Here is a 60,948-nt window from a genome sequence, read left to right as displayed (position 1 = left end):
ATAAAAAAATAAGGATTGTTTTAACTCTGAAGTTAGAAAACCAAACATTCCACTCTCTAACAACCTCCTAGATTCATTGGGAGGAATTATGCTGAATTATCTAAGAAGGGAAAGACACTCCAAAAGCTAGCATTCAAGTTTCTATAGGAGGAATTCGAAGAAATAGATTGTAGTTTTTGTGTTTTTTTTCTTTTTCAAAGATTTTATTAAAGGTCTTTACAGAGCAAAATCCAGATTCCAGATCCACCTGCCAAGGAAACCTTGTTATGCTGTGGGTACTGTCTGCAGCATGGCAGGCCTTTCTGGCCTCCCACCCTTTTGTTCTGAGACGCGGGTGGTAGGCAGTATCTCATCTTTGGGTTCTACAATGCTCACATGATCAGGCAGGGGCTTCTTAGGGCCAGCTTCTTAGGGCCAATCTCACCATCTGGGTCCCAAGGAATCATGAAATTCACTTTGATACCCAGTACACCCTGTCTGAGCAGCACACAGTACACAGCAGTGTCAATGTAGTAGTTAACAGGATCCCCACTGTGGATCATTAGGCCATCCACAAACATCATGGATTTAGCCCTATGTCCTTCAAGTGTCCCAGACACTACGACCTCACAGCCTTTGGCCCCAGTCTTCATGATGAACCACAGCACACCATAGCAGGCCCTCTGAACAGCAAGGCCTCCTAGTAATGTGTGAAGCAGAGACTTTGCCTGGTCACTGGGACACAGATCTCTTGTGGCCACCTTTTCAGCGTAAAACTCTACACTGCCCTCAGGGAAATCAAACCTCTTCTGAACCAAGGGGTCAATTCCCAGATCCACCAGCACTTCTCACCAGAAACACTCTGAGTCCTGATGGCCAAGACAATGATTTCTGTCCTGGTTAATGTAACTCAGACCTCAACCCCAGAGTAGCCATGTTCAGCCAGCTCCTGAGTGAGAAACTCATTCAGTTCAGCTTTAAAGATGCCATCTGCCATAGACTTCCTCTTCTTGGAAACGTTCATCACCATCTTGCCACCGTGCACTGCTGATAGAAATAGATTTTCTGAATAAAAAAATATAAACACATTCATATTTAATAAACAATGCTTAATTGCTCTCTAAAAACAGGCTGTAATATATATTACCACCAGGAGTGCATAAGAATTCTTTCCAAACCCCTGACAATTGAGTATTAGCAATCTTTTTTTTTCACTTTTTTAGTTTTTTTAAATGTTTTATTATTTATTTTTGAGAGAGAGAGAGAGAGAGAGAGAGAGAGAGAGTGCATGAGCAGGGGAGGGGCAGAGAGAAAGGGAGACACAAGATCTGAAGCAGGCTCCAGGCTCTGAGCTGTCAGCACAGAGCCCAAGATGGGGCTCGAACTCACGAACTGTGAGATCATGACCTGAGCCAAAGTTGGATGCTTAACTGACTGAGCCACCCAGGCACCCCTAACTTTTTATTTTTAAGTAATTTTAGATTTATGAAAGAATGCAACAATAATACTGAGTTTGTGTATACTTCTCATCCTGTTTCCACTAATGTCAACATCTTGCATCACCATGTTATATATCTATAAAACTAAGAAATTAACATTAGTACAATATTATTAATTAAACTGCAAAATGTATTTGGATTTTACTAGCCTTACTAGTAATGTCCTCTTTTGTTCCAAGATCCCACCCAGAGGACCATACTACTTTATTTTTTAAGTTTATTTATTTATTTGGGAGTGGGGAGGTTGAGCAGGGGAGGGGCAGAGACAGACAGAAGGAGAGACAGAGAAGTCCAAGCAAGCTTCATGCTGTCAGCACAGAGCCCAACTTGGGGCTACATCTCATGAACCATGAGATCATGACCTGAGCCAAAATCAAGAGTTGGATGCTTAACCAACTGAGCCACCCAGGTTCTCCCACATTGCACTTAAATTAGCAATCTTTTTAACCTGTGCAACCCATGTGATAAAAGAAAAAAAAAAGACAAGGAAGAAAAGGAAAGAAACAGAGAAAGAAAAAAAATTTAAATAGCAAATTGCTTTTTTTTTTCAACGTTTATTTATTTTTGGGACAGAGAGAGACAGAGCATGAACGGGGGAGGGGCAGAGAAAGAGGGAGACACAGAATCCGAAACAGGCTCCAGGCTCCGAGCCATCAGCCCAGAGCCTGACGCAGGGCTCGAACTCACGGACCGCGAGATCGTGACCTGGCTGAAGTCGGACGCTTAACCGACTGCGCCACCCAGGCGCCCCGCAAATTGCTTTTTTGATTTGCATTTAATAAATGTGAAAGAAACTGTTACTTGTTTTCCAATACCTATTAACCTTTCTTCAAAAATAAAAGCCCCAAATTTTGACCAGACACAAGTTTTTCAAGAATAGATACTACATTATCTAACTTTCTCAAAGTTATATGTGGTTACATAATTAAGTTCTGCCAATGGGATGCTAGCAGAAAAGGTATGTGCAACTTCCAGGAAATTACATGAAATAAATTATTTCTTCTTTTCATGCCTTCTTTTTTTTCTTGCCTAATTTTAGGGCTGAATAGAACCTCCAGTACACTGTTGAATAAAGGTAGTGAGGGTGCGGGGCACCTGGGTGGTTCAGTCAGTTAAGCGTCTGACTTCAGCTCAGGTCATGATCTCACGGTTCATGGGTTTGAGCCCTGCATCGGGCTCTGTGCTGACAACTCAGAGCCTGGAGCCTACTTCAGATTCTGTGTCTCCCTCTGTCTCTACCCCTCCCCTGCTCAGGCTCTGTCTGTCTGTCTGTCTCTCTCTCAAAAATAAACATCAAAAAAAAAAAATTTAAATTAGTGAGAGTGCACTTCTGTGTCTTGTTCTTGATCTTAGGAAGAAAGCTTTTAGTCTTTCACTATTGAGTCTGATGTTAGCTGTGGGTTTTCATAGATGCCCTTTATCACATGGAAGAACTTTTCTGTCACTAGTTTACTGACTGTTTTCATTTTGAAAGAGTTTTGAGTTTTTTTTAATGCTTTCTCTGTATCTATTGAAACAATCATGTGTTTTTTATACTTTTGTAATTTTATCAGTATGGCATAGTACATTGATTGATTTTCATATGTTGAACCAACCTTACATTACTGGCATAAATTCCATTTAGTCATGGTGTATATGTTACTGGATTCAGTTTTGCTAGTATTTTGTTGAGTATTTTTGCATTATGTTCATAAGGGATATTGCTTTGCTATTATTTTTTGTACATAAAGAATCTTTATTGTTTATGAGCTGCTACATTAACATCTATAATATTTTTCTCTATGTCTTAAAGGCACACATTGTAAATTACTGTTGGCCTTAAATCTAACAAATTTGAATCTTCACATGATATGCCATCTTGTTAAAATACCTGTGTTACATAATCCATCATGTTTTTCGTTTTGTTCTATGTTCAATTCGAGATATTCATGCATTAGTATGCATATTATAAGAATAATTATTTCATAATAGTTACAATCACAGACAGCCTTAATGTAGTATTTTGTCAAAGCATATTCTTAATGTTCACAGTGATCTTCAACTAATCAAGCTGAACATGACTGTGTAAGTGCCATCAACAATAATTATATAAATCAGATTTATATGTAAAAATGGTCCTTCAAACTACTCCTACAAAAGGTGGTGAAGTAAGCAGCAAAGTGTTATGTGACACTTTCTGTATGAAAGAGGAACAAACAGGAAAACAAAAGACAGCAAACAGCAAATATGGAGACCTGAATTTCAGTCCAAGCTTTGCCACTGAATTTCTGTGTTACCTTTAAAAAGTCAACTTGATCTCTTTGAACTTCTAATTCTTTCTTTTTTTTAATTATTTTTTATTTTTTTAATGTTTATTTATTTTTGAGAGAGAGAGAGACACACAGAGAGACAGACAGCAAGGAAGGGAGGGGCAGAGAGAGAAAGGGAGGCACAGAGTCCGAAACAGGCTCCAGCCTCTGATCTGTCAGCACAGAGCCCAACGCAGGGCTCTAACTCATGAACAGTGAGATCATGACCTGGGCCAAAGTTGGATGCTTATGTGAATAAGCCACTGGAACGCCTCCGATTCTTTCTTTCTTTCTTCTTTCTTTTTTCTTTCTTTCTTTCTTTGTTATTAATTTATTTGAGAGAGAGACAGAGCATGAGCAGGGGAGAGGAGTAGAGGGAGAGAGAGAATCTTAAGCAGGCTCCACACTCAGCATGGAGTCCAATGCAGGGGGCTTGATCCCATGACCCTAGGATCATGACCTGAGCTGAAATCAAGAGTTAGGCACTCAAACAACTAAGCCCACCAGGCACCCCAAGCCTCTGATTCTTCATTTAGAATCTGGAGATGATAATAATAACTACTCTAGTTAAATGGTGTTGAGAAGACGATGACAAAGGACTCTATTTCCAAAATTACTGCAAAAAAATGGTAAAAAAAATCCAAGAACTAGGGTGACATACAATGCAAATAATGATGTAAAAGAAAAGGAAAATAAAAGTTGTAATTAAATATTAATAATTATTGACAATGAAATTGTGGAATTTAATACAAGTATTAAGCAAGGATAGGTAACCAGAAGAGTCATAATTTTTAAAGATTATAACCAAACCCAAGAGAATTGGTGGTAAAGAAATTGGTGTGTGGGGAGTGTAAAATAAGAAAAATGAAAACAAAAATTGAATTGTCTTATTTGGTTTGGAAGAGGTTATTGACCCTGACTATTTTGTTAAGAAGCCAGGAAAATACAAAACTGTTTGTTATAAATCTAAGGATAATAGATCTGATTCACAAAAGGTAGTAGAACATGTGAATTGCCTTTGTACCCTCCCCAAATTTCACTGAAATCACAGAATAAACATAAAAACCGAAATAAGGCCATTAAACCATAGTATTGTTGTAAACCCAGGAGGAGTGTCACAAACTTTTGAGGGTTATCAAGGGATTTTGACAGTTATGGAAAGGTAGGCTCTGATTGCCAAAAAAATTCACCAAACTAAGGAGCTAATAATTTCACCCAGGTGAAAGAAAGGAGTTACTGAAGTGAGATTTTCCTTAAAAGTGTCTGTATAACCCTCAGATGAGAGATAATGAGGCCTTTGAAGAGGGCTAAGACAGACAACCGGTTGGATAATTCATTAAAAGGAAAAAAACCACACAGCGATCCTGTTTCCAGAGAAGCTGAAAACAATGTTTCTCTCCAGAATAAAAGTTCAAGTTCAGTTCTATTAAGCAGGAAGTCTGACTCCAGAAATTTTCAGAATGGGTACCAGGTTTATAAGAGAAAGAAAGATAGTGAGTCCACTGTCAACTGCCAAAAGAAAGGGAAAAATTCAGCATTATAAACTACTAATAAACCATAAAGGACAGCCTACTCATTCACATGCACCTTCCCTGTACCACCAAACTTCTTCCCACCCACTATAATCATAAGAGCAAAGACATCTATAAACAGAACTTGTATCCATTATCTATTTTCCAGGTGAACAGGGCTTCTTATTTAGGCAAGGTATATAAATTCTGGCTACCAATACCATGCAATCTATGTATACAGACATATGAGCAAACAAGATTAATTAAATATTAAAGTATTTAAGTATAAAAGTATTATACTTAAAAAAGTATAAGTATTAAAGTATAAAATATTAATTAAATATTAAATCTAACAACATGAAAGGAACTAAACTTTTAAAAACCTTTAAAACAGTTCTATAATTCAGAAATATCAGGGCTCCTACATACATCATGAGATTTAGAAGGTAAAAGGGAGGCAGAGGTCATCTTCTGTTAGCTGTAGAAGCACCAAAACAAGCTCCATTCACATTCTGGCAGAATCTACTCACCAGCTTTAAAGGGATAAACTTACAGTGGAGCAGCAGTTCTGGAAAAAGGTTAGTGGCAATAATTGCACTCAATTTCTCACTTCTACATCACAGCTACAATTGTATGATCTTCAAACTAAAAGTCTCATTGGATCCCTGACTTTCATTCTTCCAGGCTTTCAAATGATTTTGTATGCACCAAATTTCTTTTCAGAGTAACATACCTAGACTGGTTTCTATTTCCTCTACTAAAATCTTAAGATGTTCAGAAAAGAAAGAAATAAAACCTCAAAATGGGAATCTAAGATTTATTATTTGAAGTGGTGTGGGTCAAAAGACAGTGATAATTTTTTTAAAATGTGTATTTATTTATTTTGAGAGACAGAGAAAGCACATGCATATGACCGTGGGATGGGCAGAGTGGAATGTGTGATAGGGAGAGACAGAATCCCAAGCCAACTCTGCACTGTCAGTGCAAAGCTCAATGTGGGGCTTGATCCCACGACCCTATCATGACCTGAGCCAAAATCAAGAGTGGACACTTAACTGAGTCACCCAGCCACCCCAACAGTGATGATTTTATTACCAGTGGAAAATAAGACATCAGTATTCCCAGGCATGCATGGTAAAAGAGTTACTTATATTACCACATGTAATCACATGGAATAAGGTGCCAGTTGAAGGCCAGTGTTTGGTAAAAAGTATTTGTTATGATAGAATGCTAAGATGGAAATAAGAAATACTGAGCTGGGTTGTAGCCAGAAGAAGCCAGAAGCTAGCTGTCATTTATGATCCCAGAAAGCCCATGGATCATTTTATTTTGCCATAATTAATATTTTCAGAGATATTCAAGAGAAAGCAATATTGATGAAGAAAAGATTGTGCTTAAATTTCTGAACTTCAGGAGAATTCTTAATGTTCTCATAGAGAAAGGAGAGAATATAGACAAAGGAATAGGAATCAGATTCAAATCAGAATTCCCAACTGCAACTTTGAAGGTCTAAGAAATTCTAAGATCATTTTATGTTTTGTAATAAAGGGTTCATTGATAATCATTCTTTTCAAACATACTGACCATAGGATTTTCTTTAAGAATTTAGGCAGCAAGGATCTACTATAGTATTACATGAATAAAAACTTTCTACATATTTAATGAATACATAATAGTAAAAATATTTTAAGTTAACTTTCACAGATAGTATGTATGCACAGTAAAAAAAATTTTAAATGCACAAAAGAGTACCATGAAAATAAACTATCAGCTTATCTTTGTACCCTAGCCAGTCAGTCATCTTTCTAGATATAACAAGATTACCTTTTTTAAAAAAGGCGCTTAGCTCAGGGCTGAGTTTTTATAACAGCTTTATTGAGATATAATTCACACCCCATAAAACTCACCCTTTCTGGTGTAAAATTCAGCAATTTTTAGCATATTCAAAAGTTGTACAACCATCCACCACTATATAATTCTAGAACATTTACATTACTCCACAAAGAAACCTCATACCCAATAGTAGTTACTCCTCATTTCCCCTATTCCTAGTCTTCACAATCACCAATTTACTTTATGTCTCTATGGATTTGCCTATTCTAGGTATTTCATATAAATGGAATAAAAAATGTGTTATCTCATGTGTCTGGATTATTTTATCAAGCAATGTTTTCATGGTTCATTCACATAGTAACATGGCTTTTTTTTAAAACTCACATGACACCAGGAGTTAAGATGGCAGAGAAGTAAGGGAACCACAATTTCCCTCCTCCCTCAAACACAGCTGTATTGAGGTCAGAACACTTGGAACGCCCGGGAATGCAGGCTGCGGAGTGGCAGAAAAATCTCCACAGGTGGAAAGAGACAGCTTGGCGGGACAGAGGTGCGTGTTCATGAATTGGGAGAGATAAAACTGGTGGTTCTGGGCACGGACAGGAGGGGACCCCATCTGTGGAGAGACAAGAGGAAGAGAAAGAGAAGCTGTGGAACTGTATTTTATTTGGACAAGAGAAAAAACTCTTCAGACCATGGACTAGGGAACAAAAAATATGGAGAGAGTCAGTTTCTACTTTCCAAACAGCCTTAGGAGATAAAGATCGGAGTTTTCAGGGGTGTGCAATTTTCTGTGGACTGGAGTGGGCCATGTGCAGGTGCCCGCGGTGGGGAAGGGGACCTAGCACAGGTATGCCGTGGTGATCTCAGGGGCACACTGGGAGAAAACAGTCCCCTCCCTTGAGTACTGTGGGAAGAGGGTATACTCCAAGGACAAAAGACTCTCTAAGCACCAGCCAGAGGCCCTTTGTCATCTGGGCAGAGTGGCAATACCCCAGACAGGTCATGGAGCAGAATCCTTTAAGACATCAGGTTTTGAATCCTAGCCCAGTGCTGAAGAGGCACAGGAGACTGTGGAACAGGGCAAGCTGCCTGCTGGCACTACACTGTGAGTGCTACCTGAACAGTGTGGTTTGAGACACCAGGTCTGGGGAGGAGAGATTGGGGTGTCACCATTTTTCTCCCTGTCACAAACATGGTGGGGTTTCAGGGAACAGGACAGCAGCCCTCAGTGGAGGTGGGACACACTTACACCAAACCATGCCCCTCCATAGCTGGTAACTGCTTATCTATGGATTGAGACTGACACTGACTGAACCAAACAGCCTCTCAGACCAGCACAGCCTCTAGTTCCAGGCACCAACAGACAACTGCCCTGTGGTTTTGTATGGTTTCTTCAAGGAACAAATCAAAGCACACCTGGTAGAAGGTCCAAAAAATCCACCACTGTGGGGAATAAGTTTAGGAATTCCCAAGCTTGCACCAATGGGTTAACAGAGCTAGAGCAGAAAGCAGCCACAGGGCTAAAGTGCCCCCAGCATAGAACAAAGCAAAGAGCACGAAACTGCTTCCACAGGACAAAAGCGTCTGAGAATAGGTAAACAGAGCACAGAGCAGAAGCGCCCCCAGCAGAGCTGAAAGGTAAACAGTGAGAAAGACCTCCAAAGCAGGGTAAAATTGCCTAGAGCTAATTAAAAAAAAAAAAAAGTGCCTTGTTGACCCTGAGGCAGCATGCTCTATCCATCTTATCTAAGTTAGGATAAACAGACACAGCACCTGGTGCCTGCTGTAAACAGCCATCTGCTCAGCACCAGAATTTTGTTTTGTATTGACCCAAACCCCTAACACCACATATCTTAGAAAACCCCTTTCTCTCACAAACATGAGTTAATGATCACCGTTTTATTGTCTCTTTCTGCACATCCATCATGTTTGAAAGCCTTCTGATCCTAATAAATACAGAGCAAGGACCCTTACTCAGGGCTCTTGTCTCCTCCTGGACATTAGCCTCTCTCGTATTCAATTCTGCATCCGCTCTCTTGTTGGACAAGAGAGAACTCCAAACTCAAAGTCTGCAACACACCACCATGAGCAGCGGGATAGAACAGCTAAAGACGCAACAACAGAGTGCATGCAACACACTCCAAAAGTACTTCCTGAAGTGCCAAGCCCTGGACAGTGTATGGTCTCTTTTTAATATAGTAGTACTCACAGGTGCAGGACACATAACAAGCTATTAAAACACATAAAAGACAGAAACCTAACCAAAATGATGAAATGGAAGAATTCTCCTCAAAAAAAATTCCAGGAAGAAATGACAGCCAGAGAATTGCTCAAAAAAGATATAAGCAATATGTCTGAACAAGAATTTAGAATAATAGTCATAAGACAAAATCTGTGCTTGAAAAAAGCATAGAAGACAGCAGAGAACCTATTGCTGCAGAGAACAAGGACCTAAGAAACAGTCACGAATTCAGAAATGTTGTAAGTGAGGTGCAAAATAAACTAGATGCAGTGACAGCAAGGATAGAAGAAGCAGAGGAGACAATAGGTGAAATAGAAGATACAATTATGGGAAATGATGAAGTGGGAAAAAAAGAGGGAAAAGAAATTACTAGACAATGAGGAGAGAATTAGAGACCAAAGTGATTCAATGAAACAAAATAATATCCACATCAAAGGAGTTCCAGAAGAAGAAGAAGAGGGAGAGAAAGTGGCAGAAAGTTTATTTGAACAAATTATAGCTGAGAACTTCCCTAACCTGGGGAAGGAAACAGATATCCAAGTCCAGGAGGCATAGAGAACTCCCTTCAAAATCAATAAAAACAAGTTGACACCATGACATATCATAGGGGAACTGGCAAAATACAAAGATAAAGAGAATTCTGAAAGCAACTAGGGACAAACAGGCCCTAAACTACAAGGTTAGATACATAAGGGTAGTAGCAGACCTGTCCACTGAAATTTGGCAGGCCAGAAGAGAGTGGCAGGAAATATTCAATGTGCTGAATAGGAAAAATATGCAGCCAAGAATCCTTTATCCAGCAAGGCTGTCATTCAGAATAGAAGGAGAGATAAAGGCTATCCCAGACAAACAAAAACTAAAGGAGTTCATGACCACCAAACCATCCCTACAGAAGATCCTAACAGGGACTCCGTGAGTGGAAAGCAGCAAAGACTACAAAGGACCAGAGACATCACCACAATCATGAAACCTACAGATAACACAAGACACTAAATCCATATCTTTCAATAATCACTCTGAACGTAAATGGATTAAATGCCCCAATCAAAAGATATAGGGTATCAGAATGGACTGAAAAAAAAACAAGATCCATCTATATTCTGCCTATGAGAGACTCATTTTATACCTGAGGACACCTGCAGATTGAAAGTGAGGGGATGGAGAACCATCTATCATGCTACTGGATGTCAAAAGAAAGCCAGAGTAGCCATACTTATATCAGACACACTAGATTTCAGAACAAAACTGTAACAAGAGATGAAGAAGGGCATTATATCATAATTAAGGGGTCTATCTATCAAGAAGAGGTAATGATTGTAAATGTCTATGCCCCCAGTGGAAATACCCCAAAATATAAGTCAATTAATCACAAACATAAATAAATGTATAGATAATAGTACAGTGATTATAGGGGATTTAATACTTCATTTAAACAATGGATAGATAATCTAGGCAGAAAATCAATAAGGAAACAATGGCTCTGAATGACACATTCGACCAGATGGACTTAGCATATATATTCAGAACTTTTCATCCAAAAGCAGCAGAATACACATTCTTCTTGAGTGCACATGGAACATTCTCCAAAATAGATCAAATACTGGGTCACAAAACAGCCCTCAACAAACATAAAAGGATTGTGGGATGGGCTAAATGGGCAAGGGTCATTAAGGAAGACACTCGTTGGGACGAGTAGTGGGAGTTATATGTAGGGGATGAATCACTGGATTCCAGACCTGAAATCATTATTGCACTATATGCTAACTAACTTGGATGTAAATTTAAAAAACACACAAATATAAAAGGATTGAGATCATACCATGCATATTTTCAGATCACAATTCTATGAAACTTGAAATCAACTACAAGAAAAAATTTGGAAAGCCCAAATATATAAAGGTTAAAGAACATCCGTTAAAGAATGAATGGGTGAGCCAGGAAATTAAAGAAGAAATTAAAAAATATATGGAAACAAATGAAAATGAAAACACGACAATCCAAACCCCGTAGGATGCTGCAAAGGCAGTCATAAGAGGAAAATACATTGCAATCCGGGCCTATCTCAAGAAGCAAGAAAGGTCTCAAATACAGAACCTAACCTCATATTTACAGGAACTAGAAAAGCCGTAGCAAAAAAAAAAAAGCCCAAAGCCAGCAGAAGAACAAAAATACTAAAGATTAGAGCATAAAGAGTGTTTATTTAAACAATATAGAATCCAAAAAAAACCCAAAAACAAAACAAAACAAAAACCCAGTAGAACAGATCAATGAATCTAAGAGCTAATTTTTTTGAAAAAGAATAAAAAAAATTGATAACCTCCTAGCCAGGCTTCTCAAAAATAAAAAAAATAAAGAGAGAGAGAGAGGACCCAGATAGCTAAAATAATGAATGAAAGAGCAGAGATCATAACCAACACCACCAAATAAAACAATTATTAGAGAATACTATGAAAAGTTTTATGCTAGCAAAATGAACAATCTGGAAGAAATGGACATATTCCTAGACACCCACACACTACCAAACCTCAAAAGGGAAAAAATAGAAAATTTGAACAGATAACCAGCGAAGAACTTGAATCAGTTACCAAATATCTCCCAAAAAATAAGAGTCCTGGGCCAGATGGCTTCCCAGGGGAATTCTACCAGACATTTAAAACAGAGTTAATACCTATTCTTCTCAAGCTATTCTAAAAAATAGAAACAGAAGGAAAGTTTCCAGACTCATTCTATGAAGCCAGCATTACCTTGATTCCCAAACCAAAGACCCCACTAAAAAGGAGAATTACAGGCCAATATCCCTGATGAACATGGCTGCAAAAATTCTCAACAAGATACTAGCAAATCAAGTGCAACAGTATATTAAAAGAATTATTCACCATGATCAAGTGGGATTCATTCCTGGGCTGCGGAGCTGGCTCAATATTCACAAATCAATCGTTATATATCACATAATAGAAGAAAGGATAAGAACCATATGATTCTGTCACTGCTAACAAAATACAGCATCCTTTCTTGATTAAAACCCTCAAGAAGTTGGGATAGAAGGAACACACCTTAACATCATAAAAGCCATATATGAAAGACCCATCCCTAATGTCATCCTCAATGGGAAAAAAACTGAGAGCTTTCCCCCTGAGATCAGGAACACGACAGGGATGTCCACTCTCACCACTGTTGTTTAACAGTGTTGGAAGTCCTAGGCCCCAGAAATCAGACAACAAAATGAAATAAAAGGCATCCAAATTTGCAAAGAAGTCAAATTTTCACTTTTTTGCTGACATGATATTCCACACAAAAAACCTGAACGACTCCACCAAAGACTGCTAGAACTGATAACACGAATTCAGCAAAGTCGCAGGATATAAAATCAATGTACAGAAACTGGTTGCATTTTCCACAAAGACATGGAAAAAAATTCCATGCTCATAGATCGGAAGAACAAATATTGTTAAAATATTGATACTACACAAAGAAATCTATGCGTTCAATGCAATCCCAATCAAAATAGCACCAGCATTCCTCACAGAGCTAGAACAAACAATCCTAAAATATGTATGGAGCCACAAAAGACCCCGAATAGCCAAAGTAATGTTGAAAAAGAAAACCAAAGCTGGAAGCATCACAATTCCGGACTTTAGCCTGTACTACAAATCTGTAGTCATCAAGACACTACGGTATTGACATAAAAACAGACACTCAGATCAATGCAATAGAATAGAGAACCCAGAAATGGACCCACAAATATATGGCCAACTAATCTTCAACAAAGCAGCAAAGAGTATCCAATGGAATAAAGACATCTCTTCAGCAAATGGGATTGGGAAAACTGGACAGCAATATTCGGAAGAATGAACCCAGACCACTTTCTTACATCACACATAAAAATAAACTCAAAATGGATGAAAGACCTAAGTGTGAGATAGGAAGCCATCAAAACTCTAGAGGAGAAAAAAAGCAACCTCTTTGACTTTGGCCTCAGCAACTTCTTACTTGACATATCTCTGAAGGCAAGGGAAACAAAAGCAAAAATGAACTATTGAGACCCCATCAAGATAAAAAGCTTCTGCACAGCAAAGGAAACAATCAACAAAACTAAAAGGGAACCAACAAAATGGGAGAAGATATTTGCAAATGACATATCATATAAAAGGTTAGTATCAACAATCTATAAAGAATTTACCAAACTCAACACCCAAAAACCAAATAATCCAGTGAAGAAATGGGCAGAAGACATGAATAGACAGTTTTCCAAAAAAGACATCCAGATGGCAAACAGACACATGAAAAGATGCTGAAAGGGGCGCCTGCGTGGCTCAGTTGGTCGAGCGTCTAACTTCAGCTCAGGTCATGATCTCACAGTTGATGGGTTCGAGCCCTGCATCGGGCTCTGTGCTGACAGCTCAGAGCCTGAAGCCTGCTTCAGATTCTGTGTCTTCCTCTCTCTCTGCCTCTCCTCTGCTCATTCTCTGTCTCTCAAAAATAAATAAAAATGTTTAAGAAAAGAAAAAGAAAAGATGCTGAACATCACTCATCACCAGGGAAATACAAGTCAAAACCACAATGAGATACCACCTCACACCTGTCAGAATGGCAAAAAATTAACAACTCAGGAAACAAAAGATATTGGTGAGGATGCAGAGGAATTGGGAACCCTCTTGTACTGTTGGTTGGAATGTGAATTGCCACTCTGGAAAACAGTATGGAAGTTCCTCAAAAAATTAAAAATAGAACTACTCTATGACCCAGCAAGTGCACTACTAGGTATTTACCCAAAGGATACAGAAGTGCTGTTTCAAAGGGGCACACGCACCCCAATGTTTATAGCAGCACTATCAACAATAGCCAAATTATGGAAAGAGCCCTGATGTCCATCAACTGATGAACAGATAAAGAATACGTGGTATATATATGCCTTGGAATACTATTTGGCAATGACAAAGAATTCAAATCTTGCCATTTGCAACAACATGGATAGAACAAGAGGGTACTATGCTAAGTGAAATAAGTCAGAGAAAGACAGATATCATATGTTTTCACTCATATATGGGATTTGAGAAACTTAACAGAAGACCATAGAGGAAGGGAAGGAAAAATAAGTTACAAACAGAGAGGGAGGCAAACCATAAGAGACTTTTAAATACAGCGAACAAACTGAGGGTTGATGGGGGTGGGGGTTTGGGGCCATGGGGAAAATGAGTGATGGGCATTGAGGAGGTATGACCACTGGATATTATATGTAAGTGATGAATCACTGGGTTCTACTCCTGAAGCCAAGACTATATTGCATGTTAGCTAACTTGACAATAAATTATTAAAAAAAAAACTAACATGATACTATGAAATGTTATCAGTATTTGTTCTGTATGAAGATAAAATTGAGAGGTGAGTACTTCAATATTTGCTATAATAGCTATTTATTAGACATTTCTGTTAGACAAGCTAATGTATTTAATTATTTTTCAGTGCATATGAATGGCAGTCTTAGGAGCTGTGTTTCACAAGGGGCAAGTCCCAAGAAAGCAGAGCAGATGGGCAAAGACAGCATCAGTGAAGCAACATCATAAAATGTACAATACTGGATGTTAGAGAGACAAATAAGGTTAGTTAGAGACAGGTTTCATGTCATCAACTCAAAAGGTGGAGAAGCTTTCAAACAAACAAAAATGCATAAATACCTTCTGTTCTTTTTTAATCCATCAGATCTTTAAGTAAAAAATCATAAGACAATTCCCTAACATTGTTGTTTCTAAATCTATACAATTCATTTAAAAAAATTAATGGAAAATATAACAGAGAAAAGTGAAAAATAAATAAAGATCAAAGGATCATCAAGAAGCAAACGGCTTTCTAAACACCATGCCAAGACCAAAGAAGTCTCTCTTGAGCCCCCTCAATTCATACTGCCAGTTCCTATAAAGTTAGTCATTATCCTGAGTCTAATACTGTCTTTACATTTTACATAAATGGACTCACACAGTATGTTTTGTTTTATTTCTGGTTTCTTTGACTAATATTTTTTTGGTGTGTGAGAATCATTTATGTTGTGTCTATTTGTAGTTCATTTGCAGTGTGGAAGCACATGCTTGAATGTACTACATTTACTTATTCATTTGCCCTTGATAAATATTTTTGCTCTTTCCAGTTCAAGGTTATTCTAAATAATTATTCTATATGCATTCTTGTTTATGTCTCTTGGTGCACATAAGCACACATCACTGTTGGGTTATCTCAGAGTGAAATTACTGTATCACATAGTATTCAAATATTCAACTTTAGTACAAAAAGGCAAGCAGATTTTCAAAATGTAGCACCAATTTATACTCTCATCAGCAATGTATTTAGGTCTGGTTTTCTTTTCTTCTATATGGTACTTAAAGAGAGTCTTGACTCTTTAGTTTGATACCTTATATAAGATTTGAAACAGTCTTTGTTATTATACCTCCAATTTTTTCCCCCTAATCTCCTAGTCATCTCTAGGACTTCGATTTCATGGATCTTGGATGCTCTCTATGGAGTATATGTCTTGCACTATCTCCATTTTGCTTAACAGTTCTTCTTTATTCTTTTCCTCTTGTGTTTTACTATAAGTATCTAGGACAAACAAGGCTGTACCTTCAACACTTTACTTGGCAATCTCCTCAGCTAAATATCCAAATTCATCATTGACAAGTTCTACTTTATATCCAACAAGGATCATCTTTCCTCCAATGTCCAATAACATGTTCCTCATTTCTCTGTTACCAGAAACACCTTTAATATACATATTTCTACCAATATTCTGTTTGTATTCTCTAAGATGACAGAAGCCTTCTCTACCATGCTCCTCACTTCCATTTGAACCCTCATCAGAATTGCCTTTGATGTCCATACTTCTGTCAACTGTGTCTTCAAGGCAATCTAGGATTTTTCTATCATGCACTTCAAAATTCTTTTAGCCTCTACCCATACCCAATTCCAAGGGCATTTCTTCTTTTTTTAGGTATTTGTTACAGAGGCAACTCACTTCTGGTACCAAAATCTGTCTTAGTTTTCAAAGTTTACCATAAAAATAATTAAAATTAGTGGCTTAAAACAGTAGGAATTTATTTTCTCACTGTTCTGGGGGTCAGAAATCTGAAATCACGAGGTTGACAGGGGCACACTTCCTCCAAAAACTCTAGGAGAGATTCTTTCCCTGCCTCTCCCAGTTCCTAGTGGCTCCTGGTGTTGCTGGGCTTGCGGTAGCATAACTCCAATCTCTGTCTCTGTCTTCACATGGACTTCTTTGTGTGTCTGTGTCTTCCCTTCTTTTCTTAAAAAAAAATTAGTCATTGGATTTAGGGCCTATCCTAATCAAGTCTGACCTTAACTAATTACCTCTGCAATGACCCTAAGTCCAAATAAGTTCATATTCTGAGGTTTCAGGTATTCATGAATTTTCAGTGGACTTTATTCAATGCTCCACACTAATGTCTTTGAAAAGAAAAAAGATAGTCTGGATTGTCTGAATAACCTAGTCTGCCAATCTTGGAAGTGAAAGTCTATGAACAGTTTCTAAATTAAGTAATTTTAACTCATAATATTTCACTAGAGCCCCACATTTTGAGAGATCTTATAGTTCTTGGATAAAACTGTTGTAATTAGACTGGCTGGGATTAAAGAAAACATGGATGGATTATTCTTATTAAGTTTTATTATGAGGTTAATGCTTGATTTGAAATGTGAATTTGGAAGGTTCCTTTTCCAAAGTTATGGTTCAAATTTAATAGCATAGAAATTATCTACACCTTGAAGGTTTGCTAGCTATTATGGACTGAACGTTTGTATGCTCCCCCAGTTTATATGTTGAAGCCCTACCCTCGGATGTGATAGTATTTGGAGATGGGGGCTTTGAGAGGTAATTAGGTTTAGATGAGATCATGAGGGTGGAGCCCCAATGACAGGATTAGTGTCCTTATAAGAAAAAGAGAGGCCAGAGTTTGCTCACTCTCTCTGCCAAGTGAGGATGGCCTCCATCTGCAAGCCGGGAAAAGCATTCTCACTACGGACCAAATCTGTTGGCACTTTAACTTTGGACTAGTGAATGCTTTTATATTTATAGATGTTATTAAAGACCAACAAAAGTAGTTTGCTTTCTGTAGATGAGTAACACACCTTGACTGTCTTACCTTATGGATACATCAACTCTGCAGCCCTATTACAGGTACTTGATCATCTCTTTTTTCCACAGAAATTTATGTTGGGCAATTACATGGATGGTATCATGCTGATTGGGCTAAGAAAGAAGTAACTAGTTAGGACATAGGTAAAATAATTATATGCCAGATATGTTGGGAAGTGAATCTGACCAAAAATCAGGTTTCTGCCACCTTAGTAAAATTTCTAGGGTTCCAGTAGTCTGGGTCTGGGACATGTCAAAATAGCCTTTTTTTAATGTTTATTGTATTATTTTTTTAACGTTTATTTATTTTTGAGACAGAGATAGAGCATGAACGGAGGAGGGGCAGAGAGAGAGGGAGATACAGAATCTGAAGCAGGCTCCAGACCCTGAGCTGTCAGCACAGAGCCCAATGTGGGGCTTGAACTCACAAACATGAGGTCATGACCTGAGCCGAAGTTGGATGCTTAACCGACTGAGCCACCCAGGTGCCCTGAGATAGCTCTTTCAAAGAGAAGAACAGATTACTGCATTTGGTTCCTTTTATCACAAAGATGATTTCTACTATGTGTGCCTCTTTGGATCCTGGAGTCAACATTTACCTCATCTGTGTGCTACTCTGATCCATTTACTGAGCAACTTGAAAAGTTGCTAGTTTTGGGCAGGGTCCTGCAACAGGTCTGGGCTGCCTCACGAATTGTTCTTCAACTAAGATGGATAACTTAGCAGATCTGTTGGTGCTTGAAGCAAATTACCATGCTACCTCAGTTATCCATCATGAACTGGGTCTTAACTGATCAACAAAGCTATCAGATTGAATACGCACAGTAGCATTTCATCATCAAATGGAAACCACCACCAGATGGATTTGAGCAGGTCCTGAATATGTAAATTGCATATCCATGTTCTATACTCCCCTCTCAACCTGAACCTATGGTATGTAGCATTCTCTATGACCAATTAACTAAGGCCTACTTGAGCCTAGTTTACAGATGGCTCTGTATAAAATGCTATCAACATTCCAACGTAGTGAGTTGTTAACACTTTAGTCCCACTCTGAATTGATCTTAAAGCACAGTGGTGAAAGATAATACAGCATGGTTTTCTTACTATTTTCCCTAGTTATCTACTAGTAAAATTATGACTTACCTGCAATTTACCTGCAACAAGTTACTCTGAAACTGTGGTTTTACTGACCTAGAAGTCATAATTTCAAGGGAAGAAAACTCTATTACTCTAGTAGCTTGGGTGGTTGATTTTGATTAGCAAGGGTTAATTGGGATAAGTCAGCTCAATGAGAGCAAGGAGGAGTATGTCTGAAATGCATGAGATTCCCCTAGGCATTTTCTTACTATTCCTTTTCTTGTCAAATTCCTCCTTCAGTTTCCATATTCTTGAACTAGGTTTATATCTAATCCTGTGACAAAGGGCTCTAGAAACAGGGTCACTATGTCCTCATGGGTTCCACCCATCCCCACAGGTTCTAATGTAGCTTTGCTTCTACACTTCATGTTCCTCCTCTCCTGCCTCCCCTGTTGATTTCAGACTACAGTAAGACACTGTATGATGTCTTATTGCTTATAATAAATTCCTTATTATATATGTATATTTCCTAGAAGTTCTGTTTCTCTGGCTAAACCCTGACTGACTTGATCTAACTTTTCTGTCCTGACTCCTCTCTCCTGACCTGGTCCTGATTTTGTTCACATTCTCTAGGGTTTTAGCATTGACGCTTTTTTCTTGTTACACTTTCCTTCATACACATTATTCATGGACAAGCTCATCAGTTCCTAATAACTCACTTATATCTCCTTTCCTTTTGAAGTTTACCTTTAGACCAAACTGCTCTCTTGAGCTGAAGAGAGATGTTTCTGCCAGCCTTCAGAGTATCTCTAGTTGGATATTTCATAGGCATCCTAAACTTAACATTTCCAAAGATGAATGTATATTCTTGATCTTGGTTAGGACACTATATACCCAGTAACCTAAGTCATCTATCAGTGTCTATTATAGCACATATCATAGAGCTTTGTAATAATTATACCCCTAGCTCCACTAGACTTGAAGATGCTGAAGGGCAGCAGTGTTCTTCTTATCCTAACCACTCAGCATGAGGAACAATACATAGTGGGCACTTAATACATGTTTAATAAATGAATAAATCGTGGGGCCCCTGGGTGGCTCAGTAGGTTAAGCATTGACTGTTTATTTTGTCTCAGGTCACGATCTCACAGTTCATGGGTTTGAAGCCTGCGTGGGGCTTTGTGCTGAGTGTGCAGAGCCTGCTTGGGATTCTTTCTCTCCCTCTCTCTCTGCCCCTCCCCTGCTTGTGCATGCGCATGCTCTCTCTCTCAAGATAATAAACATTGAAAAAATGAATGAATAAATGGATTCATAGAGAAGATAGAAATTTCAGAGAGATAAATAAAAACACAGAAGAATACAACATAGCTATTCTAAATAATTTCTAGTGTGAAGATCTAGGTGTATGGTATAATTTTCCAAAAATTTTAAACATGCAGTTTTCCTAAAATATTATTTAACCATAAGGTTTCAGTAAAAATACATACCAGTTTTAAACTGTTCGAGTTTCTTTACTTTTTAGTATTCATTGAATTTTGTATATAAAGTTCTTCAGGTATTTAATTTAAACTAATGACAGTATGTGAAGCTATGAGATTCATAACAGTGGAAGTAAACTTTCATAAACCAAAATGTTTTCATTTTTCTAATAGAAATTTTATAATTAAATACAGCTTATGCTAAGTAACCATAATACTAGTGGAAGAACATATTTATTTTTAGATTAAGGATAGCGACAAAATCTCCATTAACAAGAGAAGGTATAATTTGTATTTGCGTTATCAGAAAAACAACCACAGTTGTCAACTTATCTGGTAGAAAAATAATTAAATGCCTAAATGCAAGCAGAGTAAAAAAATATAAGATTCTGCCTTCAATTTGCATTAATATAATCATATTCCACAGCTCACTTACCAAATTATTCCTCTCTAAAGAAGCTATTTCTTTACTGTCACACATTAATAACAACACACAATCACTATACCTTCCAGAATTTTCTAGGCTCGAATTTTCAGAGAAACTATGCAAGAAAAATAATTTTTTGGAGGGTGTTATTGATATACTGCTTAGACTTTTTTAGAGCTATTCACAGTATAACTTACATTTAATTTAGATAACTAGTATTTATACTTTTTTGTATTTTAAAATTATTCACAAAACTAAATCAAATAAAGTCAGAGTCTTTAATCTACAGGTGATGGTTCTTTTAGCATTATTTAGACTACTTTTATTTGATTCCAACCAACTCCATCCACCAATGCCCATACTCACAATTCTTTTTAGTCATACCTCCTTATTTTTCTAGACTTAATTTCAGTCACCTTGATCCTGTCAGACTTTAGTGAGAGAGCTACACCCTTATCTCTTTGTCCAGACCTTCAAATTGTTCAGTTGAGAGGATATACTGAGACACCTTAATTTATTGAGATGTTTTTTTTTTTTCAACGTTTATTTATTTTTGGGACAGAGAGAGACAAAGCATGAACGGGGGAGGGGCAGAGAGAGAGGGAGACACAGAATCGGAAACAGGCTCCAGGCTCCGAGCCATCAGCCCAGAGCCTGATGCGGGGCTCGAACTCCCGGACCGCGAGATCGTGACCTGGCTGAAGTCGGACGCTCAACCGACTGCGCCACCCAGGCGCCCCTATTGAGATGTTTTAATAAGGGTGTGATGGCTATACTCCTGATTGGGTCATTATCTTGAGATTTTAATTGATCTTTTTGGCTAAACATCAGTCTCTTATACAGGTAGAGATAATATCAGCTATATCCTCTACCTCTACAAGTCTCTGGATTTCTAGATGCTCCATTCCCTGTCACTGCAGCTTGCAAACCCACCGATTATTTTCTGAGCCCATCTATTGTACTTGCTTGTAAACTGTTGCCAATAGTACCTGGCACATGTGGCTAACATATCCTTTGCCTGCCATTTCACTGAAATCGGAGTTTATGAGGGTCATTAACTGCCTTCCAATTGAGAACAATTTCATCAAATGTTCTAGCACTGTATAACTTAAATTGCCATACTTCCAGTCTCTGGTAACAGTTACCTTGTTACCTGTTGCTGTCACCTGAATCCAATGCCACATATTTTAGGATTTTTATTATATTACTATATATAGTATAGTATATACTATATATAGTGTATATATATATATATATATATATATATATAGTATATACTATATAGTATATATATATATATATATATATATATATATATATATATACTCATTTTCAGTGCCACCTCATTTTCAGTGCCAAATTCTTTATTAGAGTAGGTTAAGTCAGGCTGCAGTAAAAAAACTACTCTCAAATCTAGTGACTTGCAGCCACAAAGTCTTATTTCTTATTCTCAATATATGTTCATTTTATGTCAGCAATGTCTCTGCTCCAAGTAATTTTCACTTGATCTTAGCCAAAAGGCCGAGAAGCGATCTGCTCCAAGTAATTTTCACCCTGACACCTGAGCTTCTATCTAGAACACTGTAGATCTTGTGGCAGAGAGAAAAGAAAGAACATGGCAGATTTCGGCTCTTAAAGCTTCTGCTTGTGCATGACACAGCTTACATGTTATGCATTCCATTTGCTAATAAAGGAAGTCATCCTATCAAGCGTGACACTGAGGCAAGTGAGTGATACCTCTTCCAGGGAGAGGCAACAGGTATTTGTATAGAATAAAATCTACCACACATACCAAAACTACTTCTAAAGCTAAAATGTATTTTTATAATATGTATCCTCCACTATGGATTCTTTTCCTTGATTGTCTCTTCTATTCTTCCAATCCCTGATTAAAATATAGGCCATAGACTCATTCCTCTAACTTTAATATGCATAATTCAAACTTTTATAATTTGACATTCTGGTTAATATTTAATGAAATTTATAATTTGCAACCTTGCTTTGTTAACATTTCCAAAGGCATCACTTGTCTACCTATATTTTTGATACCTCTAAAACTGGATTAATGACAAAAAAGTGAGTCACAAGATTTTACTTTCTTATTAACAGTGGTATTCATGTATACCTATTTACCTATTATTATCACTTATCATTAAAAATAAAATATTGCAAGAAGAGATTTTCCTCCTCCCAATTCTTTGCTGAAAGCCCACCTACACTTATTGCTGTTAGGTTTCTGTGTTTACTTTTAAATATTTTCCATGATTTTTGTGCCGATTTTTAAAAATATAGCCACATTCCTCACCACAGTCTATAAAGTCAATGTGAGAGTCCTTTACAACCTCTCTCATCTCATTTTCTTTTCTCCTTTTATATGGATCAGCCACATTGGCCTTGGGTTTTGTTTTTTAATCTCAAAACCATTGCCTTTGACAACTGGAACATTCTTCACCCATATCATCACCAGGTTACCTCCTTATTTAAGTTTCAGCTCAGATTTTACCTCTTCAGAGGGACCTTCCTTGTCTTTTCTCACTAAAGTAACATTCTTTCCTCCAGTCCTGCATGTCTTTCTCCCTTATCTTATATTTTAAAATATAAGTAAAATACTATAATATATATTTAAGTATAAATATACTTTTTATATAATTTAATATTTATATTGTATATATATTTAAGTAGGCTCCATGCAACATGGGGTTTGAATTCATACTTAATATGAATTCATAATTAATATTATATATACTTAATATCTTACATAATTTAGTATTTATATAATAAATAAATAAATATATACATATATAAGTAGGCTCCACGTAACATGGGGCTTGAATTAACACTTAATATGAATTCATACTTTTTATATACATACTTAATATGAATTCATACTTAGTATTATATACACTTAATATTTTATACAACATATATTATATAAATATATACATATATAATATGTATATATATTATATAATATATATATACTTAAGTAGGCTCCATGCAACGTGGGGCTTGAATTCATGACCCTAGGATCAAGACCTGAGCTGGGATCGAGAGTTAGATGCTCAACCAACTGAACCATGTAAGTGCCCCTCTTATTACTATATTTTATTGGTTTATCACTATCTAAAATTATCTTAATTGTTTATGGTTTTTCTTTCCAACTTCCATGTAATCTCCTTTAGGACAAAACAACGTTCTCATTCAGTGCTTTCTCCCAGATTAGAAAACTGCCTGGTGCTGAGTAGGTACTTATTATAAGATTTACTGAATGAATGGACGAAACACCAGTCTTCCTAAGCTTCATAACCTATCATCTTAATCACAATTTATCTTTTTTCTTTTCCACCTTGTTGGCCTTATTTCCTCTACCTAACATTGCATGTTGGAATTCCTCAGCTCCATGTCCTTTGTCCCCTTTGTTACCTGCTACTTCGCTCCCTAAGCAATCTTTCAGTCATATGGTGTCATTTCCCATGAATAAACTGAGCCCTAAATATATTTGTGTAGTCTAGATCACTTTTCTGCCCTACAGAAATCTACTTGTATTTTACATAAATACTTATCCATCATTCTCTATTGTTCCTCAATAACTCTATTGACTCTATTGTTTCTCAATAACTGGCATCAACATCCAAACAGCTGGTCAAAACTGAACTTCTGAAATTATCCTGAGCTGCTTCTCCTCATTTCCCCATATTCAACCAATCACCAAGTTCTGTTGGTGCTACCTCTTAAATATCTCTAGAATCCTTTCTTCATCATATTTCCCACACGGGTCAAAGCTACTATCATCTCACAAGGACTACTACAGTGGCCCTGGACCAGTCCCTCCCCTTTCATGCTATCTCCTCTAATCCATTCTTCATAGACAAAGCAATCACTGAAAACTAAAGCAACTTTTTTTTTTTTTTTTTTTTTTTTTGCATAACTTCCTAATGGTCTCAGCATAAAACCCTTAATGTACTGGTGCAGCAGATCTGATTCCCACCTTGCTCTCCCTCTTCAAGTTCCTACCACGCCACACCTCCTACACTTCCTCAGAGTATTTCAAGTTTCAGGCTGTCACACTTATCACTATTTTGTACAGCGGCATTATCCGTTTTCACATGTTTGCTTCTCTTTAAGCCTGACGTTGCTTTTTCAGAGAAGCCCTTTCCTAGTCTTTCTTCCCAGTCCCAAACACTTGTGATATGATTCTTTAAACTACGCAGGATATGGGAAAGGGTTCACACTGTCCCCAGAGACCCCTGACTTTCAGATGTAAAAAAAACCCAAAACCCAAAACCCAAAAAGGAACACACACAACAGACAAATGAAAATTGTGTTAGAGTACTGGAAAAACTATGTGTAGGAACATGACCACTGAAAACATTTTAAAAATCAATTTCGGGGGGCGCCTGGGTGGCTCAGTCGGTTAAGCATCCGACTTCGGCTCAGGTCATGATCTCGCGGTCCGTGAGTTCAAGCCCTGCATCAGGCTCTGTGCTGACAGCTCAGAGCCTGGAGCCTGTCTCAAATTCTGTCTCCCTCTCTCTCTGACCCTCCCCCGTTCATGCTCTGTCTAACGTTAAATAAACGTTAAAAAAATTTTTTTTTTTAAAAATTAATTTCGGGTCTAGGGAGAATGTACAGTGGCATGGCACCTAACATTAAATCGAGGGCCAGGACCTGGGGATCTAGAGATTACGCTGACAGGACTATTGCCATCTTTAAGCCATTTACTAGCTCTTAACTTCTGCCCGTAAGCGACAATCTAAGACAGGAAGCAGCTGCAGTCTTTTTAAACCGCAGTCGCTGACCTTAGCAGCAAGAGACTCGACCTGCCCTCCCAGCGCCTGACACCCAGCAGCCACAGGCGCCGCTCAGCTCCCTCAGCGCCCGTCAGGACTCGCAGGCGCGCGCCAAGCACGCGCGCCCCAAGGGCCTCAACGCGCGGACCCAAGAAGACTCCGCCCACCCCATGTCTCAACGAGTGTTTTCCCGAGAAAGTGCCTGTTTAGTCAATCAAAGTGTTCTAGTTTCGACGCAAAATTTTACCGGCTAGAAGCATATATACGACAGGAACGAGACTGTTGCGCTTGGGACTGGAACGCTAAGGGTCTTTCCAGGTCAGTGCGGATGCTTGAGGTGCTGGATCAAAGCAGGCACTGTTAAGGACAGCTGCATCCGGGCGCTCTTGCCGCAAGCTGTCCTCCGAGCCAGGGGTCCTTAGGTAGGAGGTTCTGGGTGACTTTGGACGTCCGTTCATGCTTGGTGTAGGGACTGCTTAGTGCCGGGCCTTGCAGTTTTGATCTTTTCTTCTCCCCGAGCCGAGGCCTCTGCTGCAGCCATGTTACGCCAGATCTTCGGTCAGGCCAAGAAGCATCCGAGCGTAAGTTCGTGACCCGTTTTGCAGTGTTTTTACTTGTCCATTCTGTGTCCAGCTGCGACTGCCTCGGTTACCTGGGGACTTCCTCATTCACAATTATTAACCGTTCTTCGGGTCTGGACCTTGGCTTACTTGTGATATTCTCTTAGTTGTCCCAAGCCCTTGAGTTCTGACCTTCCACGCCATGCATTGAGGGGTTTGGGCTGGCAGGCGGAAGGTGAGGGATACCTTGGAGGAAAATAAGCCAGTGAATGTTGGAACAGTCGGGTGGTTGCACCTTCTTGTAAGTTGGTCCGACCCCGGGGTAGTGGTGCGTCGTGTGGGTTAGAGATCAGCAGGTCAGGTTTCCTGTTTGTTATGCTGTCTCTTAAAGACCTCTTACGGCACTGCACCACCAGGCCTTGTAGCAAATACAAATGTCTGTAATCTTGGACTTCTCGGTTTGCTTGACGTCTTGAGATTTTGGGGGAGCTTGGTAGCGCAGAGGTGAATCAGAGTTGTTCTTTTTTGTGTAATTTTTTCCGCAGCACATCAACGTACTTTGGTCCTAAAACCCAGTTACTCAGTCTTTATCTTAAACCCATTACCTAACTACGAATTAAACATGGTGGTAATATGTCTTCAGAAATTTATGCCTGTAACCGATGTTTGTCATAGGTATGTTTATATTTGGTCTATTTATTTCACAGAACTTATGTTTTTCATAACCCCTATATCAAGGCAGGCCAAGAAGTTGTTTTACAAGCCTCGAGATAAAGGAAGCTGGGAAATTGAATGAGAACGTGTATAAATATTAAGAGAGGTGGAGAAGACTTGACATATGTTCCTGGAAATTTAAAAATTTGAATCTAATTTTTTTCCACATTAAACCAGAACCCTCTTCACGTCTTTTGGAAATTACATTTCTTTCTTTTGAACACAGTTAAAAGAAATCGTACCTCAATTTAAGGTCTACCTTTATTAAAATTTTAAAACAAGGTAGAAAAATACCATTTTGAGACCTGAGAATCATTGTGTAGGAATTAACTCTAGCCTTTCTTTTATCAGTATCTAGGTATTTGAAACTGGCCATTAATTCTTGCCTATTTTGTGTTTGGTTCTAGTTGATCCCCCTCTTCATATTTATTGGAGCGGGAGGTACTGGAGCAGCACTATATGTCTTGCGCCTGGCATTGTTCAATCCAGATGTCAGGTAAGTGCTTAAAAACGTTTAGTGGAACTTTGATGGTTTATTAAGCTGGTTTGGGAGCCACAGTCTTTAGGGAGGCAAAATCAAGTAGTAGAAAGAGCCTGTTTTATAGGCTTCTATAGGAAGTTCAAATCCTGTTGTCACTTTCTTTTCCTGGGTCATAAAATTGTCTAAATGTCTTTGAGTCTCATTTTTGTCATCCGTAGAGTAAACTGCTAATTATTTGGAGAATTCTTGTGAGAATTGAGATAACTATTTTTATAAAATACTTAATCAGAGTTGCTGATGCATGTAAATGTTTTTTGTCTGCTTTTCCTCAATAAGGAATGTTTCCTTTTGAAGTTAAAGAACCAACATGCAACAAAAAGATTGATGTATTGTTATTCTGTACTTTTCTATATATCACTTAGGGAAAGCCAAATGAATTTTCTTTACAGTTTTTAATGTTTTTATTTATTTTTGAGAGAGAATGAGCAGAAGAGGGAGCAGAGAGAGAGAGAGAGGCAGAATGAGAAGCAGGTTCCAGGCTCTGAGCTGTCAGCACAAAGCTGGATGCCGTGCTTGAACCTACAAACCACGAGATCATGACCTGAGCTGAAGTCAGCGCTTAACAGACTGAGCCACCTAGGCATCCCAAAAACGAAGTTTAAAGTTTCCTGTGAGAGGGATAGGGACAAATACACTGCCCAGGAGGCTCTCTGTTCAACTCTTTTTTCTAATTAACTACATGGGATTGCTAAATAGATCTCTGTTTCAACTCTACTGAAAACATCGTACTCAATCTAATAGAAAATGAGATCTATTCAAAATATTAGCTCCTTAGGAAGTAGAAAACTATTTTAAATAGTGTTTTATTACTATAGTAGTTAATAATGTTTGTTTCTTTTAGTTGGGATAGGAAGAATAACCCAGAACCCTGGAACAAATTGGGTCCCAATGATCAATACAAGGTAAGCTATAAAATTGTTTCAGAATTGCTAGGAAGTATATTTTAATACGTTTTCTCATGTAGTAGTGTTTTTTTTTTGAAATTGGATATACATGTAAAATTCCATTATAATGAACTTTGAGGAAGTGCTAGATTGTTTTGTGAAATTAAAATGGCATATTTCCCTAGCAGAAATTTTTTTCTAAGGATTTTTTTATTCACAGACCTTAGACTCTGGATGTGAAGTTAAGATAATGTTTTCATTCTACTGATTTTATGGGCAAAAGAGGTGATAGAGCTATCACATACCGTTTTCTTAGATCTTAAATAGTCTAGTGCAGTGTTTTCAAACTTCAATGTACATGGGCCTCAACTGGAGAGGTGGTTAAAACACATATTCAGCTCCACGCCCAGAGATTCTTATTTAGTTGGTCTGTTGTGGAGACTAAGAATTTGCATTTCTAACAAGGTTTCAGGTGATGCTGATGCTGCTGGTCCATGGACCACACTTTGAGTAGCACTATTCCAGTGGATGGTTTGGTTGGCTGTTTTTTCTTGTTGGTATGGTTGAAATATTTCAGGAGAGGGTAATTAGGAAGAAATGAAATTGGTTGAAACTTAAATTTTACCATGAATCTTCTAACTAAACTTTTTAACGTCTTTCCGAAAAGTAATTTGTGGAACTACTCTTTCACAGAATGAGTTCATTGACTGAGACTTTATTTATTCTGTTGAGATATTGGCATATAAAATTATGTAAGCTTAAAGTATACAAAGGTGTTGGTTTGATAAATTTTATATTGCAATATGATTACTATAGTAGCATTAGCTACTACTTTTATCATGTCACATAGTTACTATTGTGTGTGTGTGTGTGTGTGTGTGTGTGTGTGTGTGTAGAACAATTAAGACCTAGTCTCTTAGCAGCTTTGAAGTTTATAATGCAATATTGTTGACTATAATTCCTGTGTTGTGTATTCGATCTCTAGGATTTATTTACTAGTTGCAAGTTTGTACTCTTAAGCAACCTCTCCCAATTCCCGCATCCCTGGCTCCTGGTAACCACCATTCTACTACTTTTACATGTGTAGCTTTTTTAGAGTCCACACGTAAATGATATCATGCCTTATTTATCTTTCCCTGGTGACTTATCGTACTTAGTATAATGCTCTTAAGGTCCATCTGTGTTGCCACAAATCTGAGACCATTTATTCTCTAAATATAACCTTCCTTATGTGTCAAAATTTTGCGTACAAAGACTAACTCTGGAAATGTTAAAACCAAGGGCAGCTTTATTAGGGTATAATTCACATTCCATACAACTTAACTATTTAAAGTGTGTAATTCACCACATGCACTTTCCTTGGTCCTTCTACCAAATTGTGTATTAGAGTCTCTGGGTAGGTGTAGTTCAAAAAGCTCTTCAAGTGATTATGATAATGAAGGCAAATTACCAGTGCCCTGGAACATGATAACACATGTCAGTATAAGGACATGTGAGTTGGAAATGGAATGTTGCTGCAACAAAAATCTAATTTGTTTGGCATGAATGGGCTGAGTAGCCATGACACTTATTTCAAGTCTGGAAAGATGAATCATTATGTAATGGCAAAATATCTGATAAAGTATAACCTGCTGTAACTTGGAAGGTAGACTGTGTCTAAAGAAGTTTGTTATAGAAAAATATTTTGGAAAATAGGATGTTAGTAGACTGGTTGTATTTGCCAAGAGATGAACTTGTAGAAGAATTGGGCAATTTGCAAGCAGAAATAAAAGGGAACAAAGTCCAGAAAATAAGCCCAGAGTGAATGAAGCCTGCTACTGCTTCTAAACGCAAACAGTGAAGTAAACTAGATTATTTTCTTTATCATTCACTACTCACCTAAGAAAATTGGGGTTTGGGTTTTTTTTGTGGGTTTTTTTTTTTTTGCCTATTAACATCAGGTTTAGCCTCATGACTGGAAAATCATCAGTGAGGGGACATGATATCTCCCATCTCTGAACCAGTGTGTGGTTCCCCCATTGTTCTTTGTCATCTGACCTGAGACCAAAATGGACATGTAAGAGTTATTCATTCAGCCCAGAATTGCAATGAAGAGAACATGAAGCAGTCAGCTTACAGATGGCATATAATGCGAGTGAAACGTAAACCTTTGTTGTTGTAAACCACTAAGTTTTGGGGGTTATTTGTTGCTCCTTTGCAAATCCAGCCAAATGTAGACAAACATGAGGACTAAAATAGGATTTAATCATTAAAGACCCAGCAACACTTCTCACTTGATTAAATGCCCCAAGCCATGATCAGAATATGTTGTGCCTTCCCAGTTACTGTTCCAGAGACCTTCAAGGTAGCCACCATTAAATGGAGAAAAGGAATGGGGACATGGAAGCTGACAACTAAAACAGTTTTGAAAATTAACTCGTTACTTCAACAGAGAATTTTGATGCTGACACATGGAAGCAAAAAGAAGCAAATATGTCAGAAGCCTACTAGTTTTGAGAAAATTGGCAAAGATATTATGACCTTTCCACATTGCATGAGTATAGGGGTTTGATCCTGCTTCTCATTCACTGGGGAGTCCTATAACTTGATCTTCAATTGCGTCTTTCGTAAAGTAAGAATGAGTAAGGTTGTGATAGTTAAACATAAAGCATTGTGCCCGGTGTCTGGCATCCATTAGAAGAACCCAATCAGTGTTTATTTTCTTTATGTATAGCTTGTAGTTCTTTTGTAGTATTCTTTCTAATTTTGTCAACAATGTTAAGGATAGCACACAATTAGTTTCTTTTAAAAAAAATCTCCTTTAGATTCAGTTACTTCATAGGAATACTGTCAGAACAAAGATCATTGCTCTGGGTTATTTGCACTTAGCTGTCTATACAACTTTGTGTATATCTCAAGGATAAGCTTTACAACCTGAGAGTTTTTCTTTTTTAAAAAGCTTAAGTAAAATAAGAATTTTTCAGTTAGAAATCAAGAAGTTAGGGTATGTTTGGAAAAATAAAGAAAAGGGTTTGAAGAAATAATAGATACAAATTTATGAGCTGCTTAAAAACCCTGAAGAAAGTGTTGATGATTCTGCATTTTTAGTTCTTTTGGAGTTAAATAATGTGGTCTCCAAGTAATTGTAACACAACCTTGTCACTGTTCTCTAGCACAGGAATGAGTAAACCCAAGATTATAGCCTTATTTGAGCTTATGTTTATATCCTAATGTTTTCTCAATAGACACTCTAGAGATGTTTAAATACAAATCATTTAAAAAAAAGTTATTGGAGAGGCAGTTTTTTTCTAAAGCAATCATAGATTTATTTCTAAAATTAATTTCAGTTGAATATAAGGAAATTTTTGGAAATTACAGGCTTCCAAATATGTATTATTTAAGTACAATATGGTTTTGAAACAAAAAATACAGTATTATTTAAGAACTTTCGTGCCAGAAGTGGTCAAATGGTCAGATTTTGGTGCAATCTGGCTTAAGAAATTAAGGGAACATACTAACACTGTTCTTTTGAGGTAGATTGAATATTTTTACCTTACCAAAATCCTTAAAGGACTGGAATTTCAGTGTCTTTCTTTGGATGACTTTTATATTGTTAAATATCTGTAATAAAAATTCATGTCTGTAATTGTTACTATAGAAAGCTGAATAAAAATAATTCTAAAACTTCTGTACCATCTCTGTGTATTTGATAGATTATCTAAAATATCTTTTTTCTTTTCCAAGTTCTACTCAGTGAATGTAGATTACAGCAAACTGAAGAAAGAAGGTCCAGACTTCTAAATGAAATGTTTCACTATAAAGCTGCTTAGAATGAAGGTCTTCCAGAAGCCATCCGCACAATTTTCCACTTATCCAGGAAATATTTCCCCTCCGAATGCACGAAGTCATGTTGATGTATTGTGTTGGGGTTTACACTGACTAATAAATATCTGAAACTTGATATGTGTCACTTTTTAATGCTGAAAATCTGCTTTCAACTTTATAACTAGGGTATAGGAAATAAACTTAGAATTTAAGGAATTTCTTGAGTTTCCATCTGTTTATAATTTGAAAAGAAGACCTTAAACTGTTCAAACACTTTTTACTTTTTGTATAGGCCCTTGGTAACTTCACTAGAGCATATTTAACAACTGAAAGTGGATATTATGCAAAGGTAGATTGGGAAGAGTATTCAAGTGTCTTTGGCTTTGGCAAAGTGGAAACATCTGGATTTCTGTTACTGACAGATGTCAAAGTATATGCAGTTGTTAATGATTTTTACCATGGCAGTCTTTATTGTGAAGATTTTCAAGTTTATCAGAAATTGTACTTGGGTCTGAGCTTGTGGCCATTTTGTTTTTGCTGCGCTGGCGTAATCACACAACAGACTGCCTTTTTTAGTTCCTTATCTTCATGAGATCACCAAACAAAGTTGCATTTAAATACTGATGTCTTGTGTTAGCATTTATGTATATTTGATGAGTTGCAGTTTTCAGAATTTGCAAATGCTTCCGGTAGACCCTTGAAAAAAAAGGGAGCCAAACAAAATTACTGAATTTCACTTCTTTGAAGTTTATTAACTCAGTCTGATGAGGTTTTACCCTTATCACTTCAGTAAAAATGCTTCTTTTAAGGTTATCCGATGACCTCCATGTTTCTAAATTCAAAAGTCAATTATTAGTAATCACTTTGACCTAACATTTAATAGCTGACATAACTCTTCCTTGAAACATTCTCATCCTGTAGTCTCTAGAACAATATACTTTGTTTTCCTCTATGTCATTGGCTTCTCTACTCGGTTTCTTAGTGGTACACTTTCATCTTTGTGACCTTTAATATGGGATTGCTCCAAAGGAAAAACACTTAGGACCTTTTCTCTATCTGCAGTCTTCATCCAGTCTCATTTTCAAATACAATGCTGTGGATGTCCAAGGTAATTTTTCAGCCCAGATGTTTTTCCATGTGTATGTGTATGTATATGTATATACACATACACGTATTCTATATGGATATACCTATATATTCACTCAACTTCTCCATGTGGATGTCTAATAGGCATTTTAAATTTAACATGTCAGTTCTGAATTTGTGAACCTCTCAGACTCCACATCTACAATCTTTAGCATAACTCTTTAATCATATCAGTTTATAGGAACACCATTCTTATAGTTGAGGCCAGAATCCTTGGAGTCTTAACTTTTTTGAATACCCTAATATATCATTAAGTCATGTTTGTTCTACCTTCAAAATATACCCAGAATTTCACTGTTTTCAACAGTTCCTCCCCTATCACCCTGATCCTAAGCTGTTGTCAGCTAATTTCAATTACTAAAATAACATCTCAACTAGTTTCCCTCTCTTTCTCAACACAGCAGCCTAAGTGATCTTTAATATGTAAGTCAGAATATGACAATCCTTTGCTCAAAGCCCACCAACATTTTCCCATTTTATTCAAACGCTAGATATTTCAATCTGACTCCTCTTTCTGTTGTTCTCTGCTCACACACCTCCACCAAATGGATTTCTTTGATCTTCATATCATGCATATTCTTGGCACAGGGATCTGACCTCCTCTGGTTTAGAATTATCTTCCCCAAATATTGGCAAGGCTTGCTCTCTCACTTTTTCTAGTCTTTCTCCAGTGCTACAATGAAGCCTCTGTCCAAAATTTTGCACCCTGCTTCCACCCTCATCACTTTGTATCTCTTCCTATATTTATGACCATCTAAATATGTAATTGGCTTACTTATTTTGTTTGAAATCTCTCCCCTCACTAAAATTTAAGCTCCATCAGGACAAGTGTTTTTGTCCATTTTGTTATATCCATAACACCTTATGGTGGCACTTAGCACATAGTTGGTGTTCAATAAATACTTGGTAAATGGATACATAAAGGGTCAGTTGATTAAGCATCCAGAACAGAGTGTCTAGTCTTAAGTGACTCAATGGAGGCAGAGAATCAGAATTAGGGATGGCAAAACACCTTTTAACAAAAGCACTCTGAACTGTGCTCCCTCATCATCACCCCCAGTTTATAATTTTTTTTCCCCAGTTGATAATTTTTAATAGGTTTTTAAAATTTCCAACTGGAGCATTATGCTTGTACTAAAACAGCATCTCCTATTCTGGAATTTGAAGGCTATTTTCTTTCACAACACTGCAATCAAGATATCAAGATGAAGAAAGGAAAAGAAGTACAGGCACAAATAAAACCAAATAGATCCTTTTTTTATTAAAAAAAAAAAAAAGTCCTTGAGTCCCTGATACCATAGTCATCATTACCAAAACTATCCATTTTTTCTAATTATAAAAGCACAGTTAAAATAATTCACAGAAAATATATAAGGCTTTTTTTTTCATGGTGTAGAGAATATGTTAGATGCTATTTGTAACTGCTTTCTCAAAAATGCTCAAGTGTGGCATTCAGAACCCCATTTTGACAAATAACAGTTACTGTTCAGTAAAACCATATACACTAATTTGAAGTTTAAATTTCAAATCAAATAATGGAAAACATTTATTATATATATAAATTATATGTACATTTACTACACTTCAACATTTCCCATTGTAAGTTTGTCCCTTTCCTCTGGGGTGGTTGGTAGAATTCATTTTTGGAGGGAATCTCTACTTCCCTTGGTTATGCAAAAGGTAATGAAAAAAACAAGAGAGGGTTATAAGAGGGCATTTTATAACAGAATGAAACTAATAAAAGTAATAGACATTTTTCAGCTAGGAACCACACTAAGCTCCTTACATGTATTCATTTATTACTAGTTACAACATTGTATGGCAGACTTATTACTCCTCCCCCACTTTTTTTTTTTTGACAAATTAGGAAACGAAAGCATAAAAATATGCCCAAAGTCAAACATGATTAGGAAGTGATGGAGCCAGGATTTGAATCCACGGAATTTGATTTCAGAATTCATTCTCAGAACCCTCTAGAACTGTGTCATAGGGTTGTCTTCAGATTTAAATAAGATATTATATGGAAGAAGCATAGTATATTTCCTAGCAGAATAAACATTACTTATTAGCTATTGTAATTATAAACCCTGGAGTTTATTTCTTCCTTTCCTTCCATCAGAAACTTTAATGCGAAACTTCTTAAAAGCCATGTTATATAAAACTTAAAGAAAAATACTATTTAGTAAAAGCTTATCCAGTTACCACCAACCTGATCAGATGATCCTGTATTGTAAATATCTTTGATTTCAACATCTGAACAAGGTGGACTACCTTTTGTACCAGAGCTTTAAGACTTAAGAAGTGGTGTGATTTATGTCTTTCACTAAGTTTGCTAAAGCAGTGCCTACCCACATAGCGTGCCATGATAATGTTCCACCCTCTCTGGTTTGCATTATGACTCAGTGAATTAAAATCTTGATATGCAGGTCATCTCTTCTAGGTTGAAAATGATACTGAGTTACTTCATGCCCGATACTGAAAGAATTCTTTAATGCTATATGAATGGCAAATAGCATCTGGAAAAAATCCTTAAGCCTTGCTGTTGTGTGTGTGTGTGTGTGTGTGTGTGTGTGTGTGTGTGTGTTTAAATCTTAAAAGGCAACAGCCTATGTACTTTATAATATTGTTTTCCTGTTTGTTCCTAACCAGAAAGGAGCTAATACTGCATAAGATTTTTAGACTCCATATTAATTCATACTAAGTGAAGATACTTTGCAAACTTAATTTGTTTTAAACTGTTCAAAGAGTAATTTATCCTTCCCATTTATCTAGTGTATTTAAACTTCTTAAGTTACAAAGCAACTTTGTTAGATTTCTGTAAATTGCTTTAATCCTGTAATTCTTATAAGGATTTTGTCTGATGTTCCCTCATGATTTCTTGTAGCAATGGTGTGCTAGTAAGTGCTTAACAATCAGCTCTCTGGGACAAAGAATCCTGATTTTTAGCAATTTTTGCTGGTTCCTGTTACTGGCAGATTAATGCTTTTCCCCTCAAAGTAGTCCACGTCCTAATGCCTGGAACCTAAGGATGTGTTAAATTACATGGCAAAGGAAAAGTAAGTTTGCAAATGAAATTGATATTGCTAATCAACTGACTTTAAAATAGGGATGTTTATCTTGGATTATCCAGGACTCTGTATAATCAGAAGAGTCCTTAAAAGTAGAAGAGGGAGGCTGAAGAAGAAAGTCACAGGGAAGTGTGACTACAAAATAACAATCAAAGAAATGCAATGTTCCTGGCTTTACAAATGGAAAAAGGGGCCATAAGCCCAGGAATGTAGGAGGCCACTAGAATCTGAAAAATCTGAGGAAACGGATTTTCTTAGAGCATCCAGAAAGAAATTCAGCCCAATGAGACCTATGACAGACTTCTAACCTACATAACTAAAATATTAAATTTGTGTTGTTTTAAACCATTGAATCCATGGTAATTTGTTGTAACAATAATAGAAAAATAATACACCCACCATGGCAGGGTTCAAGGTACCATGTTGGTGTTACTGATCACAGGTTGGGAAAAGATGAGAACATTCAGCTCTTAGGAACCGATGTGAACTGGTTCCCACACACCACTGAGTGGATTCAAATAGAAGTTTTGTTCATTTTCTTCTTATATTTTATGGTAGAATAATAAACTAGAAAAAAGTGACTAATAGAAATCTCATACTATCATTAAGCCATTTCCTAGTACTTACTTTTTCTCTGGCTTTTTGGCAGCTGGAAGGTAGCTGCAATGTAGGAAGTGAGCAATTGGGGAGGGGAAAGGATATGGGACAGGATCATCATACTGAATAACTCCTGAGATGGCCTTTTCATGTGGACTGTGGTACAAATGACATCCCATGGAGTTGAGCAAAATTAAGTCTCTAAAATGGTTTTAGATTTTTACACAAATATGAAAACTGCTATTCTTTGATCAAGTGTGTGTTTTTTTTAATTTTTGGGGAGATACTAAGGTTTTTTTATTTTTTTAATTAAAAATTTTGGATCATGTAGGAAAAAGAGTATGGGATTTGGAGTAATATATAACTTGAGTTTAGTTCCTGTCTAGCCAAAACACCAAAAAGAAATTCAAGAAAGCAAAACACTGTAACAGAAATGAAGAATCCCTTTGATGGTCTCTATATAGACTGGATATGATTGAGAAAAAAAACTCTGAGCAAAGGAATATATCAATAGAATCCTTAAAAACTGAAAAACAAGACTGGAAAAAATTAACAACATCCAAGGACTGTGGGACGACTATCAAAAGTGTAACATGCATATAATGGAAACATAAGAAGGAGAAGAAGGAAAGGGACAAAGGAATATTTTAAACAATAATGATTGACAGTTTGCTAAAATTAAGGTCAGAAAGCAGACCACAGATCCAAGAAACTTGAGACACCAAGCAGATAAATTCCAAAACAGAACAAAATAACAAAAAAAAAACCCAACTTATTATTTTCAAACTATAGAAAATCATATTTAAAGAAAAAAATCCTGAAAGAGAAACAAATAAATATGTTAAAAAAGGAGAGTAGAGGGATTCACATAGAATGCTCAGTGAAAACCACAAAAGGCAGAAAAAGAGTAAGAGACAAAAATGGGAACAAAGAACAAAGGCAACAGAGAACAGTGGCAAATATGTAATACATTATTCCAATTATATCAATAATCACCTTGAATGACAATGATCTATATGTACCAATTAAAGAGATTGTTGGAGTGGATCAAAAAACAAGATCTGGCTATATGTTGTCTATAGAAGGACATATAGATTAAAAGTAAATGGATGGATAAAAGCACACCATGCTAACACTAATCAAAAGAGAACAGGAGTAGCTATAATAACTTCAGAAAGAGTAGATATCAAAGCAAAGAAGGTTATCAGGGATAAAGAGGACTGTTACATAATGATAAAGGGGTCAAATCTACAAGAAGACATAATAATCCTTCATGTGTATGCACCTAACAATAGAGTGTCAAACTATATGAGGCAAAAAGTGATAGAACTTCAAGGAGATACAGATGAATCATCGTAGTTGGAGACTTCAACACCCCTCTGTCAGATATGGACAGGTCCAGCAGGCAGAAAATCAGTAAGGATATAGTTGAACTCAATAACACTATCAATCAATGGAATATAATTGACATCTGCATAATACTTCATCCAGCAACAGCAGAATACATATATTTTTCAAGCTTACACAGAACATGCAACAAGACAGACCACATTTTATAACATAAAACACCCCTTAACAAATTTAAAAGAATAGAAATCATGCACTGTCTGCACCGAGACCACAATGAAACTAGAAATTAGTAACAGAAAATGAGAAAATACCCAACTAAATGGAGACTAAACAATACACTTCTTCTTCTATTTTTTAAAGTTTATTTACTTATTTTGAGAGAGAAAGAACATAAGTGAGGGAGGGAGAGAATCCCAAGCAAGCCCCACACTGCCAGCCCAGAGTCCAATATGGGGCTTGATCTCAATTGTGAGATCATGATTTGAGCCAAGATCATAAGCTGGTCACTTAACTGATTGAGCCACCCAAGTGCCCCTAAACAATACACTTCTAAATAACATATGAGTGAAAGAAGAAATCTTAACAAAATTTAAAAATATTTTCAACTAATGAAAATGAAAATACAGTGAATCAACATTTTTGGGATGTCGTGAAAGCATTATTAAGGGAAATTTATACCACTGAATGAACATACTAGAAAAGAAGAAATATTTTAGTAATCTAAATTTCCACCTTAGGAAACTAGAAAAAGAAGAGAAAATTAAATCCAAAGTAAGCAGTAGTAAAAAGAATAATAAGAATTTGAACAGAAGTCAGTGATAATGAAAACAGGAAATCAATGAAACCAAAAGCTGTTTCTTTGAAAAGATCAATAAAATTGAGAAGCCTCTAGCCAAGGCAGCTGAAAAAAAAAAAAAAAAAAAAGAGAGAGAGAGAGAAGACACAAATTAGTAACATCAGAAATGAAAGAGGGACCATTACGACATATCTCAGAGACTTTAAAAGGATATAAAAGAATACTATGAGCAATCCATGAATTTGATAATTTAGATGAAATAGACCAGTTACTTGAGCAATGCAGTTTGTCAAAACTTATATGGGAAGAAATAGACAATCCTAATAGGCCTATATCAATAAAAGAAATTGAGTCAATAATGAAAAACCATCAAAAGCAGAAAGCACCAGACCTAAATGTTTAATGGTGGTGGATTTCACCATTTAGGGAAGAATTATACCAATTCTCTACACTGTCTTTCAGAGGATAGAAACAGAGGGAATAGTTCCTGACTCCTTCTGTGAGACCAGAATTACCCTAATAGCAAAACCAGAAAAAAGACATTACAAGATAACTACAGAGCAATATTTCTCATGAACTTAGATATAAAAATCTTCAAAAAATATTAGCAAAATGAATGCAACAATGCATAAAATAATTTACCAGGTGGGAAATATCCCAAGTATGCAAGTCTGGAGCAACATTTGAAAATCAGTTAATGTAATCCACACAATCACATCAAGAGGCTAGTAAAGAAAAATTGCAGGGGTGCCTGGGTAGGTCAGTTGGTTAAGTAGTCCGGCTGCGGCTCAGGTCAATCATGATCTCAAGGTTTGTGGGTTCAAACCCCACATCAGGTGCTGTGCTGACAGCTCAGAGTCTGGAGCTTACTTCATATTCTGTGTCTCCTTCCCTCTCTGCCCCTCCCCTGCTCACGCTCTGTTTTTCTCTCAAAACTAAATAAACGTTAAACAAAAAAAAAAGAAAAATTGCATAACTCTATCAGTAGAGGCAAAAAAAGTATTTGACAAAACCCCTTGGTAAAAACTTCATGATAAACTCTAAGTATCTAGGCTACAGGGAAATTCCCTCAACTTGATAAAACTTGTTGCAAAAAACCTGTAGCTAACATCACACTTAACAATGAGAAAACTTTCCTGTTAAGATCAGGAACAAGGCAAGGATGGCTTCTTACCACTCATTTTCAACATCACCCTGGAAGTCCTAGCTAAAGCAGTAAGACAGGGTGCCTGGGTGGTTCATTCAATTAAGTGTCCAACTCGGTTTCACCTCAGGTCATGATCTCACTATTTGTGAGTTCAAGCCCCACTTTGGTCTCTGTGCCATTGCTGAAGAGCCTGCTTGAGAGTCTCTGTCTCCTCTCCCTTTCTGCCCCTCCCTTGCTTGCATGCTGTCTTTCTTTTAAAATAAGTAAATAAACTTTAAACCAATAAGATGATAAAAGGAAAGTAACTTATAACAACGGGGAAGGAAGAAATAAATACATTGTCTTTGTTCACAGATGACATGATCACCTATGTAGGAAATCTGAAAGAATCTACCAAAATGTCTGGAACTGATAAATGACTATAGCAAGGTTGTAGGATACAAGGTTAATATACAAAGATCAATCATTTGGGGTACCTGGCTTACTCAGTCAAAAAAGCATATGACTCTTGATTTTGGGCTTATAAATTTAAGTCCCACACTGGGTGCAGAGATTACTAAAAAAAGTAAGTAAACATAAAGCATTAAAAAAGTCAATACGTTTCCTGTATACCAGCAATAAACAAATGGAATTCAAAATTAAAAACACAATACCATTTACATCAGCATCCAAAACAAGAGAAATGTTTAGATATAAATCTGACAAAATATATATAAGATTTATATGAGAAAACCTATAAATACTGATGAAAGAAATAAAATAACTAAATAAATGATGAGATGTTCCATGTTCATGGATAGGAAAACAATAATTTCAAGATGCCAGTTGTTCCCAACTTGATCTATAGATTCAATATAGATCCAATTCTTGGTAGGTTATTTTGTCTATATCAACAAAATGATTCTAAATTTTATATGGAGAAGCAAAAGATTCAGAATGGCCAACACAATATTGAAGGAGAACAAAGTTGGAAGACTGACAATACCCAACTTCAAGACTTACTACAAAGCTACAGTAATCAAGGCAATGTTGGTACTGGCAAAAGAATAGACAAGTAGATTAATGGAACAGTATAGAGAGCCCAGAAAAAATGGCTTAACTCTGGAAAACAGTTTGGTGGGTTTCTTACAAAACTAAACATGATCTTTGGTATTTACCCAAAGGAATTGAAAATGTGTGCCCTACACAAAAACTGAACATGAGTCTTTATAGCAGCTTTATTCATAATTGCCAAAACTTGGAAGCAACCAAAATGTCGTTTAGTAGGTGAATGGATAAATAAACTATTACATCTAGGCAGTTGAATATTATTCAGCACTAGAAAGAAATGATATATCAAACCATGAAAAGACAGGAAGAGCCTTAAATACATATTACTAAATGAAAGACGCCAACATGAAAAGGCTATATATACACTCTATGATTCTGACTGTGTGACATTCTGGAAAAAGCAAAACTATGGAGACAGTGAAAAGTTCAGTGGTTGCCAGGGGTTGGGCATGGTGGTAGTGGTGAGGAAGGGATGGATAAGTGGGGCAGAGAGGATTTTTAAGGCCCTGAAAATACTCTGACTGATACTATAGTGATAGATACTTGTCATTATACATTTTTCCAATTCCATAGAATGAACAACACCAGGAATGAACCATAATGTAAACTATGGACTTTGGATGGTTGGGATGAGTCAGGGTAGGTTTATCAGTGTTACAAATTGTAGCACTCTGGTCAGGGATGTTGATAGTGGAGGAGTTTATGCATGTGTAAGGACAGTGGGTATTTGGGAAATCTCTATAACTTCCCTTTAATTTTGCTGTGAACCTAAAGCTACTCTTTAAAAAAAAAGGGAGAGAGAGAGAGAGAGAAAGAGAGAGAAAAGAAAGGAAGGTTAAAAAAAAAATCCAGAATGTGACTTTCAGCCTAGATTCTTATTCTCCTTGGACCTCCCATAATACATGGCCATGAATTTAATATTTATGATGGCTACCCAAACTATGTATAAATCTACTTCCCCATTTCACACATTGTGAATGCAACACTGAGATTTTCTGTATATTTTCTGAGATTTTCTGTAAATTTTCTGAGATTTTCTGTTCCATGGGAACAGCATCTGTGCTTGTTTTGCTCATCATTATATTCCCAAGGCCTGACTGTGTCCCTACTTAATAGGCCTCCAAGTATTCATTGCGTGGGTATAGAGAACATAATGTGATTGCAGAGGCTTTTGATTTATAAACATTTTCTCAGTGACTGTATAACTTAATTTGTAGACGGTAGTTGAATTTTGAATGAATGTTTAGAAGCAAAAGTTCAAGTGCTTATAGGTTATTAAAATGAAAATAAAATACATTAAAGTGTGTTTTTTTTATAGAAGCCTGAAGGGATCACATATAAAACAGCAATGAAATAGTGGTTGAGAAAACCCTAATTACTGACAGTTGTTTACTATGTAGACACCTTATATGACATTTCTACATGGAAGGTATTAATTTGAATTACTCTAGAAAAATCATGTATGTAGGCATTTGTAGTTTATCATTATAATATAGTGATATGTTCCCCCCCCCTTTTACTAGAATCCCACAGTGCCTAACAGTCATGAATAAATTATAGGCTTGTTTTTCATATTGAAGCAAAATGACTATGAACATTAAATGTCTTCTGCTTTTAGTTTCTGTACTCCAGGCAAATAAAACAAAAGACCTAGTGTATAATGAGAGTAAAGTACTCCATGGAGGAACAGAACTAGATGCTTGTTATTAATTTTCAGGTCCATAAACAAACAAAAATGTCATATTACTGGTCAATATTTGTACAAAAAAAATTTTAATTTTAGTTTTGAACTTGAATTTAAAATAAGTGTAATTTTTTTAATTCAAGTAAGTGTTGGCAGAAGAAATGAGTATGATATTTGCTGGCATATAAACATGTAGACTTGATTATAGATCATAAACAATTGCAAGAAATACAGTGCTATTTATTTATTAGAATGCAGTGAGAATTAGTTCAGTGGAAAGAAAACAGAAAGACATTTTAGCTAATTTATATTGCTTCCTAAGAGCACAAACCTAATGAAATATTGTGTTAGGAAAGAAATGCTTAGAAAGCAAAGCACATGGAGAAACATTGAATAATCAGACTGCTAGGGATAAAAAATAAAGCTTCAGGAATTAAGGGATTAATTTTGCTTTTGCTTCTGTAATGGATAGTGAGGGGAGACCAGGGAGCTCATGTTTGAATGTGCAAGGCTATTTGCTTGGGTTATCTTACTTATTATCCTCCCATCAATCCTACTGGGTGCATTATTTTATTTATTTTCATATAGGAGAAATGAAGTTCAGAGGGATTGGTTGAATAAGTGATTTTAGAGTCGCACTACTAGCTTATAGGAACAGGTATTTGAATCCAAATCTACAAAGCTCCAAGATCTGTTTTCTTTCTACTATCCCATACTTCTTCTCTGGTAAATTATTCCTACTTGTCCAACTATGCCTGTCAGGACAGCATGAGAAAAGTGTCAGTAATTTTGAGTACTAAAGCCATTTGCAAAATGATCTTGCTTTACAAAACTACAAACCTGGTGGGAGTGGCTTAATCTTGCCTTTACTATAACTTGCTCTTTTCATTGCCTTTGGGCTATTTGTATTCCTGTTTACACAGATGAAGAGATGAGTATTGCAATTATTAAGTAAATTACCTATGGTTACATAGACACAAATTGCTGAAATGGGATTTGAACCCAAGCAGGGTAACTCCAGAGTGCACATGCTTAACCACTGTGCTAAAATGTTGGGCTTCATGGAGAAGAAAATATAATCCTTCCTCCCTGCTTTAAGTTTCAGTATCTTCTGGTGATTTATACTGTTTATGGAAAAATGGCTGGGGATAAAGGGATGCGTGGGAGGGGAATGCAGAGGGAAGGGAACTCAAATGCAGTTAATTACTCTGGCGATTATTTTATGGTTTATACCTGCTCTTGGTGTATGTTGTGGGAGACAGGAAAAAAAAGATATATTAGACAGTGATAAATAGGGATATAAGGTATAAGGTTTATAGCATAAGGTGTGTAAGCTAAGAGTAAGAGATAAGACTGAATATGTGTGTTGAGGACAGATCAAGAAAGGAAGAAAAGATTGAATTTTGTATGGTAGTTGAGGAGCACTTGATAGACACAATCATTATGATAGAGATTACCTTTAAGAGATTAATCTGGTATATTTTGTATATGGTGAGTTGGAGAGACAAGACCTTTTTTTTAAATGTTTATTTATTTATTTGTGTGTGTGTGTGTGTGTGTGTGTGTGTGTGTGTGTGTGTGTGAGCGAGCCGGGGAGGGGCAGAGAGAGAGGGAGACAGAATCCTAAGCAGCCTCCAGGCTCTGAGCTGTCAGCACAGAGCCGCAAGTGGGGCTCAAACTCGTGAACCACGAGATCATGACCTGAGCAGAAGTCAGACGCTTAACTGACTTGGCCACCCAGGCACCCTGAGAAGACCTTCAAATAGAATGTCCATCTGAAAGGCTGTTTGAAAAATAATATATGCTACATGTATTCATTAAGGAAATATTGTTAGAACAGTTAAATCTCCCTGTCTTAGCTGGGCTACATTATTAACAAAATACTATAGACTGGGTGGCTTAAACAATAGAAATTTATTTTCTCACAGTTTTAAAGGCTGATAGTCCAAGATTAAGGTACCTACATGGCTCAGTTTCTGGTGAGAACACTCTTCTTAGCTTGTAGCCTTCTCTCTATGTCATCACATAATGGAGAGAGAGTGAGAGTGTAAAAGAGAGAGAGTGCAAACTCTCAGGTGTCTATTTTTTATGAGGACATTAATGCCATCATGAGGGTATTACCCTCATGACTTCATCTATCCCTACTTATCTCCCAAAAGCCCCATTTCAAATGCCATTACATTGGTATTTGGGGCTTCAACATTTGAGGGAACATAAGCATTCAGTCCATAACACTCCAAATCTTCATGGCTTAACACAATAGGATTTAGTGAAGTCCAACACAAGCATTCCTTGGCAGGAAGGTTTCAATATGGTTCATATTCTGGAATCTTCCTCTGTGTGATTCTACCCTTTTATAGCACCTTGGAGTCCTCTGCATTTATTTGGCAGATGGGTAAAGAGAACAGAAGATCATACATGGAAGTTTTATACAACATGCTTGCAAGTGGTTCATATCACCGCTGTCACACTCCTTATACAATAACTCCTTCATATATCAATAGCTAACTGCAAGGAAGACAGACTGGAGAATGTACTTTAGCTGCATCAGTCAAGATAGGTTAGGTTTTGCTATTGTAAAAAGCAACACCCAAAACTTCATTAACTTCATTAACAAAAATTTATTCTTCACTCAGACCATTTTCAAAACAGGTCAATGAGGGAACTCTGCTTTTCAAAATCACTCTGCACCCTAAGCTACTGAGGACCTTATTTCCTAGGCTACTCTTTTGGTCACTAAGAATTTGGCTCATTTGCTTCTCTCAAGTAAAGTGGCTACCTCCTAATTTGTATCTAGATATGGAACTAACCTCAAAGTTGAGATTGATTCCTGGGTGATACATAATAGTTTCTACTTCAGGGAATAATGTGCAGTAATTTCTAAATTAAGTCAAGATATTGCTCCTCTTGATTCAGAGACTTGAGAACTATAAGACAAACTATATATCCCACATATTCAATATACAGTGGTAGAATAGGCACATGATAATCACAATAAACATTCCCATTCAGAAAGAGGAAGAATGGGCCAAAAGTCTCTGGCCTATTAGAATTCTGAAATCCCTGTATGTTATAAGGATCCCCAACCCTAAGGATAAACAATATCTTTGATTGGGTCGGTTCTATTTTCTAGGAGGTGCCCCCCAGTCCATTGTTCTCTGTGGCTCTCAGGTCTTGCTTTTTGAAGATTCTTCCTTTCCATTATTCCTCTCAGTTTCACCTTAAGTGAGCATTGTAGAGTATGTCCTCCTTGGAGGCTAAGTCACTTTTATTCAACCTGCTTTCTGTCCAAGGGAGTTTGGAAGCCAAGGGTCATTCTAAGTCTTCAACTGTCAAAGAAATTTCTAGTATAATCTTGTGATTTTTTAAAAAGTTTTTTTTTATTTATTTTGAGAGAGAGAGAGAGAGAGCATGAGCAGGGAAGGGGCAGAGAGAAAGGGAGAGAAAGAATCCCAAGCAGGCTCCATGCTGTCTCACGAATTGTGAGATCATGACCTGAGCCAAAATCAAGAGACAGACACTTCACTAACTGTCTGAGCCACCCAGATACCCCATAGACATGATTTTTTTTTGAAATAAAAAAGTTCTTGTACTTAATAGGCATTTAATATGATTCATTACTTTTACGTGCCAGTGACACATCCATAGTTCTTTTCTAGACATACATAGTTTTACTAACCTTTCTTTCTCATCCCCATCTGCTCTATTATTAATATCACTCTCATCATTTTCCCCTGGTATCTCAGCTTGATTGGGGTACCTTGGTCTTATCAGACTTCAGTGGCAGAACACACCATTGGTTTATTTTCCCTGGGCCATTTTGACCAAAAAAACACATAATGAGAATTTATTCACAAACCTTAGGTTTATTCTCTGTTAGAAGGCTGTTTTACTTGGTCTTTCTTGCTCAGAGGTCTACTCTGCTTTATCTTTAACTATTTGGCCTCAAGGAGTTACCTCTTCCAACCCTACAAGTCACCAACATTCAGGTATTCTTTCTAAACCTTATATTCCTGCTTGTTACTAGCCAATTCATTTCATGACCTCATTTTCTTATAATATCTCATGGAAGGTAGACAACACCAATTAAAACATGCTACTAAACTTCTCTTTCTAACCTTTTCCCTTATGGCCACAAGTTCATTAGGTGTATAATCTTCCATTTAAGTTATTCCAGTTGTCAGGTCTATCAAATGCTTTGGCATGGCGTAGTATTGACAAATCATATTTTCACCTTCTGAAAAGAGTTTCCTGTTGTCTAAACACATTTGTTAGGTTTTGTTGTTATGGCAGCACCTGACCGGTAAGTACTAATTTCCGCATTTTTTCAGGATAGGGCAGATATAGAATAAAGAACTCCCAAATCTCAGAGACTTACTAAACTAAAATTTATTTTTCTTTCATTCTACATTCCTGATGTGGGTTGGATGAGAGGTTCTGTTCATAAAGGACATTATGGAATCAAGGCTAGTTAGAGGTTTCATCTAAAAACCACTTTCTTACAAAAGCATAGGGTGACCAACCCATTCTAGTTTGTCAAGATCTTTCCTAGATATAGCACTGAAAACCCTGTTTCCCATGAATGCTCATTAGTTCCAGTCAAACCAGGCCTAAGACTATTTCAATCTTCAATCTCGAAGTCCTATGTCCCAGGAACCCACTCAGTTTTGGGCAAATTGGGATGATTGGTCCCCACGTGTAATCCCTGAAGCAGTGGGAAGGAAATGTTACTCTTAAGGCATAAGCCCAGTAATGACTCCTGTTAGTTCTCCTTCCTCCCATTGGCCAATGCAAGCCAGATGTTATTGCCTAAAATCAAAGTGGGCAGAGGATCACAACCTATCCTGTGTATGTAAAGCAGAAATACTTAGTGAATACAAAGAACTATCGCACTAGCTTTGTGCTTAAAAAGAAGACAAAATAGTTTGATAAGCAGCTGGTTAGACTGCAGCCTATAAAACAAATTGTGGTGGCTTAAGACACTAAAATTTATGAAAATTGCACAAATAAAAGCAATATAAAATGGCAAAAGCAAGTATTTTATTAAAAAAATTTTAATGTTGGGGCGCCTGGGTGGCGCAGTCGGTTAAGCGTCCGACTTCAGCCAGGTCACGATCTCGCGGTCCGGGAGTTCGAGCCCCGCGTCAGGCCCTGGGCTGATGGCTCAGAGCCTGGAGCCTGTTTCCGATTCTGTGTCTCCCTCTCTCTCTGCCCCTCCCCCGTTCATGCTCTGTCTCTCTCTGTCCCAAAAATAAATAAACGTTGAAAAAAAAAAATTAAAAAAAAAAAATTTTAATGTTTTTTTAAATTTTATTTTTGAAAGAGAGAGAGACACAGACACACAGAGCATGGGCGGGGGAGGGGCAGAAAGAGAGGGAGACACAGGATTAAAAGCAAGCTCCAGGCTCTGAGTTGTCAGCACAGAGCCTGGTGCAGGGCTCGAACTCACAAACTGTGAGATCATGATCTGAGCTTAAGTTGGAGCTCAACCAACTGAGCCACTCAGGTGTCCCATTTTATTTTATTTTAATGTTTATTTCTTTTTGAGAGAGAGAGAGTGTGATTTGGGGAAGGGCAGAGAGAGAGGGAGACAGAGGTTCCAAAGCAGTCTCTATGCTGACAGCAGAGGGCCCAAAGCTGGGCTCAAACCCACGAACCTTGAGAGCATGCCCTGAGCCAAAGTCAGACCCTTAATCTACTCTGCCACCCAGGTGCCCCAAAAACAGGTGTTTAGAAAGTGGTCCAGAAAATCAGATCTGAAGGATAACAGGATCTGCCTTTGAACTATAAATCTGAACCTGGTTTTAGTTAGTATATGTACATGTACATATGATGGTGAAGATAATATATGTCGAATTTTATGATCAGTTACACTCTGAGGGTAAAATTTTGGAGAATATACAGGCAATGAATGCAGATCAGCCACTTGTAGAAATTTCTGTTTCTGAGCTCAGCAGATGTGAAAATGAACTTTGAGGATTTCCAAGTCTCTTAGTTACTAAAGCATAGGTTCTGAAGAGTAGACAATCATTTATTCATGTATTAATTTATTCGGCAAATATTTATTGAGACAAACACAGAGACAGGGACTAAGAATACAGACATATAACTCCCTTCCTTTTATTGGGGGAGATAGATAAATATGTTAGTTATAGATTGTGATAAGTACTTTGAGGAAATGAACAAGATGATTAGATGGAGAACAAAAAGAAAAGGCAAAGAAGAGGTAGGAAGCATTCTGAATCAAGTTGTAAGGGAACTTCTCTGTGAGCATGTTATATAGTAGAAACCTGAAGCATAGGCATGGCCAAGGGACAAGCTGTTGGAATAGCTTTACAGTCACAAGTGTTAACAAGTGCAAAGGCATTGAGCCTTGAAAGAAGAGCCACATGAAACATACATAGGTAGAGTGTAGTGATTGGAAAACTGGTACAAAAAGATGTGAGAAAGGAGGCGGGAACCAGGCTAGAGTAAGGGAACTGGATTTTATTCTGATAATAGAAAGATTTTTATTCAGTAAGTGATGTGATCTGTTTTTGTTTGTTTCTTTGTTTTACAAAGAACAGTCTGATTGCTGTTTAGAGAATGGATGGAAGAGATCAAGAGTAAAGAAAGGCAAGGAGACTAATTAGGAGCCACTTTTAACAATCTTGATAAGTTAAAATTACCTTTGGATTAGGGTGGTGGCAGTGGGGATGGAGAGAAGAGGATGGACTTTAGATCTAATGTGGAACCAGCAGCAATAGGACTTGATGGATGTAAGATGAGAAAGAGAAGGATTAAGAATGATTCTTTAGTTTTTGGCTTGAGCAACTTAATGAGTGGATGTACCCTTTACCAACCTATGGATAACTTAGGAAAAAACAAGTTCTATGGGAAAAATCAAGATTTGTGCTTGGACCAGCAGTTTGATACATGTGTTGGATATCCAAGTGGGTGTATATCATAAGCGCTTGGATATGTGGGTCTGGAGACCTGGAGAGAAGGCATTTATGAGATATTAGCATATCAATGGTATTTAAAGGTAGTGTAGTGGTTAAGAATGCATAGGGAATAGCAGATAGATACAGAAAAGAAAAAGGTCCTGGACAGATCTGGAAGAATTCCAACATTTAAAGATTTTGTAGAGAGGGAGGAGCAGAAAAGGAGACTGAGATGACGCAGTTCAGAGAGACATGGTGTAGTGTAATGGACACCAAATGAGGAGACTGTTTCAAGAAGGATGGTGCTGGTGGTGAATTGTACTATTGCTGAAAAGTTCAATAAGAAAAGGACAGAAAATAGTCACCACATTTGGCAACATGCAGATGTCACATGAACAATCTCTATGGAATAAGTTGAAGAATGAGTGGAAAATGAAGAAATGGAGACAGTGAGTATAGATAACGATCTCCAGGCATACACTAATCATATTAAACATAAACAGCTGTATCATAATTAAGTGACAACTTAATATACTAAATGGAAAGTTTACCAGTTCATAATTATATTACTTATCTCTAGATGGAAATTAATTTATAGATAGTGAGCATAGAACCCTACAAAAGGGAGACCAAAGTCCAGTAATCAAGTGGTGAATTCAACAGGCTCAAATGGAGAGTGACAATGAACCTAGAGAGAGGAACTGTTTTCATTATCACAGAGCTGACTTGGTTAAGAGCAAGGAGAATTCTTCAGATTTCGTCATTGTCTGAACAAAAATTTCCTCAAGACTTTTTCTCTTCATGTTGCTTTCTTACCTACCAGACAATCTTCTCACTAATAATTCATTGTCCCCAAATAACTTGATACTAGAGAGAAGGGAAAGAGAAACAGAGAGGAGCTTTGATGGAAGTATACAGATGAAGGGATTTATTTTGGAGATAAGAGATTTTTCTTTTTTCCTAAGAGTCAAGTAGAGAAGATAGTATGTAATCAGACGCAGCAAAGTATGTAGTAAGTAGCCAAGTTATTTCTCTACAGTGGTGTACTAGTCAGCTCAGGCTGCCCTAAGAGAGTACTACAGACTGGGTGGTTTAAACAGAGACATTTATTTTTTACAGTTCTGGAGGTTGGAAACCCACGATCAAGGTGCTGGCAAATTCAGTTTCTGGTAAGAACTCTTTTCCCGCCTTGCTGATGGCTACCTTCTTCCTCACATGACTTTCCTTCTGTGTGTGTGATGTCTCTTCCTCTTCTTATAAGGGCATAAGTCCTGTTTGATTAGGACTACACCCTTATGATCTCATTTAACCTTAATTACCTCCCTAAAGGCCCAGTCTCCAAATATGGTTGCTTTGGGGGTTCAAGTTTCAACATACGAGTTTTGTGAGAGGACATGATTCAGTCCATGACAGTTAGCTTTACTCTTCTGAAAAAAAGAGGGTGAATTCCCTTTGACATTTATAAGCAATGTATACTCATTTATTATAGTTTGAATCTGTTCTCAAGCAAGACATGGCAGGCTGGGAGTGGGACTTTGTATAAATACCAGGAATTAAACAGAATTGCGAAATGGAATAGTAGACATAAACAAGAGTGTTTGGGAGAGTGGGGGCAGAGATGAAGAACAGACAATATTGTTTTTGTTTTTGTTTTTTTATTCTCAAGTTAGTTAACATACATAGTCTTGGCTTCATGAGTGGAATCCAGTGATTCATCACGTACATATAACACCAGTTCTCATCCCAACAAGTGCCCTCCTTAATGCCCACCACCCGTTTTTCCCACCCCCATTAATCCTGTTTTTTCTCTATATTTAAGAGTCTCTTTTGGTTTGCCTCTCTTTCTGTTTTTATCTTAAGAACAAACTGTTGCTAATGAGGGCTTCCTCAAAATGGGCGGCCATTGGATTTAAACTAATACTTTCCTAACTTTCTCCAAGTCCTGGCGGGAAAATGATATGCAAACAACAATTTTTGTGGCATTTGGAGTCATTTATATGGGTCTTAGTAGAAAAGTTATGTATTGCTTATTTTATTTTTTAGTAGTATATAGTTTAATAAGAATAATGAATAGCAAATAATATGGAAGATACTATTATTGAATTTGTATATAATTCTAAATAAAATCTTTTAAAAATTTTAATGAAAAACCTGAGTTTTCTGAGCATATCATTTTAAAAAAAAATTTTTTTTTCAACGTTTTTTATTTATTTTTGGGACAGAGAGAGACAGAGCATGAACGGGGGAGGGGCAGAGAGAGAGGGAGACACAGAATCGGAAACAGGCTCCAGGCTCCGAGCCATCAGCCCAGAGCCCGACGCGGGGCTCGAACTCACGGACCGCGAGATCGTGACCTGGCTGATGTCGGACGCTTAACCGACTGCACCCCCCAGGCGCCCCTGAGCATATCATTTTTAATATCAGGATGTTTTCTGCCTTAGAATGGCCATATGCAATTACTGATCAAAATTATTATGTTATGATCTGTTTAAATTCTTAATAGTTATTATTGATGAGAAACATTATTCACATAAGTGTATTAAAAATTAAAAGAAATTCTTTAGAATAATTTAATTTTATAGGAATTGCAATCAGTATTTTAAATGTGTAAATGTTAAATGTAGTACTTTTTTGAGATAGTGAAGCAAGATTTCAGATCCAAACTTTTTCAGACTAAGTGTTCATTTTATTTATTTTTAAGTATTTATTATTATTATTATTATTGTTGTTGTTGTTGTTATTTTGAGAGAGAGACAACATGAGGGGCAGAGAGAGAGAGGGAGACATAGAATCCTAAACAGGTTCCAGGCTTGGAGCTGTAAGCACAGAGCCCAACCAAAGCTCGAACCCATGAATCGCGGGATCATGACTTGAGCTGCAATCAGATGCTTAACTGATTGAGCCACCCAGGTGCCCCCAGACTAAGTGTTCAAATGTATATGCATTATTAGGGGAATCATCCTATAGCTAACTTGGTGGCCACTGAAAGGGCAATTTAACCAAGAGTATTACTTATACTGATGGATTTGGGGATATAGTCTCCAACTGTGACTGTTGGATCTGCTGCCTGACTTTACCCCAATATTCTGGAGAATGGGCTGTACTACTTTGATGCCTGAAACACAAACTCCTCCAACATCTTCCTGGTTCATTTGTGGGAATGGGCAGTGGCTGACTGCTGAACCAGATTTTGAGGATGTCTTGGTGATAGAAAACATCCGTGTTCATGCTCATCATTGTATGATAGAATAAGACACACCAAAGGATACTCAAACATTTTTTTTGAGGGCAGCACTTGGGCTGCCCCCTGAGAAGCCCCAGAGGAGTTTGCTTTATGCCAGAGGCTACCAGGTGGGGCTATGGTTGATCCAGGCAAAACTGTGCCTCTCTAAGGTTGAAGAGAGTTATCACTTCAGGGAGCTCTGCTCAAGTTTTGCAAAGAAGCAAGTAAAATCAGAAGAGGGATAATAGTCTCAAGGAACTAAGGGAAATTGTAATAAGGAAAAAAGAGAAGGTTCATTTATATAGAACTTAAATTCTAAAAACTATTTTTTCTGAAAGCTCTTTGTATCCTTTTTTCCTCTTTTTTGTCTAACATACAAAAAACCCCAAATGCCATATTTATTTAGACCAATGGATCATCCAGCTCTATCTATGTATGTATACTGGAACCAAGAAATATTTTACGGGAGAATATAATTCTCTTCCAGGAAGTAATAAAACCACATTTGCTGACTTTCCTTTTTTTAATGTTTACTTATTTTGAGAGAGAGAGAGAGAGAGAGAGAGAGAGAGAGAAGGAAGAGAATGAGTGGGGGGAGGGGCAGAGAGAGGGAAAGAAAGAATTCCAAGCAGTGTAGAACCCCACACGGGGCTCAATCTCATGAACCGTGAGATCATGATCTGAACCAAAATCAAGAGTCAGACGCTTAACTGACTGAGCCACCCAGGCACCCCAAATTTACTAATTTTTATTAACACTCTGTTAATAAGTCATCTGTACATTTGTGTCAATCTTCTTGAATATACTGTAACACTTTTCCAGTAATAGAATTTTTAAAAACAGCTTTATTGTGATAGGTTTCATACACCATACAACTCACCCCTTTAAAGTGTACAACTCAAGGTTTTTCGTGTGTTTACATACATGTACAAAATCACCACACTCAATTTTAGAACATTTTAATCACCTCAAAAAGATTTTAGGGGAAAAGCTCTGTTTCTCACCATTAATTATGATGTTAGCTGTGGCCTTTATTGGTCATATGTAGCCTTTATTATGTTGAGGTATGTTCCCTTTAAACCTACTTTGTTGAGGGTTTTTATCATGAATGAATGTTGCACTTGGTACTTTGTCAAATGCTTTTTCTGCATCTATTGAAATGATCTGATGATTTTTATCTTTTCTCTTATTGAGGTGATCTATCTCATTCATTCATTTGTGAATATTGAACCACTCTTGCATCCCAGGAATAAATTCCATTTGGTTGTCATAAATAACTTGTTTAATGTATTGTTGGATTCAGTTTGGTAATATTTTGTTGAGGATTTTTGTATCTATACTCATCAGAGATTTTGGCCTGCAGTTCTCTCTCTTTCTCTCTTTTGCAGTGTCTTAATATGGTTTTGTTATCAGGGTAATAATGTTGGCCTCATAGAATGAATTTAGAAGTTTTACTTCCTCTTCTATCTTTTGGAATAGTTTGAGAAGTATGGGTGTTAACTTTTCTTTAAATATTTGGTAGAATTAATTTGTGAAGCCGTCTGTTCCTCAACTTTTGTTGTTGAGAGTTTTTTGATTACTGATTCAGTTTCATTGCCAGTATTCTCTTTGTGCAAATTTCCAATTTCTTCCTGATTTAGTTTTGGGAGATTATAAATTTCTAAGAATGTATCCATTTCTTCTAGGTTTAATTTGTTGGCAGATGATTTTTCATAATATTCTTTTATAATTCTGTTATATTTCTGTGGTCCTAGTTGTTATTTCTCCTCTTTCATTTTTGACTTTGTTTATTTGAATTCTCTGTCTCTCTTGCACACTTTTACAAAATATTTTGCATGAGTCTGGCTCAAGATTTATCATTTTTGTTGATCTTTTCAAAGTGCCAGCTCTTGGTTTCACTGATGTGTTCCTTTTTTTTTTTTTTTTTTTAAATTTCTATTTCATTTATTTCTACTCTTTCTTATTTCCTTCCATTTACTGGTTTGGGGTTTTGTTTTTCTTTTCCCAGCGTCTCTAGCTGTAATATTTAGGTTGTTTATTTGAGACTTTTCTTGCTTCTTGAAGTAGGCTTGTATAGCTATAAACTTCCCTCTTAGAACAGCTTTTGCTGTATCCCAAGTATTTTGGACCATTGTGTTTTCATTTTCATTTGTCTCCATGTATTTTTTGGTTTCCTCTTTGATATCTTAGTTGACCCATTCATAGTTTAGTAGCATGTCATTTAACCTCCATGTATTTGTGTTTTTTTCCCACAAATGTCAGCCCAGGCATTTTCCAGAGATGCAGTAGCACCAAACTGCAGGAAATTGCAAGGGTGGGGACATGTGTTGCCAGCAAATTTCATGCTGGCTGGGGGCAACCTCCAGCTGCCAGGGAACCAAGGCAAGCCAGGTCAGAGGGGATAGATCAGCAGAAGCATGTGAGGGCAGGATGGCAGTGTAAGCAAAGTTTGCACAAGTCTGCTGTGGGAGAGGACCTGGAATTGGGGCCTGCCTAGAGGGGGTGTGTCTACAGGAGAAAGCAGGGGAACAAGTATTGACAGCAGGTGACCATCTAGGCTGGGGATGGGGGAGGGAAATGCATTTGCCAGCTCCTTTGTTCCTAGAGAAGTCTCCCGATGATCCCTGATCCTCCAACATGCACTCTTAGATTGGTAAACATATCTCACTCCGGTATACTCTAGGCATTTTTCAAATTGCTGCTTCTATGTTGTATCTCCATGGGGTTGTTTGTTTTGCTGTCTCTTCAAGGGTGGGGACTCACTTTCCTCTCATCCTTCCAGGAGCCTGCTGACTTTAAAATTCTATGTTTTTTTTTTTTAATTTTTTTTTCAATGTTTATTTATTTTTGGGACAGAGAGAGACAGAGCATGAACGGGGGAGGGGCAGAGAGAGAGGGAGACACAGAATCGGAAACAGGCTCCAGGCTCCGAGCCATCAGCCCGGAGCCTGACGCGGGGCTCGAACTCACGGACCGCGAGATCGTGACCTGGCTGAAGTCGGACGCTTAACCGACTGCGCCACCCAGGCGCCCCTAAAATTCTATGTTTTAAGCCCCAGTGATTGTAAGGATTCATGAAATTTGATCCTTCTGGTTTTCAAAACCAAATGTTATGGTGTTTTGTCTTCCCCACGTAGGCTCCCTGGTTTGTGATTTTGTTCTTTTCTCTCTCTGCACCTGCAGTGTCTCTCCCTTCTGTGGACAGTTTTGTGGGTCCATTTAGCTCCTGACTGCATCTCTGCTTTTCCTACCCTCCTTAATGTGGCCTCTTATCCACATTTAGCTGTGGAGAGTTTGTTCTTCCACCTTTCAGGTTGATTTCTAGGTTATTTATACCAATGTGGCTGTTATCTAGTTGTATCTGTGGGATGAAGTGACTTAGGGTCCTCCCACATCACCATCAACCCTGAAAAACCTGATCCTTACTAAATTTATTACTACAGTGTAATCAAGTCTATATTATAGAAAATTGGTACCAGAAGTAGGGGCTGTCATAATACGTAAGTTTAAAATATGTGATGTTGTCTTGGGAATTTGAAGATAATCTTTAAAAAAATGGTTAATGGAGGGGTACCTGGGTGGTCAGTCAGTTGAAGGTCCAGTTTTGGCTCAGGTCATGATCTCATGGCTCATGAGTTTAGGCCCCACATTGGACTCCCTGCTGTCAGCATAGAACCCACATCAGATCCTCTATCACCACCCCCTCTCTCCTCCTCCCCTACTCTCTCTCTCTCTCTCTCTCAAAAATAAATGGACATTCAAAAAATGGTTATTGGAGATTAGGAGGATAGAAAAAAAAACATACTGCTATGGTAAAACTCTTGGGGAAATGTTGTATGAAATGACTTAGAAGGAAAATCATGAGCCAAATGAATTTGTTATTCTTAGGGAAGAGGTTTTAAGGAAAGCATTATAAACATAAGTGAGCTTCTTTTGATTGCATTTGACAAGGGATTACAAGACAGAAACAATCAGAAAAGAATTGGTCTGCTTATAAGAAGGGATTAAAGGGAATGGAATGAGACTATAAATTCAGAAATTTGTAAGACTGGACAAAGAGACTGCCTCACAATCCCAATTAATAAATAAAAAAATGACAAGACTATTAAAATTCGGTTATATATTAAGGATTAAACTTTAATGTCTGCTGATGATATTCACTGGTAAAACTTATGAATGGTTTAAGGAAGCATTTAGTAAATACTCTAAATTGAGCAAAACATTCTTAGCAAAAGATTAAAGCGATTAACCTCTTGATAGGTTCATAGAATACATAATTGTATTGAAGGTGGGTGTGGCATAGTGGGAAGAAAGCAAAACAAATGAAACAAATAGCAAATTAAAGAAGTGTGTCTAGAAATGAATTATGGCTGTGGCTATTGGCACATCGAAATGACTAGAATCAAACAGATAAAACATTTGTTGTGTTCGTAAGAAAGTGGTACTGATAAACCATTATCCTGGAGTACATAAAGTTTATGACTATTTGAGGCTTTACATATCTCATCCATTGGCAGGAGAAAACTCTTCAAACTTCATGAAAGGTCTATATCTTGAAGTCCACTTTTTATGTGGCCAAAGAAACTAAAGGGGGAGAGGAATATCCCAGAGGATGGTCCAGGGACCCTGAAGAAAAATGAGAAGGGTGTTACTTTCAGTAACCGAAATAAATGCTTAATCAAAAAACATTTCTCCAGGCGCCTGGGTGACTCAATCGGTTAAGCAACTGACTTCAGCTCAAGTCATGATCTCGTGGTTCCTGGGTTTGAGCCCTGCATCGGGGCCTGTGCTGACAGCTCAGAGCTTGGAACCTGCTTCAGATTCTGTGTCTCCCTCTTTCTGTTCCTCCCCTGCTAGTTCTCTGTCTTTCTCTGTCTCTCAAAAATAAATAAACATTAAAAAAATTAAAAAAAAATCATTTCTCACCTCATTTAAGGGGTCCTCACAATTCTGCCCTGCATATTTCAAAATTGCTAAGGACCAATGTTTTCTACAGTGTCTCCCAGTTTTGTTTTGTTTTTTTTCACTTTGTGAATGTATTTATTTTGATTATCCTATTCTACTTCACTGTTGTATACTTCACATTGTGGGAATGATAACTTGCATTTTTAGTTCATAGGACTCTGGATCAAGAAAAACTATATCCTGGTCACTGGACATATTATATTAATCACTGATGCAGAGATTTTTGTATATTACTCAGAGATCCTGAACTTTGAGCTTGATGGCATAACTTGAATTGACTCCACTGGGAGGTGATGAGTATATTTTGCCTGTGGAAGAACAATGAACAGGATATTTGGTGTGATGTTGGGAATATTATATTGGTTATTATTGCTGGTAACCAAATTTTTCTAGTTCTTTCCTTCTTTTGGGTATATGGTAGGATTGTTTTTCTTGTACTTTGAAGCTTGGTAGGACTGTGTGTCTTGCTTTGACCAATACAATGTGAGCAGTAATGCCATTTCTGGGTAAAATTTTAGAGCTCTTATGTGACTTGCTGCTCTCCTTTCTTTTTGTCTTAGAACACAGGGATAGAGCCTTTTATGCTTGGGGCCCTGGGTGATGACAACCAGAGCTGACACCCTTCCCCCCCACCAACCCTGTCACCACCAGTGGACCTGTGATAATATCTTGACATGTATATATGTATATATCTTGACCTACATCTTTACTATGTGTATATGTTCTAATCTTTATTACAAGCTTAACTGATCCTCCAAAAAGGTCTAGACTCTAGTGGATAATTAATGCATGATTGAAATAACATTGCATTGAACGTGTGGGCTGTAACTGCTGAGGTATTTATTGACCATCCTTACATGATCAATTAATGTAAGCTGTCTCGACATTAGTTGGACTAGACATAAGCCAGAGACCTGAAACCTAATACCTATCCTGAGAATTGGAAATACTTTGCTACTCAACTTTAACATTAAGTGAATCAAGAGCAACTGGTACTAGCTCTAAAAAAGCAGATTCAATATGAGATGAGACTGAGGATATGTTATAAAACAATGTTAACTGAAAAAGAGAACAAGTAGCCTATGCAACACTGGCTTTTTTTTTTTTTAATTTTTTTTTTTCAACGTTTATTTATTTTTTGGGACAGAGAGAGACAGAGCATGAACGGGGGAGGGGCAGAGAGAGAGGGAGACACAGAATCGGAAACAGGCTCCAGGCTCTGAGCCATGAGCCCAGAGCCTGACGCGGGGCTCGAACTCACGGACCGCGAGATCGTGACCTGGCTGAAGTCGGACGCTTAACCGACTGCGCCACCCAGGCGCCCCACTGGCTTTTTTTTTTAAAAATTATTTTAACATTTAATGAGATTTGAATACAGATGTATACAGATCACATAATTAATTTATATTGTTAAGTCCTTTAGCACTTTATTGAACTAATATTCATATCTAATGCTTTGTATAGAATAAAAATTCCACTATACTTATTATGTAAATTAGTCCCAAAATAATTTGGTTGTTACCTTCAGCTATAAACAGATATGACAAATTCAAGCTGATTTGGGAAATTATTTAATTAGTGAGAGACAAAATGTGTGTAAATGAAAATGAAATGTCATATTGTACAAAGCAGTTTGAAGCTGAAGTAATATAATTTCTACATAAAATTTGAGCTTCCCACAAATATTAACAATGCAAAGCCAAAGCTGCATCTTTACATTTATATCTCTCTATGATAACATTTTTCAAGGATATGTTAATGTGAGTTACAGAAAATGAGACTCCACTTGTAAAACTTTTCCAGAATGGAACTGAAGAGAAAAACCCTACATGTTTGTATATTTTACTTCAGTTAGATTTATTGCATGTTTATAATTTATATATGGAGTTTGTGTTTCAATTACATTTGCCCCAAAAAACTAATATTTATGTGTTTATCACCATGTGCAGACCTTGTGCTAAGTGCTATCTATCTACTATCTATCTACCTATCTATTCATTCATATTTTTATGCTATAATATTCCTTTCTCCCACAATATTCTCATATTAACTTAAGTACATTCTGGAGAACCGTGTAACTAATAAAGTACAAAAAAAGGAAAAACTTACTTCAGATGGATTCTACTCTTTCAAATGGAAATTTCATATGATTTTTTTTCTCAGTATACATTTAAATATCTCAACAGATGATTTAACAAGATATCTTGACTTAATTTTTCCCTGAGAACATTGAAAACTTTGATGAAATTGTTGAAGATAAAAGAGATTGTCTATTCAAACACAGAACCTTTTTTTTTTTTTTTTTAATCTGATTTGGCAAAGAGATAACTTGAGTTGACTTAGAAGCAGTTTCTTTTTTATGGAAAAACTGCTGTGGTCCATTTCATTATATAAAACTACCAATGAAATTGAAGGAGTTCGGTTGTCTGTGCTTCTAATGGATGAAACCATCTCTTGTGGTAAATCAGTGTTTGTCTAGGGAGTGGGTAGATCTGCATTTCCTCATTTCTATGTGTCATTTCCTTTGGAGAAGAGATTCTTTTTCTATAGATATCATGGAAGGGAACTGGCTTGCTTCAGCAGCAGATCACTGGCAATCTATACCTGAAGACAGGAATAGTCGATTCATTGGACAAATATTTGTTGAGCTTCATGTATGGATCAAACACTGTGGTAGGTGCTAGAATACAGAAGTAAAACTAATGCAAAAGTCTCTGTCTTAATTCTAGCAGAGGAGGGAAGATAATAAATAAGTAAAATATATTGTCTATCAGAAGTTGATAAGTGTCCTGGAAAAAAATAAAGTGAAGAGGGGAATGGGAAATGTGTTGGCTGGATTTACAATTATATTTATTTAGAAACAACTTCAAACTTAACAGGAAAAAAATGCAAGAATAGTGCAAGAAACTTCTTTTTTCAAGAACCATTTTAGAGTAAGCTGCTATCATTCCTGACTACTTTACAATAAACAAGAACTGTCTCCTACATCATCATAATATAGCCATCAAAATCAGGAAATTAGCACTGATTGTTCACTGCTCATGCAGCTTCATTTGTTGTCCCAATAATCTTCTTTATACAAAAAGAGCATATTCAGAATGACATATTCATTTAGTTGTGTCTTTTCAGTGTCTTAAATCAAAAATAGTCCTTTACTGATGGGGGAAAATCCTTTCACCATGTATGTGTGTGTGTGTGCGTGCACACGCACGCATGTGTGTGCATG

General features: G+C 37.1%; 1 protein-coding gene and 1 pseudogene across 1 annotated transcript; one reads left to right on the top strand and one right to left on the bottom strand.

Moving 5' to 3' along the window:
- Nucleotides 1-264: 264 nt before the first annotated feature.
- Nucleotides 265-1,009, bottom strand: LOC124524665 (40S ribosomal protein S3-like; annotated as a pseudogene).
- Nucleotides 1,010-25,695: 24,686 nt separating this feature from the next.
- Nucleotides 25,696-31,909, top strand: NDUFA4 (NDUFA4 mitochondrial complex associated). Its single transcript, XM_047096992.1, has 4 exons — nt 25,696-25,851; nt 26,952-27,040; nt 27,927-27,987; nt 31,693-31,909. Exons 1-4 carry the CDS (start codon nt 25,810-25,812, stop codon nt 31,747-31,749), a joined length of 249 nt encoding a protein of 82 aa, XP_046952948.1. The 5' UTR covers nt 25,696-25,809; the 3' UTR covers nt 31,750-31,909.
- Nucleotides 31,910-60,948: the final 29,039 nt, after the last annotated feature.

The sequence above is a fragment of the Lynx rufus genome, unplaced genomic scaffold (assembly GCF_022079265.1).
Source record: "Lynx rufus isolate CCGP_SWC_20201006 ecotype Redwood Valley unplaced genomic scaffold, mLynRuf1.p SCAF_4, whole genome shotgun sequence".
Taxonomy (NCBI): domain Eukaryota; kingdom Metazoa; phylum Chordata; class Mammalia; order Carnivora; family Felidae; genus Lynx; species Lynx rufus.
The sequence above is the reverse complement of the archived record's forward strand: the minus strand, read 5'-3'. Positions and strand labels throughout refer to the sequence as shown.

What these genes read in the sequence shown, in the direction of transcription:
- NDUFA4 (XM_047096992.1), top strand. Translation starts at nt 25,810, where the DNA reads ATGTTACGCCAGATCTTCGGTCAGGCCAAGAAGCATCCGAGC. An exon ending in TTGTTCAATCCAGATGTCAG is followed by an intron (nt 27,041 to 27,926) that starts GTAAGTGCTTAA and finishes TGTTTCTTTTAG; the next exon opens with TTGGGATAGGAAGAATAACC. An exon ending in GTCCCAATGATCAATACAAG is followed by an intron (nt 27,988 to 31,692) that starts GTAAGCTATAAA and finishes TTCTTTTCCAAG; the next exon opens with TTCTACTCAGTGAATGTAGA.